The sequence below is a fragment of the Strongylocentrotus purpuratus genome, unplaced genomic scaffold (genome assembly GCF_000002235.5).
Source record: "Strongylocentrotus purpuratus isolate Spur 01 unplaced genomic scaffold, Spur_5.0 spur5_scaffold_3, whole genome shotgun sequence".
Lineage (NCBI taxonomy): Eukaryota > Metazoa > Echinodermata > Echinoidea > Camarodonta > Strongylocentrotidae > Strongylocentrotus > Strongylocentrotus purpuratus.
Window position 1 is genome coordinate 17,958,388 of NW_022145609.1, and position 72,089 is coordinate 18,030,476.

Sequence of the window (72,089 nt, forward strand, 5' to 3'; positions counted from 1 at the left end):
TTTGATAGAAATGTTATCAATGAAATAAAAACAACTTAGAAATCTTCTCAAAAGATAATGACCCTCTCTTGATTCTAATATGCATGATGTCTAGTTAAATGTTCACACCCAAGAGACCCATATACGTGACAGAAGTACGAGACGAAGATGGAGGGGGTTTTTGACGAGGAGGCCGGCTGCTGCCCCTAAGAATCTTGCTTTTTAATGTTCATTCGTGGCATTCTGCAATTATCAGACAGCGATGCCGCCTACGAAAAGATTTCGGATTTAAGTCAATTAATTTTCATTATGGGATTGCATTGTAAATACAATAAATTTGTACAATTATTATTTGTGCGTAAAAAATTATTCCGGTCACTGACCAAGACATAAACCAACAGGAGATATTTAATCAACTAAAATAGATGTTCAGCCTAAATATTGAGCCGTGACATCAGAAAGAATGTTGTACTAAGTACACAAATCAGTCTCTTCTTATGAAGATGCTCCATTAGAATAAAGCCTGTGAATGCAATGAAAACTTGCTTTTCTTTCGATTGCGTCCACATTAAAATGTTTAAGGTTTCGTATATTGGCACTTATATATATCCCCCTCCTTCTATCTCTTTCTTTCTCTCTATCTCTCTCCCCCTCTCCCTCCCTCCCTCCTTCTCACCCCTCTCTCGCTCTCCATAATGATGTATGATGTGTATGTAGCTAAATATACTTTTTTTTCGATTATCCCCATTGCCTCTCATGATCTCATCATTTTTCCGTTTTACCCTGTTTAGTAACTTCTGGAATATTTCTCTTAAAATAAGATGATTGTTATCATCGTTTCGGCAAGAACATGCAGTGTTGAATAATGATTGTGATAAACTACAATTTTCCAACAATATTCAGATGAAATTAAGCACACTTTTATCCGTCCGTCAACTATTCATAATCCAGATGCAATAACAGTCAGGGATTTGGCTTTGCCATACGGTAGAGACTGAGACATATTGGAAATAAGAAAGTTTAATTACGAATGGTTTACATTATATTAGCGACAAAAGTTGGAAATTCGCTTCTAAACAAATAAAAATCTGTAATTATATATATATATTTTTGCTATAGTCTTTGAGCATTTTCTTTTGTCAGCGTAAATGTTACATTCTAAGCCTGTTGGTAATATATTCAAGCTTATTGTCAGCTTCGATCCGTGAATTATATTGTTAATAAATGCATTTCTTTTCGATATCATTTAGTTCTAAAGCTTTAATAATACAAACCCTCATCAAACAAAATAAAATGAAATAATTATGATGAAATTATCATTCAGAAAAATCCTTGGATTTGATAGCGAGTTTGGATAATGGGTCTTCACAGAATTGACGAGGATTATGACAAAGTTCATGCAGGGCCTAGCTGTGGCATTATTTGCATACCTATAAACGACGACAAATATGTACAAACCTCTTAATTCTTAAGTTCTATAAAGCTATAGCATTTTGAAAATTGTGATGAATGTATCATTGATTATTCTCATTATGTATTCTGCATAAAATAATATTCATTTCATTTATTTCATTCTCCATATTAACATTAAAACATACAAACATGATATATAGATAAAGATCGATTACAAAGGGAAGGAGCAAACCAAATTGTATTGGAATGTGGGGTTAACAAAAAGAGCAATTAGCCTTATGAACGTCAACCCCTTAACAAAAGACAGCATATCTTTAGCACATAAAAGCAAGCTTTGTGACAGAGCCTGTACTTCGATGTAATTACACTGTAAAACAAATATGAAACACACAAATATTACAATAAAACATTATTAGATTGACGCAGTGAAAGTGGGGAAAAAATGACTTGTGATCATTATCGTAACTGAACTAAGTCCTAAACAATAATTTCTTCGTATATACATGTATATATCATCATAATTACCCTTCCATTGATCAAAACCCTTTGCAACTGATTTCTTGTTCTGAAGTCTGTAATGGACTCGCTAAAACACGTTACATAAATTCATGTATTGTATTTTAAGTTTCGCAGGCTGATGTTCACAAAGAAGAAGAAAACCGTTGTCAAATTAACTAAAATGAAAAATAGAGCGACATATGTACAATATATTACTAGATGCTACAGATATAGAGGGATGTAACAAATAGATGAACTTCATCATTACTGATAAACATAATAACGAATTGATGAAAATTTTGATGAGGAAGAGGACCCGGTGACCCAAATAACATACATAATTATAAGCGACAACTGTAATACATATTTACAGACCTCTTGCCTTTTTACAGTTAATTAGACAAAGCTATAGCATTTTGCAAAGTGTAATGAATGTAGCATTGGTTTATTACTCTCATTATTTGTTCGGCATACAATGATATGGTATCTTGAGCACATGACAGAAAGCCTTGCGACAGACCTTACTTCAATAGAATTACACTGAAAAACAAATATAGAACACCAAAACATTACAATAAAAACATCATTAGATTGATAAAGTAAAAGTGAAAACAAAACAAATATATGACTTGTGACCATTATCGTAACTGAAATAAAACCCTAACCAATAATTTATTCATTGATACGTGTATATTTCATCATACTGGCTCTTCCCTTGTACAAAGCGTTGTGATAACTATTACATGTACAGAATAAGTCTGTCGTGGGTTCGCTAAAAATTACGTAACATAAGTTTGTGTATTGTATTTAAAGTTTCGCAGGCTGATATTCACTGATACAAAGAAAAGCGCAAACAAATAAACTAAAAAGGAAAATAAAGAGACACATGTACAACACATCACTAGATGCTACAGCTTCAAATGGAGGGAGCTACAAATTACCATTCAATTTGTTCACTCATTACACAAAGAGTCTAATAATAAGAACAATTCAATGCGCATTGCAGATCAAACATGTAAGTCGTGTTGCTATTGATAACTTACATTACATTATTTGTTTAATGTCAAGCTATCTCTCTTTGCCCCTCTCTCTCTCTCTCTCTCTGCCTCATTCTGTATTTCATATATACATACAGAGTCCCAATGTTTTTCTAGCATTCTGTTTGGAAAGTAACCTATTACACTCAGGTTTGCAGTATATTGTCGATGGTTTACAAAAGTATAATTAAAACACTTGAGTAGAGACCTCTGACATGTCTAAACTGATGATTATCTTACGATAATTCCATAACACTCTCCCCTCCTACCAATCACCGTATAACAATCAAGCTTACTATAGTGGACACTCTTCCCAATATCTCTTGGGGGAGGGGCACTAGATAGGGGAGGGTATACAATAGTAGAAGGTCCACACACACAAAATTGCCAATGATACGCCCTATCCAAATATTAAATTGAGAACTTTGTTTCCATGCGAAGATAAATTTGGTTGGATTCTATTTACAAAAGTCTGCCCTATTTATGAAAACAACCCTGCAACCGATCGTTGCTCTATGATCATAATCTCACGCGCGAAATCTAGAAAACCATGCTCTACGAGCCGATCATTAAAATTCCTGTGATCAAGGAGCATATTTGACTCAGAGAGTTGGGACTCCATTGTTGACTTTGTCATGCGTGCTATCACGCCGCCACTGGGGACAGTCAACGTCTCGTCTGTTTTGACATGTTCTCTGTGGGGACGGGATTTCCGATAACTCTCTATTTCAGTTGTCCATTCTGCCACCCATTCATATATCTGCTTGGAGATCTTTTCGGACGGTGTATTTGTAGGCCAGTATCCATCTGTTTCATTCAGTTTAAGTAGCTTCACAAGGCAGCCCAGTTGATCTTGATTTAATCCACAAACCATATCTTCAATGAATGCGAGACTTGTCCTCTCTTTCTTGTATTTGCCTGTCACATACGAATAAAGGCCATAATCGAGCATGTCCCTTTCTTACAGATATTCATAAAAATATGGGAAACAGACATGTACGTATATAATTCCCAACAACATATTTCGTTGTAATTATTTCATCTTGATGGTTTGCTCTCTTTTTCGAGAACTCACTTTGATTTGAATTTCGCTACACAAAAAAAATTATATTACCATTATTATCATTATTATCATTATTGTAATTATTATTACTATCATTTTATTGTTGATATCCTTTTTTAGACCCTGCTACCCAAGATAAATATATGATAATCCATTTTCCATTTGCTGACAAAGGTTGTAGCTGAAGGTAAACAACTTTAAAAGACCCGTCCTCGGCCCCCTCTCTTCCCTTTCGTGAGCACTGTTAGAGAAATGTGCTCGCTTTAACCTTTACCCTCCCCATCACAAATTACTGGTTCCACCATTAACATTTAATACTGATTGGGACCTACATAGATTATATTTCTAAGAGGGTAGTAATTTCTTTGTTTTCTAATTTATTTTACCGTATCTCTTCAGCTTTACTATATACACTAGTACTGTTAATCATAAAGGTGGAATAATTTTTTACCCCAATTCATGGAATCATTTTTACAATCATTTATTCCTAAAAGATCTAGATAATGGTATACATTCTCAGATTTTATTGAATAATAATTTGCGAGTGTTTATTTTGCGTGACTGCTAAAGCATGTGTTTGCTACTATGCTTATCAACTAGGGGACCTACGTCCTTAAGTCATAGCTGACTGTAATGAGGATTAATGCCTCACAAATTGACAGTACTATAGCTGATCGACACTGTAGGGCCATGCATTATGGTTCAAGGCATGGCCACACAGATTCTTTTTTCTGTTGGGGATCGGGGAAAAACGCAATGAATTAGTGATACTTTATTGCATTTTCTTCGTTTTTTGTATTTGTGGGGGCGTCCCCGTACCCTAGCCCCCGCTGCGTACAGTCATGATTCAGTTGGTAAGCAATGGCCTCGTTACTGTGAGGCCCCAGGATCAAAACCGTGTCGATGTGCTATATTAGTGTTTTTTTGTAAGGCATTAATCCTCATTACTGTCAGTTATGACTTAAGGACGTAGGTCCCCTAGTTGATAACCATAGTAGCAAACACATGCTTTAGCAGTCACGCAAAACAACCACTCATAAATTTGTATTCAATAAAATCTAAGAATGTATACTATTATCAAGATCTATTAGGAATAAATAATTGTCAAAATCATTCCATAAATTGGGGTAAAAATAATTATTCCACCATTATGACCAACAGTGTATTAGATATAAGTAGCATATGGACTAACCTGCAGCTATTTCATCGGCGAGATCAGGCATCATGTTTCTCCGTATTTCATGAGCTAAGGCTGCACGATAGTTGAATACCGACGGACGTGGCTTCTCTTTCCAGATCTTCAACAGCGCATATGCTGTTAACGGATGTGGGGTATTAAAATGCTCAGCTATGTCTTGAGCAGTCAGCTGTAGCAAATTTTGAAGTGATTCGGAGATCCCTGGACCTTGAAGCATGCCAGAAGTAGCTTCTAAATGAAAAAGTCAACAAGATCAACTTCTGTAACGTCATTATTAAACGTAATAATTGAGTGCATTTGTCTGTATGAAATCAGTGACAACATGAAATTACGGATTCGACCATCCAAAGTTTTTGTTTGTTGTTGATGTTGTTGTGTTTGTGTTTGCTTGCGTGATACTTTTCTGAATTCCTCAAGTGTAAAAGTAAAATGCCTCGAAATATGGGCTTAATTCATGAATTGATGAAAATTGATGGGAAAACCGTATCATCGGATCAGACCAAAATGATGTCGGATTGGATCATGAATGCATCAAACTATATTCCATAAAAACTTTATGCCTCAGCAGATATATTCTTACCTTGATCAGCAGGTTCTTCTAGGTTTTGATTTATTGCTTCCGAGATAGAACACAACTCCCCATAGCTCATGTCGTACTCTTGAAAATAAAAAAAAGGTACTTTGAAAAGGATATAATTTATCTTAAACGATATCAATGTAAAAATTTGCGACAACTAGTTAATTTCGACTGTAACATTATCAGCAAATAATGTTATGAAATGAATATCAACTCTTGCTAGCCAACAAGTGGACAATTGTTTGATTGCTCGGTAGGTGGCTTGTATGTTCCAGAACTGGATTTAAATGTAATTGGGTGTTCCATGATCAAGCTTAACCATTTATTTTGAATTCCTATTTGTATTGTATTTGGATTTTGTTAAACGGTTGAATAAAATGAACTTGAACTTGAAATTGGCGATCAAGGATTTTCATCTATTTCTATCTCTGGTTCCACTACGATTAATTAATATTCTTTGAATTATGTTACTACAAAATTAACATTATTATTGTCTCTTTTTTGCTGGGGGATCATTTGGTACCGTAAAATGAGGATATACCTTTAAGATTCGTTATCAATATACTCTTACCTAATATTCCTGTAATAGAGATATCTGTATAGTGGCTCGCTATTTTACTGGAGAAGATTACTCGTTTATCCTCGTCCTTGGTGGATTCGAAGGGTTTGAAGGGATCAATGAGTAACTTGATGGTTCCAATCTCAAGGTGTGAAGGATCGAAGGCGGGTCGATATGATACCAGTTTAGTGGCATTGATACCCAGCTGTTTAGCTATAGGATAGAGATCATGCATGATCAGATGAAAAGCCATATCAACGAGCTCCGCTTTGTAGATATATGGTCCTCTTAAAGTTGGCAGCAACCCTTGAGATTATAAAAAGACAACCGGAATTATGATTACAGGCCACGCACATAATGTATGTTCCTTAGCTTTTATTACTAAAAAATGTTTCCTGCAACTTGACGACTCAATCCTAAGTCAAGCAGTGATTGTGAATGAAATAACATTGTATTAGTTGTGATGTGACAACAAATAAATTAATTTAACTCTGTATTTGCAAGGAAATTCTAATTTATATTACGATTGCTTGCATTGACACAAATCTTAATAAACATTTATTCATTTGTAGAGATTGTTATTTTTAGGAAGTAACATTGAAAAAGGTATGTGGGTAAGATACCTCCTAGGTTGTTTGATTCGAAGACTGGAGCAAGTTGCCTGTATTTATCAACTAAAGATTTATGTAACACATCGGTTCTCCATTTATGTAGATTTTCGAACCGTTTCCCTTCGTCATTAGCATCATCGTTTTTGCAGTCAATTTCTAGTTTCTTGCAGATTTCCTTCATTGATTCTTGTGTGAGATGACATGAAATCGTTTTCAGTTCCTCGTTAGAAGGCCAGTCATCAGCTATGATACAATATAAAATTAATACCAACGTAAAGGTAACAAAAGAGTCTTTTTCCACATCCAACACACTGCAAAATTAGGGTGCAATTGGGATTACCCCCTACGCGTATTTGGGAGAGGGTGCTGATCTGCTCCTTTTAGGGTGCAATAACTGATGGGCGGCGTTAATGTGCACCCTTATGGGTGCGAGATATTGGAGGGTGCGGAATATGCACCCGGCGTAGTCTGTATCAAGGCCTAATAATAAACAAATAATAATTTTAAATAAATTTTAAAGTTGAATATGTCCTCAAGTTTGAGTCGATATCCAAGAACAAGATTAAACACAAAGATAAAAATGTATTTTTAACTTTTCCATAATATTATGATTATACAAAAAGCAATGACCTCAATATCATTTGATATCATCGGACTTTGTCTTTTTTAAGGGTAGACCAGCCATCCTAGGTGATTTCATCAACCAGTCATTGGCTCAATCGGAAAGGTCAGCGTAGGATAGTGGGTTCGAAATCCAGTAATATTCCTTCGGATTTTTGCCTTTTAAGAAAGCAACAAATCGTCGCTGTTTTCACGAAATGACGGTAGTGAAAAAAAATTGCATTCACTTTGCGTGACGATTTTCCTCACTACCGTCACTTCGTGAAAACAAGGACGAAATAATCAAAATTTAATTGGTTTTGACCTCTTTCCACGCCGCTTTGAAAAATTAACAGGATGGTTAGCCTAGGTTTAAACAAAAAAAAGATGCAAGTGAACTCGACGTCTACGCCTAAGGGTGCACACCTGTTCCCTCTAGGGGGCAAGTTGCATCTAAAAGTAGGTTGAAGATTTGCACCCTAAGGGGTGCTGCTTTTGTAGCAAATGTCTGAACCATAAGAGTGCACATCTGCTCCCTCTAGCGAGCAAGTTTGCACCTAAAAGTAGGGTAGGAAATGTCTGTACCATAAGGATACACGTATGGTCGCTCTACGGTGCAAGTTTGCAACCCAAATTGAGGTCCAATTCTTCACATTACTTTTAGGTGCACACTTTATCGGAAGGAGATGTGTTCTGTACATCTACTTCCTATGTTGCTGTAGACGTTTTAGTGTTACCTGGCTCATTTTCTTTGTCGATCGTTTCTTTGACTCTTGTAGATATATTACGTTCTCTCATATCGGTCATCATTTGGTGAGTATTGAAAAGAGCAGTCCTGTTTTCTTTGATTATTTTCTCAGTCTGAATGATGTCAGATGTCGAGTCTGTAAGGTTACATATTATCCTGTAGTGCTGCATCAATTTATCATTCACACGTTGTTCAAGTGCCTTTACTTTTATAATATCTATTAAAAAAATGAAAGTCACATGTTAAATTTGTCAAAATGACACGGTGCCAGAGTAAACAATATGAGTTTTCCCCCTTAAAGCGCATACATCTTTTTTTCGGAAGTAAGAGGTGAGGCAGCACTTTATACAAATATAAAACAATTAAATAGAGTGGTTCATATTCTCAGCGTTTTATTCAGTTCAAAATCTGTGTGGTTAATTTTATTTTCTTGGGGTGAAATGTGGTGTCACCTTGTCAGCATTTATGTTTGGCGTTACTAATTGATTGCTCCCTCGAAACAATGCCCCAAATTCAGGAATAGATAACAATGACTTGTAATCATCTCCCCCTTTTTAACTGGATTCATGTCAGTAGAGAAGCTATCTGATATGGGTAACACTAGGTAAGCCTTTATATGCGATGTGACAATACTACACATGTCAATAACCCCTAAGCTGCCGCAACCTTATCCACTGTAGCGTTATCAATACATTGAAACAAATTGTTTGTCTCTAATAAGTTCAAAGTGGGAACGATATTTTAATTACAATTTACCAGCTGTATTGATACCAAAATATAACGTTATGATATTTCGTTTCAGACCCGTTACAAAAATGTAATCAGCTACCAGTATCAAAATTTTATTTTTTAGGCGATTTAATGATGTTTCACTTAGCCTCAAAAATGTATCTTCTTATTTACTATGCCTAGGTCACATTTGCTCTACGGGTAGGATACGGCGGCCGTAAACCCCCGTAATCTAGAGATACTTGCGGCGACCGCAGATTTTATATACTCCAGGGGTGAAGCGGTAGCATCAGTGTGGCCGCACGGTGGCCGTATGGTCCCCCTTCGGCCGCCTTGAGGGCAACTTGCGGCTACCTTGCGTCTGCCATAGTATTTGTCAGAAAGCTACGGCCGCCGCAGGAACGCCCCAAGGACCTACTAAGGCGACCGTACGTCATCACTTCAAAGGCCGTACGGCAGTCCAAAATGTTGTGTCTCCACAAACTCAATATATGCCATGTGGCTACCCTAACATAATGTGACCGCTACCGTATGTGACGGTGGGAAAGCTGCGGCGGTCCTATAATTGCTATTGGCCGTAGATATTTTAAGCCCCAGTCCCATATAAAGCCGGACCAGCACGGACGAGCACGGACCACTCCGGACCTTCCCGGACCATGGTCTGGGGTGATCCGGGATGGTCCGGGATGTTTTGTTCAAAAAAGTGTGATGCTTTTAAGCTACAGCTACAGTCCCATATACGTCCCGGACCGTCCCGGACCATCCCGGACCCCATCCGGGGTGATCCGGGATTCGGTCCGTGTTGACACCGTGTTGGCACCGGGGTGGTCCTGGATGGTCCTGGATGGTCCTGGATGGTCCTGAATGGTCCTGGGTGGTCCGGGAGTCGACCCCGGATGTTTTTGACGGTCAAAAACTGCCGGGGTGGTCCGGGACGGTCCGGGACAATAGTTTGATCCGGGGTGATCCGTGTAGCCACCGTGCTGGGTCCGGGGTCATCCGTAGTGGCGCCGGGGCGGTCCGTGTTGATCCGTGGCAGTCCGGGAGTGAGTTATTGACCGCCCAGGACCATCCAGGACCATCCAGGACCACCCCGGTGCCAACACGGTGTCAACACGGACCGAATCCCGGATCACCCCGGATGGAGTCCGGGATGGTCCGGGACGGTCCGGGACGTATATGGGACTGTAGCTTTAAAAGCATCACACTTTTTTGAACAAAACATCCCGGACCATCCCGGATCACCCCAGACCATGGTCCTGGATGGTCCGGAGTGGTCCGTGCTCGTCCGTGCTGGTCCGGCTTTATATGGGACTGGGGCTTACAGTCCCATATACGTCCCGGACCGTCCCGGACCATCCCGGACTCCATCCGGGGTGATCCGGGATTCGGTCCGTGTTGACACCGTGTTGGCACCGGGGTGGTCCTGGGTGGTCCTTGATGGTCCTGGATGGTCCTGGGCGGTCAATAACTCACTCCCGGACTGCCACGGATCAACACCGACCGCCCCGGCGCCACTACGGATGACCCCGGACCCAGCACGGTGGCTACACGGATCACCCCGGATCAAACTATTGTCCCGGACCGTCCCGGACCACCCCGGCAGTTTTTGACCGTCAAAAACATCCGGGGTCGACTCCCAGACCGCCCAGGACCATCCAGGACCATCCAGGACCATCCAGGACCACCCCGGTGCCAACACGGTGTCAACACGGACCGAATCCCGGATCACCCCGGATGTGGTCCGGGATGGTCCGGGACGGTCCGGGACGTATATGGGACTGTAGCTTTAGACCGCACGGCCGCCGCAGCAAATGTAACCTAGGCATTACTTGCATTTTTCCACCATTAAACATATCATACTACCAAATAACTTACGGTGTTTCTTTCTCCAAATTAAATAGGCCGCTAGAGAGATGAGTATCAATGCAGCAATCACTGAACAAATGAAACGATATGAGGATAACAATGAAAAACACATCACTGCTGTAGCAAGTTTACATGCTATATTGACCTTCTCATAATAAATATTTCATATAAACAAAGCTACTTCATTGAAATCTTGATAATGTAATGGCAATTTAATAAAATCCGATTCGATAAAAAAATTGCTCCGTTAACATTTCTAAAGTAAAATTAATAAGAAGATATAAATACAAAGCTGCGCATATCAGTATTATATAAACAGGTTTAACCAGGACACATCCAGCAAGACTGCACCAGAGATGATACCCCAACAGCTCCGTTACATACGCAAGATCCTACTAGTAAACCCGACACCCCAGCTATACCAGCAGCCGTAGCCGCAACTGCCCCACACGTTCTAGCCAGCATCGAGAAACTCGTCGCATCTGGAAGACAACAAGCGACAATAGAATCGTCTCACAACTACCCATCGCACCATGACTACCAGACGCGCGCTCAGTCAAAGATTACGCAATTTCTGCACGGAGATAGTAGAGAGTCACCCCATGGAGCCGCTGAGGGAGTCGAAGTAAACAAACCGGATAATGTGTCATCCTCTTCCGCTAACAAGTTTGCTCCTCTCGCTAGCAATCCTGATTCCTACGTTTCGCCCTCACGTACAGATGCTTCAAGCAATGTCTCTTCATGCGATGTCGATGACGGCAGCGAAGAAGAAGCCTCCGAAATATCTTTGGAATCACCCGAGTTGCCAATACGCCGAGTGAAAGATGATACAGATAAGAGTAAAAAGAGGAAGCAAAGGTCGACGAAAAAACCACCGAAGAAAAAATGATAGATATGTCAAACAAACTTATTTCAATTTGATTTTTGTTATACAATCTTCCTTTTTCATGTAAATGTCGAATTGTCATTTCTTAAGTTTAAACGTTCGTGGTCTTAGAAATAAGGAAAAACGAAGTCAAATTTTCAGATGGTTTAGACATCAAAAGGGACACATATTCTTTGTACAAGAAACTTATTGGACAGCCGACATTGAAAATATTGTGAAAAGTGAGTGGCGTGGGCCGTGTTATTTTTCACACGGCACAAATCACTCCAAAGGAGTTGCTATATTATTTGATGAACACCTAGACATAGATGTCACTAATATAGAGCAGAGTGATGATGGAAGAAAGTTGTTACTAAAAGTTAAAATGGAAACCTTTTTATTGACAATGGTAAACATATATGCACCAACTAAGAAAAAGCAAAGAGAACGGTTTTTTAGAAATCTGAACACTTTCGTATCAAATTCTTGTGAAAAGTATGAAAAATCTAAATTAGTAATGGCAGGAGACTGGAATTGTGTACTGAATGTCAAGAAAGACACTTTACATGTTCAGGGAACAAACCGTTCCTATTACAAGAAACCGCTAAATTTTAGTAGATTGTTAAAGAAATACGAATTGTGTGATATCTGGAGGAAAATGAATGTTAATACTATTCAGTTTACCTGGAGAAATAAATATCTAAAACTTGCTTCAAGATTAGATTATTGGCTGGTCGATAAAAGTTTTTTAGGGAGAGTTGTAAATACAGATATCAGACCATCAATAAGAGCTGATCACAACGCAATTTCTTTAAAAATCAAAACAAAAACTGTTCAAAAGGGTCCAGGTTACTGGAAGCTGAACAGTCGTGTTCTGTATGATGACTGTTATCATAAAAATATTTGTGATGTTATTAGTTCAATGAATTCTCAAAATATGAGTCCCCTACAGAAATGGGAACTTTTGAAAATAATGATACGTGAATTTACACAAAAATATTGTAAACATAAAGTTGCAGATCAAAAAAATAGAAAAGGGTTTTTAGAAATGAAGCTTAATGTATTACAAAAATGTATTGATAACCAAAGTGGAAATAATGATAATGAAAACGAATATAGGGTCATAAAAGAAGAGCTGGAAAATATATATAAAGTAGAATCTAAAGGAGCTGGTATTAGAGCTAAGGCAAGATGGATGGAAGAGGGAGAAAGAAGTACTAAATACTTTCTTAGCTTAGAAAAGAGAAATGCTAGCAGAAAAAAACATAAATCAGCTGAAGACAGGAAACGGGAAAAGAATTATTGAAAAACAAGACGAAATATTGAAAGAAACCGTTGATTTTTACAGTAAGTTGTATACTAAAGAAGATATTGATGTTAAAAATGCAGAAGATTATATTTTTTCTCAAAATATTTCATCTCTCTCTGACGATGAAAATAAAATATGTGAAGGTTTATTAACACACAGGGAATGTAAACAAGCTGCATTCGCAATGAAGAAAAACAAAACTCCAGGCTCTGACGGAATAACCGCGGAATTCTATCAGGTGTTCTGGAATGAGATCTGTGATATTTTAGTTGCCGCTCTTAACGAGTGTTATGCTAATGAGAAAATGTCGGATACTCAAAGGAAAGGAATAATTACTTTGATATACAAGAAAGGGGATCACCGAGAGCTGAAGAATTCTCGCTACCCCAAATAGCGATTCTGCCGAGATCCGGGGAAAATCCTGAAAACGCGCATTGCATTATGGGATAGCTTTTCGACATTACAGCTTCCTGTGCAGGCGTTCGTGATCACAACCCTCTCTTTCACGGTAGAGTTTAACGGCCTTTTGTGCTAAAGTCACTAATTCTGCCCGAAGCTTTCCATTGCATATTATAATCTGTACAAATTACACTGATTGGCATCGATTTTAGCGTGCGTGAAAACTCTGCACAGCGAACACAGGCGCTAGCGCCAGCGGGATGGGACTCTATACCGGAAGTTGTAGTGACGACCCGAGAGAGTGAAAATTACCTCGTCTCGCGAATTTCGAGATTTTCGTACCTATTTAGGGTAGCGAGAATTGGAGACCGATCACATTGCTGAATAGTGATTATAAAATAATTGCAACAGTGCTTGCAAAACGTTTTCAAAAAGTAATTGGTAAAATTATTCATGAAAACCAGTCGGGTTACATAAGAGGTCGTCTGGCGGCTTGTAATGTAAGACTTACTAAAGATATCATTGAATACATGAAAAGGAACGGTAAAAACGGTGCTCTTATGATGGTAGATTTTTCTAAAGCTTTTGATGTAATTGATGTAACTTTTATAAAAAAATGCCTGAGTAAATTTAATTTTGGACCTGTTTTCCAGAAGTGGGTAACAATTGTATACACAAATATTTCAAGTTCTGTAATTGTAAATGGTTGGTTATCTGAAACTTTTAGTGTTCTGAGAGGAATACGCCAAGGGTGTCCCCTCTCGGCCTTATTGTTTGTAATGGCCGCAGAATTAATGGCAAATAAAGTGAGAGAAAATAAGGAAATCAAAGGTCTAGATATTGATAATAAAGGTATTGATCTGAAATTGCTGCAATATGCAGATGACACCTTATTTTATGCATCTGATATAAATTCTTTTGAAAATATTTTAATCGAATTAGAGGTTTTTGGCATAGTTGCAGGACCGAAGTAAAATAGAGAAAAGACTGTCTTGATTTGAATTGGAACAGCCTGTCAACGATGGTCGTTATCTTGTTTTGGCTTACATTGGACAGATGAGCCAGTAAAATACTTAGGACATTATATTGCACCTGATCTGCAGTGTGCTTTAAAGATAGATTGGGAAAATAAATTAGAAAAATGCAAAAACTGTTAGATAACTGGAGAAAAAGAAACCTGACTTTGTTTGGAAGACTGACTATTATCAAATCATTTGCAATTAGTCAAGTTATCCATTTAATGATTGTTGATACAATACCGTCTACTTTTTTGATAAAACTTAATAGCCTGATATTTAAATTTCTTTGGAAAAGTAAAATTGAAAAGGTAAAACGATGTATTGTTACTGAGGATTATTGTGAAGGAGGAATACGAATGATTGATGTTAAAAAGCAGATGTTTAGTTTTAGGCTGAAGTGGCTTGGGATGCTTTTAGATAATACAACAGGAAATTGGAAAGACATGTGTAAACATTGGTTTGACTGTTTGGGAGGGCTGCATCTACTGCTCAATTGCAATTATACTGATTATACTTTAAATCTCTTAAAACTTAGAAATGTCCCATATTTTTACATAGAAATATTACATGCATGGTACCTCATAAACAAATACACATCAGCTGAATGTCAGACACAGAAACATGTCGACGAAAATATTTTATGGTATAATCAAGATATTGTTTTTGAAAAGAAAATGTTATTTTATGAAGACTGGTATAAAAGTGGTATTATATACTTAAATGATATCTTTAAAAATGGTACTTTTGTTTCAGTAAATGAATTATTTATCCGCCTTAAAACTAGGAGAAGTAAACAATTTTTGATTTTTGACTATACAAAGTTACAAAAATCAATTCCAAAAATTTGGATAAATGATAAGCATAGGGTACCTTTGGTTTTCAAAGACCATAATTTCTCTATCCCCCATTTTGTATTTGGAAAATCAGTTAAGCCTGTTAGTCTTTTGAGTAGTAAACAGTGGTATAATATGATTAGTTTTGAACAAATTAAAATAAATAAATGTTGTTTGTATTGGGAAGATGTCTTGCAGAAGGACGTTAAATGGTCCTCTGTTTTTAATAGGAATTTGATTGGGATAAAAGATTTTCGTCTACGTGAATTTAATTTCAAGCTTTTATATAATATGTTACCAGTTCGTAACAATCTGTTCAAGTGGGGTCTCTCATACGATGACCTTTGTTTAAAATGCAAAAAGACTGAAGCCCCAGTCCCATATAAAGCCGGACCAGCACGGACGAGCACGGACCACTCCGGACCATCCCGGACCATGGTCTGAGGTGATCCGGGATGGTCCGGGATGTTTTGTTCAAAAAAGTGTGATGCTTTTTAAGCTACAGTCCCATATACGTCCCGGACCGTCCCCGACCATCCCGGACTCCATCCGGGGTGATCCGGGATTCGGTCCGTGTTGACACCGTGTTGGCACCGGGGTGGTCCTGGATGGTCCTGGATGGTCCTGGGCGGTCAATAACTCACTCCCGGACTGCCACGGATCAACACGGACCGTCCCGGCGCCACTACGGATGACCCCGGACCCAGCACGGTGGCTACACGGATCACCCCGGATCAAACTATTGTCCCGGACCGTCCCGGACCACCCCGGCAGTTTTTGACCGTCAAAAACATCCGGGGTCGACTCCCGGACCGCCCAGGACCATCCAGGACCATCCAGGACCATCCAGGACCATCCAGGACCACCCCGGTGCCAACACGGTGTCAACACGGACCGAATCCCGGATCACCCCGGATGGGGTCCGGGATGGTCCGGGACGGTCCGGGACGTGTATGGGACTGTAGCTTTAAGATGTGCTTCATGCTTTCATTTCATGTAAGGCAAATGAAACCTTCTTTGCCTATTTAAAGGACTTATTTTCACGTGCTTTCAATCTTAGAATAGAGATAGATATTGTTTTATTACTCAAAATGAATTCGCAAACCGAAATCGATTTGATAATGACTATTGCTTTTTGGTCGATTTATAAAATGATTATTTTTCGTAATAAGTATGGGTATGATAATAGAGATTTGAGTTTGATTTACTTATTTAAGAGAGAAATGACTAACAGAATAGAAATAAACGAACATTTGAAAGTACAAAATATGAAATTTCCTGCGAATTTGCTTAGTTATATTTGAATAAATAACTTGTGTATTATTGATGTTCCATTGATTTGCTGAATTGTAAGCAAAATGATGTTATTGTTTGAATATTGAATAAACACCTCTAAGAGGCAAAGAGAAAAAAAAAAAACAGGTTTAAGGTACTTTGTTTATGTTAAACATACGTACATAGCCTTCACGAGATTCCAGGGCACAATAGTTGCAATAATATTTGTGTATGTATACGTGATTATTGAATTTGCTTTTATACTAATCTTTTAAGCTTTCGCTCTAAATTGATTTTGTTATCTTCCAGATAGTTTTCGAACATTTTCCATAGCAAGGTTATTGGTTACTGAGTTAACCTGTTCTCAACCATGGCTTCGTGTTTACACGTTACATATACATTTTGTTGGATTCTTTTAAATTAATATTCTGAATGTCCAGTATTTTCAACTTACAACCTAAGATTGTCATCAGAGTCATCAGAGCTGTTGAATTCCCTGGTTCGTCGCCTTGGAGTAGGACAGATGTTGATTTATTTGCATTGGTTCCTGGAATACTGGAAGCCACACATGTATACAATTCTTTGTTACCCCTGGTGGCAATGGTGATGGTTTTGTTTTTCGTCCCGTCTATGTTATCCCATTCTCTTTTATCTGATGGCTCCAGTGCTCTGGATCCATATAGAAAGACAAGATTGATAGAGGGGTAGTACTTCACCGCTTGGCATGTTAGAGTCGTTCCGGATTTGGCGATAAGGATGCAGTTGTTTGAGTCGTATTGGTTGGCATTTAGACATTCCTGGATGGTTGGCAACGGTTCCAGAGGCTGGGCTAAATTTGGAATAATTATAAACAAGCTATAAATGATTTGTAACATTGTCCTTTAAAATTTCAATTAAATTCTACAAATTATTAAACTAACGAATCAACAAAGTCAATAATAATTGAACAAAATAATAAACATTTTATTCTATCCGTTTTTGCAGTGTGTAGTGTCCCCCTGCTCCAACAATAAATCGCATTCTCCCCTCCCCCTCTCTGACACACGCAAACACATAAATGCACCTTTACAGTTGTGCTCCTCCGACGAAATTTGCAGTCATCAGCGGCTAAATAGTTTTAGGGCAACTAAAATGTATACAGATATATTAGATAGCTTAGACAGATACCGAGATGTGATTGGTCCAGAGCTCGTCACGTGATATCAATTGTGAGGATCCAAATTGTTATATTTTCCTGGCCGGTCACTTTTCGGTGTTATATTAACCAGCTGGTGAAATGAATATATTTTAATCAATGCATGTCGCCCTCTTGAGGACGGTATGTCACCAATTATACACATTACACCCTTACCAAGGGTCATTTCATTTTTTCAATATTTTTTTTTCATGAATTTTTTTTTCCCTTGAAATTATTTTTTCCACATTTTTTATTTTTCCCCAAAAAATGCATTTTTGGGTAATTTTTTTTTCTCCCGAAAAATGCTTTTTTGGGGTAAGATTTTTTTTTTTTTATTTTTATTTTTTTTTTCCCCAAAATTGTTTCATAATTTTTTTTTTGTAAGGTTTTTTTTTTCTTTCTTGAACTATCTCGACAGATTATTTTTCAGTAATTTCCGAAAAAAGGGGAATTTTTTTTGGGGGGCAAACAATTTTTGGACCCCCCCCCCCCCACAAAAAGGGCTATCTAATATAACATTTATTGACTGGCAGGGGGTATATAACACTCTTTGGACCTGAAGGGAGTTATATTTCCCCTCGTGACCATATATGACCATAAATATAACCACTTGGGAAATATAACTCCCTTGAGCGGTCCAAATAATGTTATATTACACCCCCTGCCAGTCAATAAATGTTTAATCAGGCATTAAACCTCTACAGGTCCGTCTGGATAACAACTGCAGGCAGCTTTACCGCATAGCTGCTCGGCTGGACCACCTGCTGCATACAGTACATTCCTCTTTGAAAAAGAGCCCCCGTGCAGACTTTACTCAAGGAGGCCTCTAAGCCCATATGTCGGAACTTAGATTAAGCTGGTGCTACTGAATCAACTATCCATATCCATGACAGGCTCTAACCATATCTTAAAGATTGGTCCTCTAACCCTCCTGGCAACAATTTGAAGCTCTGGGGTCTCAAAGACTCTGACCTGTGTCCGTGTGGTCCAATTTAGACTTTTAAGCATATTACGAATGAGTGTGTTATAGCAGCCCCCCCCCCCCACATGTCCCCTCACTGATATTGACAACCCACTACATGTGTCACTATTGTCAATTTTAAATAGCTATGGTTAATATACGAAATAATGATAAGAAAGATTGACATTTCAAACTCACTGGGAATTAAAATCCTTCATTTTTTATTTTTTCATTTTTCATTTTTTTTTTTTTTTTTTGGGGGGGGGGGGGTGGGTGGGGGTTTGACGCAATTGAAAGAAGATATCGTATTAAGGTTCTACCATTATTAGTCCTAACGTTGTACTACTTCGGCACGTGTATGCACGTGATGAATACTTACCAATCACATTGACAAATGTGTGATTCCTGAAGGATATCCCAGTATCATCGGTCACCTCACAAATGTAAAGACCTTCGTGGTGGACCTGTAACTCCTTGATGACCAGCGAGTAATCTTGGGTGATGTCATACGTGCCGTCGTCGTATCCAGATCCACTTTTTTTAGAAACATTTTTGTTGCTTTCCATTACAACCAGGCTTTTATTTGCTGAAAAGGGAGATCCCTTTTTCCAAGAGACTCTTCTGGCCTTGACGTAAACGGTGCATTGCAGGATGCCATATGTGGTATGACGCAGCTGCAGAGTGACTCGTTGATTTGTTGTGATGGCAGTATCTAAAGGAAAAACAGTGATAGCCAGTTTATCTCAGGGAAAAGGCTAGAAAAGATTTTATCATGTAGGAAAATGATTTATATCAAAGTACATCATTAGTACATAAAAGTAATTTAACCCATAATTATGATATTAAAGCAGGAATACATAGATTGGGAAAAGGGACATCAAAAGGTTTCAAAACACTATATGCTTTTTAAAGATATCACAACCTTTTCTTTAAGATGTGCAGATTTACCAAGTAAAACATTAGTTTTAGGTAGATTATAGGTTTTCAAAATAATTACTGATTAAAAAAGTCAATTATAGTTCTCTTTAATAGCATGTAAACCTAAAATTATTATAAAATGATTTAAAAAATTTTCTTCTAAATAACCCACCTAAAACTAAAATATCAGTGTAGTTTTTCATCAGAGGTCCCTTGTTGTTAGAAACTGAGCAGTAAATTCGTCCACTATCTGCCGTTGAGACATTGTTGATGATCAAGGAATAATTTTCGTCCACGTCACAACTCCCATCATCGTATCTTGGACCTGATACTTCACCATCAAGCCATGCTACCATGGGGCTTAGATCGTCATGATCAAGGCCCTTTCCCCAGTAGACTGCAATTGGTTTTCCGTAAAAGCGACATGTTAGAACACCTTGCACACCTCGGACCAGTGTCTTCTTGACTTCGGTGTAAACCAGACCATCTGGAACCACTTGGGATGATTTTAGACCTGCATCAAACAAAAATGTAGTGGATCGACTCATTTTTCATGATTTCATAAAGATAAAAAGATCGAAGAGTATGAGATTCAGTAGGCCTTGGCTATAGTGATCATTACATATATTCCAAAGTTCATGACGGGTTAAACCTTTACTCTTCATGTTTATATCTATTCCCCAAAACCTCTCCCAAACATATTCATGGCTGACTTTGTTTGTGAGGAGAAAGATTCCAAACAAAGAAACAAAGAACACAAATATAGAAGGTCACAATATCAAATTTGATCACTGATTGCACTTTTTAACATTCACGGAGAGTAGGTACTGTGCATATAACCGTGACCGCAGAACTAGGTGCCCTTGGGGAAGCTTGACAGGCCTATGCTTATGCAAAACGCTAAGACACTGACATGAAAAACCTGCAAAAAATTAAAATGGCAAGGAGTATGCAAGTTTGTGCCCAAATAAACACAACGAGACAGATGACATAAAACACCAACAGCCCAGGTTCTAGCGAACCTTCTGAATATTTAATACCCATGAGACTGATATGTCAGTCATGGTCCGTCTGTGGTGGGCTTTCTGACAATCTAATTTTCAGATGGTTCGCAAGACCGACATTGCCGGCCTCTTGAGAATGAAGGTGAGGAAGGCTGGCGGTATCGTAGGCGATGTCAGTACAATACCCCCCTGGGCAATCATCCCCGACAAATTACCAGCTAGACAATTACGCCCCAAAGACGATTACCCCTCGAGGACACCACTGGTGGGCTTCCCCTTTAATGTTCTTGGGGGGGGAGGGGTAATTGTCTTCGGGGGGTGAGGGCCTCGGGGGGGGGGGGGGTCGTCCTCGGGGTGTAATTTTCCAGGGGGTAATTTATTGTTCTTTCGGGGTAGTTTTCCGGCTGGACAATTACGCCCCAAGGATGATTACCCCTCGAGGAGACTACTGGTGGGCTTTCCCTTTAATGTTCTTGGGGAGGGGGTAATTGTCTTCGGGGGGGGGGGTGGTTGTCCTCAGGGGAGGGGGTCGTCCTCGGGGTGTAATTTTCCAGGAGGGTAATTTATTTTCCTTTCGGGGTAGTTTTCCGGGGATATCCCCGGTGGTGTTTGTCCAGGGGGTTATTGTCCTGATACGATCGTAGGCTGTTGATCTTTTGGCAGTCTATCTCGTAGACTGTCGGTCTACCGAAATATTCGGGTTTGCCCTCTTTTTTTAGGGATTGCTACTTCAATAAAATAAAAGGGTGCCTGGGGCTTTACGGGCCTTGGACCCTTGGTTTAATTCGGTGTCATGAGCATATTGAACGAGTAAAAGACTGAGATACAGCAGTACTCTTCTCATCCCATCAACGCGGCTAACAGTAATAGGACGTAGGTGAGACAATTTAACATTGGAAATGACAACTGCCTTTGAGACATTTTGGATAGGAGTTGGCGAACTTGTGATTCGCCTGGTTTGATCTTTAATACTGCACAGTATCATACACGTGTGGATAAACTGATGGAGGTACATATGTACATGGCTTGAACAATAAAAGAGCTTCCTAATTTCCTCTTTTTTTATTGCACTGCATATCAAGAAGGCTGATATAAGAAGGAGAGTGACATATACCTTGGAAATTTCCATGGTAAAAATCCTAGTTCAAACTGTGGCAAGTACACTTTACTATTTGAAGCATTGTGCTGAAAAAAAAATTGTAGAGTCTGAATCATGCGGGTTGAGAGGCTTAGGGCTTTATAGACTTAACAATTGATTTCCAGGGGCCTAGTGATGGAATGTGAATTCAAAACATATCACACAAAATACGGAGCAAACAGTGGAACAAAAAGCATCTCACAGTTTGGTGCACTTGTCATTTGACAAAAAGGGGACTACTTTTCAAGACAGCTCAACGATTGACTATCAGAGGTGTTTACTTCACAAAGATAAGGGACTTTTCGTTTTACACAATGAGAGTGTTGACTGCCGCATGTGCCATTGTGTTAAAGATACTATATCCCTTTTGCAGCCAACATCAAATTCTGTAGAACTTTGCAGGAACTATGAATATGTTATGTATGTCTATGTATGTCCTATCTGTAAAATTTAAACTTGAGCAGTGTCCTAATATTCAAATTATGCAAGGAAACCCGTTTACTTGCTAGACTTCACTGTCAGACACTATTAAGTGACTGACTGGCTTTTTCATCTTTGGTTATAACATAAATAAACTGAGCTGTAAAGGGTTTCATGAGCATTTGTCTACAAAAATAACCCACTTCTTGTAATGGCCAAAATTAAACTGATTGAATCTTTGCGCATCATAAAACGTACGACCATTCGGTACAATGGTCTGACAAATCAGACTTTTAATTATTGGCTCTTTAGCTCCTAAGTCGATTCGACAATTAATAGTCGTTATTTTCCCACTTAAAGAAATTTTCAAGCCCCCCCCCCTTTTTTTTTAGGGAAGTTCTAAATTAGTATTGTCTTTCAAATGCCGTCGGAATTTAACCTTTTCATTTTTTTGGCCTGCAAATGGGACATAGTACCTTTAAGGCACTGGGCCGTGCCCGGTAGTGCCTTAAAAGGGCGTCACATTACCTTAAAAGGAGGTCACACGTGGCGGTCCACGTTCTCGTCTTGTAAAACGAAAAGTCCTTAATATCTTGCTTGTACTTCTGCTTTCCAGCGGTGTAAGCCAATGAAACTCGATTGCGGTTTTTCCGTCTTCCATTTTACCATTGTATTTCTTTAGTGAATGTATAAAGAAATTATATGAATGCGATATTTGTTCTTTGATGGAATTTTCGCTTAATTTTTTTTTCATAGGACCGTTCAATGATTATTTTTTGGGGAAAAGTATTCCCATTCCTGACTAATGAGGTGAATAAAATGTTAGTAGTTCGTTTTCATTGTACGGTCAGTCAATGTAATTATGTTCATTCTTTACTTCAATTGGTGCTTGTTTTATATCATTGGTTCAAGAAGGCAGATATTATGTCGAAAAGATACAAAGAGAAGGAAAAAGGGGAAAGTATACACCTGCGAAACTCTGACACCGACGGAGAAGTTCGACGTTATAAGAAAAAAAATGACATACACATCAGCGACGTACTTGCAAAACAATGCTCGACAAAATTCGCAAACGCACACCAGATTCTCGTTAAAATATAATATCGAAGGACTAAAAAAACCCACATAAACAGACGCTTAAAGTGCGGGTTCATAGAAAATCACAAATATGGCAAATAGCGTATTATTATAAACCGGTAATCTAACAGATGCCCATCATGCAAGGTTTAGGTCAAATACAAATAAAACCACCACCATAAGCATCTGGGATATGCGAGAGATTCGCCGGAAAAATAATGATGTTTTAATACCGTCATCAAAATAATACCATGCACGGGGTTTAGGGTGCGTTTAATCGACACTTTTTCACCCTAGAATCACGGTTTCTAAAGACGTTTAGTTTAAAACGCAATGCGTTCAAGCGATTTTTTCGTCGGTCGTAAAAATAAACGTGTTTGAAAACACAAACATGAAACGCTGAAAAAGATGCGTTTTGTATCATGATTCTGCAGAATCACGGTCGCTAAAATTCGATTGAACGGACGGAGTTCTCAATCATGATTGTATGACGGAGCCTGTTCCGGTTTGGGCAAAAACCGCGCGCCTGTTTTTCATGCAATTTGCGTTTACTATACCATGCTCTTTATCATGGCCTGTTCCGTTATGTTATACCTTGTTTTCCTCTTTTTCTCTTTCTGTCTTTCCTTATGTTATTTCTTTGTTTCTTCCTTCTATTCTTATGTTATTCTTTGTTTTTTTCCTTCTATCACCTTCTCTTATGTTATTCTTTATTTTTATAATTCTATCACTTTCTCTTTCTGTCTTTCCTTATGTTATTCTTTGTTTCTTCCTTCTATTCTTATGTTAATCTTTGTTCTTTTCCTTCTATCACAGTTTCTTATGTTATTCTTTGTTTTAATCATTCTATCACTTTCTCTTTCTGTCTTTCCTTATGTTATTCTTTGTTTCTTCCTTCTATCACCTTCTCTTATGTTATTCTTTGTTTTTTACCTTCACTCACAGTCTCTTATGTTATTCTTTGTTTCTTCCTTCTATTCTTATGTTAATCTTTGTTTTTTTACTTCTATCAGCTTTTTTAATGTAATTCTTTGTTTTAAGCATTCTATCACTTTCTCTTTTTGTCTTTCCTTATGTTATTCTTTGTTTCTTCCTTCTATTCTTATGTTAATCTTTGTTCTTTTCCTTCTATCACAGTTTCTTATGTTATTCTTTGTTTTAATCATTCTATCACTTTCTCTTTCTGTCTTTCCTTATGTTATTCTTTGTTTCTTCCTTCTATCACCTTCTCTTATGTTATTCTTTGTTTTTATAATTCTATCACTTTCTCTTTTGTTATTCTATGTTTCTTCCTTCTATTATTATGTTAATCTTTGTTTTTTTTCCTTCTATCAGCTTTTTTAATGTAATTCTTTGTTTTAAGCATTCTATCACTTTCTCTTTCTGTCTTTCCTTATGTTATTCTTTGTTCCTTCCTTCTATCACCTTCTCTTATGTTATCTTTGTTTTTATAATTCTATCACTTTCTCTTATGTTATTCTTTGTTTCAATCATTCTATCACTTTCTCTTTCTGTCTTTCCTTATGTTATTTTTTGTTTCTTCCTTCCATCACCTTCTCATTCTTTGTTTTATTATTGCGATCTATGCTCAAAACAGCAGTCGACAGTCGGCCGTAAACAATTCCAAAAAGCGCGCGCCGAAGTTGACCTATACTTCCTGGGTCAAACTGCGAGTGTGATCCGCAGTGGCTGGGCTCGAAATGAGCTAGAATCAGCGTTGATGAAAAATCGCTTGAACGCTAACCGCAGTGACCTTGTTTTTTGTAACGGCGTTTTGATTTGTGATTCATGTTTGTGATTCTAGCTTCGAAAATTCGATTTAGAGTGAGGCAATAGACTAAACATTTCACCTGAGGGTATTAAAGTAAGATAAATAACTGAAGAAAAGATGACAAAACAGTCATTGAAATTGTGTGAGATGTCATGGGACATTGTCTGCTTGTGCACATCATGTTCAACATGTGACGTCATATCTCAGCAGCGACCGGGGCTTTTCAGGGGCTATGTCGGGGCTGTATCTAAGCGTTTTGTAATTGTTAATAATCATTACTTCGAATGTTGCGAAGGATTGGCTTTTGATAACATTGGCCAATCAAATTGTCACCTTTGCAATAATGACATTAAATTTAGTTTTTTAAATCAATGAACCTTCTCTTTGAGTGTTCAAAAGGCTCAAATGACAGGAACGAAGGAGTTGTGAAGAGAAAGCACGGCTCCCAGAGTTGCATAATCACTCCAGCGCAATCACATTCAGAGCCTATTCACAACATACACAGAGAATAGCGTATGCAATAAACTCGCTCACATCGAACAAAACCATAATTCAGCGGAAACAAATATAAAACGCAATATATATTATGTCGACCAGGATGAACAAATAAATCCTAAATAATGTGAAAGAAAATAGAGACAGCGAACAGAAATGTATTTAAAAGAAGAAATATAAGAGTAAAATTGGCGGGTCGGATGTCGAATCAATCTAACTGCAATACATAGAACGCATGGGAGAATGCTAGGCAGAGTTTGCGGGCAACAATAGCCCTATGACTCATAATATTCATGTAGGCTCGTCCGGTTTTTGACTAACATTCTGAAATTCAAAACTAGGATGGAATTTTCATGTAAACACAGCAAACCACACAATGTGGTCGGGCATTGTCGCGAATGAGTTAAAAACCTGCATGATCATATCACGGAGTTTTAAGAGCTGGAGACCAAACTGGCAACAAATTATTCCAAGCAGCTGTCATTTTCCAAGGTTGCATAACTGAATCTACAGGTGTAGTGCTACCTTTGATGTCCGAGTTTCGAAGCCGCCAAAATTATTGGAAAGCTTGAGTAGTGATTTTGTTCACAAAAATGAATAAAATGAAATAATGTTAACCAAATGAATAATAAGTATCCAAACAATATCAGACGGCATCTACACAACAGATATTGGATTATTAATAACAAAATGACACATGTTTTGGTAGACAGCCACAGCCATGCACACTGCACATTCAGCCAAGCAACAGTCCAAATGCGATACACGAGACCGACGTGTTGGTCATGGTCGGTCCCGTGGGCTTTCTGACAATTACATTTTCAGACAGTTCGAAAGACCGACCTTGTCAGCCTCTTGGTATGTTGGTATCTTTCACTGCCGTGTTTGGCCCCTTGGTTTCAGGGTTTGCTACTTCATGGTTTGCTGCACTTCATAGCGTAGAGTCAATAGCAAGTATTTCAGTGTTTCCTTTTGCCCTGTTTACCATAGAACATTTTAACCGAGTAGTCCTGTAGAATTTTTTCAGACCCGGAAAAGTTGTTAAGTACAAGGTTTTTTTGTTGATTTGTGTTCTAGATGGGTATTGAAGTAAATTCAGCTTGGTTGCCAGCTTGGCAACCTTGGGCAACTTTTTTAATAGCCATATTAGCATAATCATCTAATTAGCATATGTGCAATATGCTCTTTTTTAATTTGTTGTCATCATTGGGGCAAGAAGGCAGATATTATGTTAAAAAACACAAAGAGAAGGAAAGAAGGAAAAGGAACGAACTGCGAAGTCTTTAGCACGGACGAAAAGTTCCAACGTTATACAATGACATACAAATCGGCAACGTAATCGCCAAACAATGCTCGACAAAGTGCGCAAACTCACATCAAATTCTGGTAAAAATATAATATTCAAGGACTAAAAATCCCCCACATAAACAGACATTTAAGTGTTCAAAAGGCTCAAATGAAAGGAACGAAGGAGAAGTGTAGATAAAGCACGGCTTCCAAAGATGCTAAAATCACTTCGCATTCAGAGCCTATCCACAACATACACAGAGAATAGCATATGTAATAAACTCGCTCACGTCGAACAAAACTCACAATAATAGCGGAAACTCATATTAATATGTCCAGCAGGATGAAGAAAAAAAATCACAAAGTTTTCGAATAAAGTGAAAGAAAATAGAGACAGCGAACTTAAAAGAAGAAATATAAGGACAAAAATACCGGGTCAGATGCCGAATCAATCTTACTGCATTACACAGAACGCACGCGAGCAGGCGGCCTTGATGCCGGGCCTTGGTGCTGGGCAGAATTTGAGGGCAACATTAGCTCCACACAACAAATATTTGATTACAAATAACAAAAATTACACATGTTTTGGTAGACAGCCACATCCATGCACACTGCACATTCAGCCAAGCAACACTCAAAGTGCGAACCTTCTGAATATTTAATTGTCAGAAGACCAACGAGACCGACGTAGTTTCGGTTTTTTCTTAGGCCCTGTTTGCCATAGAACATTTTTACCGAACGATTTATTTAATTAGCAATAAAGTTGTATAGATATTTCATTTCTAAAATAGATTTCAAGCAATCCTTTCATTATGAAGCTTTGCTATCACTTACCAGGTGGCACACAGATTACGATGAATAATCCCACAGCTAGTGCTATTTTAACCGCCATGTTGAGCAACATGTTCACAGAGCAACTAATGTTAACGGATTTACGTGGATATTATATATGAATATCTTTGTTATGCGCGCTGGCGTTGGCGTAGTATGTACGATGGCGCATCAACTGAAAATATTTTACACAATATACTTATAAACAATGGAACAAAAAGCACTTCAAGGTTTGGTGCACTTGAAAAGCACCCTCTCTAGTAGCTTTCCATGATACATAATGTTCAGCATAATATTATGGTAGACAGCCACAGGTACGGATCCAGGAATTTTGGAAAGGACGCGGAGGGGGGGGGGGGGGGGGGGGAGGGGCACAATGTAAGAAGGACGAAAGCGCCGAGTACGTAGCAAGGGAGATTTAAAAAGTATTAGACACGACAATTAAATTGGTTATTAGAAAGGAAATGAATTGACGATGAATTGCAACACATACCACCAGGTCGTATCCTGACACCTACCCCTGGACATCCACCACCCGGATACCCATATTCAGTTAACTACCCCTAGGAAAACTACCCCTGAAGGCAACTAACCCCGGACAACTAACCCCCGGACAACTACCCCCGGACAACTACCCCCAGACAACTACCTCCTAGAACAACTTTCCTCGGACAACTACCTACCGGACAACTACACCCGGGACAACTACCTCCTAGGATAGTTGTCCGGGGATAGTTGTCCTAGAGGATGGTTTTCGTAGGGGTTAGTTGTCTAGGGTTGTTTTCCGGGCTGTAGTTGTCCGGGGTTGTTGTCCTAGTGGGTAGTTGTCCGGGGGCTAGTTGTCCGGGGGCTAGTTGTCCTAGGGGTAGTTGTTCTAGAGGGTACGTTACTGGGGGGTCGTTGCCCTATAGGGGATAGTTGTCATTGGGGGTACATTGTAGTTGACTGGGAGTGGTTATCCGGGGGTGGATGTCCAGGGGGTAAGTGTTCTAGAACCCGCCAGGTAAAGGCGTTTATGAATGTTACTAATGTCGGTGTCATTGCTGGGAGGGTGATCCACAAAAGAATATGAATTTGATAGTTTGTGGTAATTTCAATGGCCACAACACTATTTGGGGAAGAGGACAAACTGATCCAAATGGTCGAGAAATCAAAAAGTTTGCAGCAAACAGTAATCTCGTAATATTGAATGATGGGAGGGGAACCCGGCTGGACCCACAAACAGGGAAGCTATCGTGTCTCGATATTACATTAGGTACTCCAGCTTTAGCAGCAAAGAGCAAAACTGTATTCCTAAAATGAAATGCAGAAATGGACAGGCGCGGATCCAGGGGGGGGGGGGGCCGAGCGGGCTTTGCCCCCCCCCCCCCCGCAAAAAAAAAAAAAAAAAAAGAGAAGAAAGGAAAAGAAGGGAAAGGGAAAAAGGAGAAAAAGGGAAAGAAAGAAGAGGAAGAAGAAAAGAAAAGGGGGAAGAAGGAGATCGGGGGCCGAAAGGGCCTTGCCTCCCAGGCTGTTTACCCCCCCCCCCCCCCCTCCCCATCAAAAAAAAATAAGAGAGAAGGAAGGAAATGAAAAGAGGAGATACTGGCGTACTGATAGGGGGGGGGGGGTTGGGGGAAATCAAATTCAAACGTGGTTTATTTCTAATTCCACAACGGTGGATTACATATAATGCTGAAATGACATAATTTCCGAAATTTTTCCTCACTTTTTTAGTAAATTATACGTTTGTATGTGTTTGTTGAAAAATGACAAATTCCTAAATTTACAACCAGGCAAAATATATGATTCTTGAGATTCGTACATGTCAGGGCCCGAGGTACGGCGGGGATCGAGAGCCTCGAGCTCCCCCCCCCCCCCCTCCCCACTTTTCTTGAAAAAGTATATTAAAGAGAAATAAAATAGAATGAGAGCAAGAAAGTGAGAATAGTTAACTGCCAGTGTTAACAAAATAATGAGGCATCAAAATATGCTCATCTGACCGTGATTAAATGCCCCTGGACCCCACGCCAAATAGTGACTTGCCAGTGTCACAAAATAATAAGGTATACACAAAAATGTGCTCATCTGACCTTTATTCAACGCCTAAAACTCCTGAGCTTCCGGGGCCGGCTCCGCCGCCTCGACCCCACCAGGGTCCCTAATGCGGGCCCCTGAATGCTTATCTGATCGTAATTTATTGCCTTAAACCCCTGAGCTTGCGGGGTCGGACAAGGTATCAAGATGTGTTTATCTGACCACAGGCGCGTAACCAAGGGGGGGGGGCAGACAAAGAACATCTTTGAAATTCAGACAAGGATTAAGAGTATAGAGAACGGTACAACGCATCGTTTTCTTTATAAATAAATTTCTTAAATAAAACGTCAAAGCATCGCGCAGGAGGGGATGGGGGTGGACTGAATTCAGACGAGGATTCAGAGGCGAGAACGGTAATACGAATCTTTAATGATTTAATGAAACGTAATAGCTTCTGCGCTTCGCGCGGGATGGAGGGAGAACTAAATTCCGATGAGGTTTATTTTCGAGAACGGTACAATGAATCTTCTTCTTCTTTAACGATTAAATGAAGATTAAAAGCTTCCGCGCTTTGCGCGGGAGGGGGAAACCTGAATTCAGACGAGGATTAAGAGTCAAGAACTGTACAACGAATCGTCTTCTTTCTCTAATGATTTAATGAAACGTAGAAGCCTCCGCGCTTCGCGCAGGACGGGGGGAGGGGGATGGGGACTAATTTTAGACACGGATTAAGAGTCGAGAACTGTACAACGAATCGTTTTCTTGCTCTAATTATTTAATGAAACGTAAGAGCTTCCGCACTTCGCGCGGGAGGGGGGGGGGACTGAATTCAGACGAGGATTAAGAGTCGAGAACAGTACAACGAATCGTCTTCTTTCTTTAATAGTTTAATTAATCGTCAAAGCTTCCGCGCTAGCGCAGGAGGGGGAACCTGAATTCAGACGAGGATTAAGAGTCGAGAACTGTACAACGAATCGTTTTCTTCTTCTAATGATTTAATGAAATGTAAAAGCTTCCGCCCTTCGCGCGGGAGGGGGGGGGGGGACTGAAATCAGACGAGGATAAAGGGTCGAGAACGGTACAACGAATCGTCTTCTTTCTCTAATGATTTAATGCAACGTAGAAGCTTCCGCGCTTCGCGCAGGAGGGGAGGGGGGGCACTGACTTTAGACAAGGATTAAGAGTCGAAAACTGTACAACGAATCGTTTTCTTTCTCTAATGATTTAATGAAACATAAAAGCTTCCACCCTTCGCGCGGGAGGGGGGGGGGGAACTGAAATCAGACGAGGATAAAGGGTCGAGAACGGTACAACGAATCGTCTTCTTTCTTTAATGGTTTAATAAAACGTCAAAGCTTCCGCGCTTCGCGCAGGAGGGGGAGGGGGAGGAACTGAATTTAGACGGGGATTAAGAGTCGAAAACTGTACAACGAATCGTTTTCTTTCTCTAATGATTTAATAAAACGTAAAAGCTTCCGCCCTTCGCGCGGTAGGGGGGAACTGAAATGAGATGAGGATAAAGGGTCGAGAACGGTTCAACGAATCGTATTCTTTCTTTAAAATTTTAATTAAACTTCAAAGCTTCCGCGCTTCGCGCAGGAGGGGGAGGGGGACTGAATTTAGACAAGGATTAAGAGTCGAGAACTCTACAACGAATCGTCTTCTTTTTCTTTACAAATCGTAAAATTTTCCGCGCTTCGCGCGGGACGGAAAAAACTAAATTCAGACGAGAATTATTTGCGAAAACGGTACAACGAATCGTCTTCTTTCTCTAATAATATAATGAAACTTCAGAGCCTGGGAGGGGGAAACTCGCCCCCCCCCTTGCACCGACCCCCCCCCCCCCGCATTACGTCACTGTTGGTCGCCATTACGTACCAATATTTGGCTCGCTTAATTTCAAATTTGGGCCCCCCCCCCCCTAAGAAATCCTGGATCCGCGCCTGGAAATGGTGGTAAGCCACCGATAAGCTGGTGGAACGATAAGTGTAATTTGGCTATAAATGAAAGAAACTCTTCAAAAAACATTTTTAAAACTTGTGTACATCTCAACTGATAATACAATACAAATTCTAAAGGGCTTGTGCCCAATGTTTTATTACAGAAGCCAAGGTACACAACTGGAGAACCTTTGGTCCTTATGGAGATGTATGAAAAATAATTCGTGAACAAATCTCAGCGAATCAAAATGTAAAAAGGAAATTTAGTCTTCGTTAACCTTTGATAATCAAGTAGTAACAAATGACAAGCATTACAGTTTAAAAAGCAAACTTGGAGAATCCCCTATAAAACACGAACAGACGAACAATTATGATACTGCACAAACTTAAAAGCGCGATGGATAGATCTAACAATTCTTCTCCACGTCAAGATGAGATCATTTTGTCATTGATTGTCGAGCTACCTATCCAGTCATGTTTAATCCTTCTTAAATTATTAAATATAATATGGGACAAGACCGAAATTCCCAATCAATGGCGCCAAGCAATCATGGTGCCAATATTTAAGAAGGATTTAAACCCTTCTCACCCTTCATCGTATTGCCCTATGGCTCCGACTTCAGTAATTTGCATATAATGGAAAATTTATCCAGAACCGCCTAAAGTATCAAGATGAATCCTATTCGAAGTGGCTTTAAAACAGGTAGGAACACTCTAGAGTCTAGACCCTCTTATACATCTAGACGCAGATGTAGCAAAAGCTATAGCTGAAAGAGATGTATTAATGCATGAATATGTCACATTCCAAAGAAACATGAATCGGGATAAGTCGGTTTTCTCATTCTAACACAAAACCTGGTCACTGAAGGAATGTGGAATGAAAAGCTGCCACGCACGTGTTCCCCTCTAGTCGAATGGTAGAAGACAATGGAAAACAAGAAGGGAGAAAGAGAGAGAGAGAGAGAGAGAGAGAGAGAGAGAGAGAGAGAGCGAGACAGATAGAGAGAGAGAGAGGGAAAGAAGTTGAATGGAGCATTTATTTATATACATGTCAATGTAGTTCACTGTCCGGACTGTTTCCGTGTCGCACGCCCAGTTGCCTGAGAAAATAACACACCCTCACCGCTAAAAACTGAGACAGTCCTCACCTTTCATTCCTACCTTCGACGGGTGTTTTTTAGGGGGTTGCGCAAACTGTGTCAGATGCGTTTAAATTGATGATTGAAAAACACAAAATTTTTGGTGTCCTTGAGAGAAAATTGTTATCAACGAAACTCTTTTACAGGAGATGTTAAAAAGACATCAAAAATCTTATTTGGCAAGCCTAGAAATGTTCTTCTCTACCACAATACTACACATTAGAAGGTAACCATCTTGAACATTTTGATTGAGAATCATGATCTGAAATAAGAATAACAATGCTGATTGTTTAGGATTCAACCTGCAGTCTGCAATGTGAGACTATCGTCCATAGAGCTAAGTACTTTTCCACCATCTGCCCCGTCATGGTATGCTAACACAATTAAGACTCACCCAGTCAAATTGGCTACATGTCTTCTTCCATGCCCTGATTTCGAAATGCAATTTGGGGTAGTTTACGATAAACACAAGTGTAAAGCACGGACATGTACATGCGCAGGTGACGTTTTGACTTTGAACTGTCTAATGTACATTCATGACTTAATGCATCATCTTTATGACATGTCATGTTATACAACTCCATTAAGTGTAAGGAAAAAGTAACTCTTCCGGTATTAAAACAACTGGCTGCTATTAAAGTTATAATTAGGTATTCAAACTCATTAAAAAAAAAAAAGGATATTTTAGGCAGTTATGAAAGATTTCTATAGTCTTGTGTATATTTACTCCAGCGTCAGGGTCATTTGAAAGTTGGTTCAATCTGCTGGAATGATATTGCAATATTCTGTGCCTCCTTCTCTATCCATAAGGATTAAGAGTCGAGAACTGTATAACGAATCGTTTTCTTCCTCTAATGATTTAATGAAACGTAAGAGCTTCCGCACTTAGCGCGGGAGGGGGGGGGACTGAATTCAGACGAGGATTAAGAGTCGAGAACGGTACAACGAATCGTCTTCTTTCTTTAATAGTTTAATTAAACGTCAAAGCTTCCGCGCTTCGCGCAGGAGGGGGAACCTGAAATCAGACGAGGATTAAGAGTCGAGAACTGTACAACGAATCGTTTTCTTCCTCTAATGATTTAATGAAACGTAAAAGCTTCCGCCCTTCGCGCGGGAGGGGGGGAGGGGGACTGAAATCAGACGAGGATAAAGGGTCGAGAACGGTACAACGAATCGTCTTTTTTCTCTAATGATTTAATGCAACGTAGAAGCTTCCGCGCTTCGCGCAGGAGGGGGAACCTGAATTCAGACGAGGATTAAGAGTCGAGAACTGTACAACGAATCGTTTTCTTCCTCTAATGATTTAATGAAACGTAAAAGCTTCCGCCCTTCGCGCGGGAGGGGGGAGGGGGACTGATTTTAGACAAGGATTAAGAGTCGAAAACTGTACAACGAATCGTTTTCTTTCTCTAATGATTTAATGAAACATAAAAGCTTCCGCCCTTCGCGCGGGAGGGGGGGGGGAACTGAAATCAGACGAGGATAAAGGGTCGAGAACGGTACAACGAATCGTTTTCTTTCTCTAATGATTTAATGAAACATAAAAGCTTCCACCCTTCGCGCGGGAGGGGGGGGGGGAACTGAAATCAGACGAGGATAAAGGGTCGAGAACGGTACAACGAATCGTCTTCTTTCTCTAATGATTTAATGAAACGTAAAAGCTTCCGCCCTTCGCGCGGGAGGGGGGGAGGGGGACTGATTTTAGACAAGGATTAAGAGTCGAGAACTGTACAACGAATCGTTTTCTTCTTCTAATGATTTAATGAAATGTAAAAGCTTCCGCCCTTCGCGCGGGAGGGGGGGGGACTGAAATCAGACGAGGATAAAGGGTCGAGAACGGTACAACGAATCGTCTTCTTTCTCTAATGATTTAATGCAACGTAGAAGCTTCCGCGCTTCGCGCAGGAGGGGGAGGGGGAGGAACTGAATTTAGACGGGGATTAAGAGTCGAAAACTGTACAACGAATCGTTTTCTTTCTCTAATGATTTAATAAAACGTAAAAGCTTCCCCCCTTCGCGCGGTAGGGGGGAACTGAAATGAGACGAGGATAAGGGTCGAGAACGGTTCAACGAATCGTATTCTTTCTTTAAAATTTTAATTACACTTCAAAGCTTCCGCGCTTCGCGCAGGAGGGGGAGGGGGACTGAATTTAGACAAGGATTAAGAGTCGAGAACTCTACAACGAATCGTCTTCTTTTTCTATAAAAATCGTAAAATTTTCCGCGCTTCGCGCGGGACGGAAAAAAATAAATTCAGACGAGAATTATTTTCGAGAACGGTACAACGAATCGTCTTCTTTCTCTAATAATATAATGAAACTTCAGAGCCTGGGAGGGGGAAACTCACCCCCCCCCCCTTGCACCGACACCCCCCCCGCATTACGTCACTGTTGGTCGCCATTACGTACCAATATTTGGCTCGCTTAATTTCAAATTTGGGCCCCCCCCCCTAAGAAATCCTGGATCCGCGCCTGGAAATGGTGGTAAGCCACCGATAAGCTGGTGGAACGATAAGTGTAATTTGGCTATAAATGAAAGAAACTCTTCAAAAAACATTTTTAAAACTTGTGTACATCTCAACTGATAATATAATACAAATTCTAAAGGGCTTGTGCCCAATGTTTTATTACAGAAGCCAAGGTACACAACTGGAGAACCTTTGGTCCTTATGGAGATGTATGAAAAATAATTCGTGAACAAATCTCAGCGAATCAAAATGTAAAAAGGAAATTTAGTCTTCGTTAACCTTTGATAATCAAGTAGTAACAAATGACAAGCATTACAGTTTAAAAAGCAAACTTGGAGAATCCCCTATAAAACACGAATAGACGAACAATTATGATACTGCATAAACTTAAAAGCGCGATGGATAGATCTAACAATTCTTCTCCACGTCAAGATGAGATCATTTTGTCATTGATTGTCGAGCTACCTATCCAGTCATGTTTAATCCTTCTTAAATTATTAAATATAATATGGGACAAGCCCGAAATTCCAAATCAATTGCGCCAAGCTATCATGGTGTCAATAATTAAAAAAGGATTTAAACCCTTCTCATCCTTCATCGTATTGCCCTATGGCTCCGACTTCAGTAATTTGCATATAATGGAAAATTTATCCAGAACCGCCTAAAGTATCAATATGAATCCTATTCGAAGTGGCTTTAAAACAGGTAGGAACACTCTAGAGTCTAGACCCTCTTATACATCTAGACGCAGATGTAGCAAAAGCTATAGCTGAAAGAGATGTATTAATGCATGAATATGTCGAATTCCAAAGAAACATGAATCGGGATAAGTCGGTTTTCTCATTCTAACACAAAACCTGGTCACTGAAGGAATGTGGAATGAAAAGCTGCCACGCACGTGTTCCCCTCTAGTCGAATGGTAGAAGACAATGGAAAACAAGAAGGGGAGAAAGAGAGAGAGAGAGAGAGAGAGAGAGAGAGAGCGAGACAGAGATAGAGAGAGAGAGGGAAAGAAGTTGAATGGAGCATTTATTTATATACATGTCAATGTAGTTCACTGTCCGGACTGTTTCCGTGTCGCACGCCCAGTTGCCTGAGAAAATAACACACCCTCACCGCTAAAAACTGAGACAGTCCTCACCTTTCATTCCTACCTTCGACGGGTGTTTTTTAGGGGGTTGCGCAAACTGTGTCAGATGCGTTTAAATTGATGATTGAAAAACACAAAAATTTCGGTGTCCTTGAGAGAAAATTGTTATCAACGAAACTCTTTTACAGGAGATGTTAAAAAGACATCAAAAATCTTATTTGGCAAGCCTAGAAATGTCCTTCTCTACCACAATACTACACATTAGAAGGTAACCATCTTGAACATTTTGATTGAGAATCATGATCTGAAATAAGAATAACAATGCTGATTGTTTAGGATTCAACCTGCAGTCTGCAATGTGAGACTATCGTCCATAGAGCTAAGTACTTTTCCACCATCTGCCCCGTCATGGTATGCTAACACAATTAAGACTCACCCAGTCAAATTGGCTACATGTCTTCTTCCATGCCCTGATTTCGAAATGCAATTTGGGGTAGTTTACGATAAACACAAGTGTAAAGCACGGACATGTACATGCGCAGGTGACGTTTTGACTTTGAACTGTCTAATGTACATTCATGACTTAATGCATCATCTTTATGACATGTCATGTTATACAACTCCATTAAGTGTAAGGAAAAAGTAACTCTTCCGGTATTAAAACAACTGGCTGCTATTAAAGTTATAATTAGGTATTCAAACTCATTAAAAAAAAAAAAGGATATTTTAGGCAGTTATGAAAGATTTCTATAGTCTTGTGTATATTTACTCCGGCGTCAGGGTCATTTGAAAGTTGGTTCAATCTGCTGGTATGATATTGCAATATTCTGTGCCTCCTTCTCTATCCATAAGGATTAAGAGTCGAGAACTGTATAACGAATCGTTTTCTTCCTCTAATGATTTAATGAAACGTAAGAGCTTCCGCACTTCGCGCGGGAGGGGGGGGGACTGAATTCAGACGAGGATTAGTCGAGAACGGTACAACGAATCGTCTTCTTTCTTTAATAGTTTAATTAAATGTCAAAGCTTCCGCGCTTCGCGCAGGAGGGGGAACCTGAATTCAGACGAGGATTTAGAGTCGAGAACTGTACAACGAATCGTTTTCTTCCTCTAATGATTTAATGAAACGTAAAAGCTTCCGCCCTTCGCGCGGGAGGGGGGGGGGACTGAAATCAGACGAGGATAAAGGGTCGAGAACGGTACAACGAATCGTCTTCTTTCTCTAATGATTTAATGCAGCGTAGAAGCTTCCGCGCTTCGCGCAGGAGGGGAGGGGGGGGGGACTGATTTTAGACAAGGATTAAGAGTCGAAAACTGTACAACGAATCGTTTTCTTTCTCTAATGATTTAATGAAACATAAAAGCTTCCGCCCTTCGCACGGGAGGGGGGGGGAACTGAAATCAGACGAGGATAAAGGGTCGAGAACGGTACAACGAATCGTCTTCTTTCTTTAATAGTTTAATAAAACGTCAAAGCTTCCGCGCTTCGCGCAGGAGGGGGAGGGGGAGGAACTGAATTTAGACGGGGATTAAGAGTCGAAAACTGTACAACGAATCGTTTTCTTTCTCTAATGATTTAATAAAACGTAAAAGCTTCCGCCCTTCGCGCGGTAGGGGGGAACTGAAATGAGACGAGGATAAAGGGTCGAGAACGGTTCAACGAATCGTATTCTTTCTTTAAAAGTTTAATTAAACGTCAAAGCTTCCGCGCTTCGCGCAGGAGGGGGAGGGGGACTGAATTTAGACAAGGATTAAGAGTCGAGAACTCTACAACGAAACGTCTTCTTTTTCTATAAAAATCGTAAAATTTTCCGCGCTTCGCGCGGGACGGAAAAAACTAAATTCAGACGAGAATTATTTTCAAGAACGGTACAACGAATCGTCTTCTTTCTCTAATAATATAATGAAACTTCAGAGCCTGGGAGGGGGAAACTCGCCCCCCCCCCTTGCACCGATCCCCCCCCCCCCCGCAATACGTCAGTGTTGGTCGCCATTACGTACCAATATTTGGCTCGCATAATTTCAAATTTGGGCCCCCCCCCCCTAAGAAATCCTGGATCCGCGCCTGGAAATGGTGGTAAGCCACCGATAAGCTGGTGGAACGATAAGTGTAATTTGGCTATAAATGAAAGAAACTCTTCAAAAAACATTTTTAAGACTTGTGTACATCTCAACTGATAATACAATACAAATTCTAAAGGGCTTGTGCCCAATGTTTTATTACAGAAGCCAAGGTACACAACTGGAGAACCTTTGGGCCTATAGGAGATGTATGAAAAATAATTCGTGAACAAATCTCAGCGAATCAAAATGTAAAAAGGAAATTCAGTCTTCGTTAACCTTTGATAATCAAGTAGTAACAAATGACAAGCATTACAGTTTGAAAAGCAAACTTGGAGAATCCCCTATAAAACACGAACAGACGAACAATTATGATACTGCACAAACTTAAAAGCGCGATGGATAGATCTAACAATTCTTCTCCACGTCAAGATGAGATCATTTTGTCATTGATTGTCGAGCTACCTATCCAGTCATGTTTAATCCTTCTTAAATTATTGAATATAGTATGGGACAAGACCGAAATTCCAAATCAATGGCGCCAAGCAATCATGGTGCCAATAATTAAGAAGGATTTAAACCCTTCTCACCCTTCATCGTATTGCCCTATGGCTCCGACTTCAGTAATTTGCATATAATGGAAGATTTATCCAGAACCGCCTAAAGTATCAATATCAATCCTATTCGAAGTGGCTTTAAAACAGGTAGGAACACTCTAGAGTCTAGACCATCTTATACATCTAGACGCAGATGTAGCAAAAGCTATAGCTGAAAGAGATGTATTAAAACATTATGTCACATTCCAAAGAAACATGAATCGGGATAAGTCAGTATTTCTCAATCTAACAAAAAAACTTGGTAAGGGTATGAATAATTTAGTTGTTAACTTATCATGAGTATTATTTGGTAACTGGAGCTTATAAATCGCAACATGCTAATTCGAGGTTAGAAATCGAATAAATATTTGATCATTGCGCATGTAAATGCAACCGACAAATGTGTACAGTAAAAGTGTATGACCGACATTTTAAGGTAATGTGCCGTATCGCAAAACACATAATGGTGATGCTCACTCAATCTATATTGCTGTTGTCAAAACTGCAGAATTGATAAAGCCGAGCGCGAAGACATTAACAATTCAACAAAATACGGTCATTTCTATAGTTTCGTGCGTCACCTATTGAAATATGCGAACACGATTTCTTTAGGCGATACAATAGGTGACACATCAAAATGATTCCTTGGAAGGAATGTGGAATGAAAAGGTGTCACACACGTGTTCCCCTACAGTCGAATGGCAGAAGAAAAAGGAGAACAAGAAGGGGGAAAGAGAGAGAGAGAGAGAGAGAGAGATAGAAAAAAAAAGAAGTTGCATGGAGCATGAGTATATACATGTAAAGGCAGTTCACTGTCCAGACTGTTTCCGTGTCGCACGCTCAAATTAGCTGAGAAAATAACACAACCTCACCGCTAAAAACGGAGACAGTCCTCACCTTTCATTCTTACCTTCGACGGGTGTATTTTAGGGGGTTGCGCAAACTGTGTCAGATGCGTTTAAATTGATGATTGAAAAACACAAAATGTTTAAAAAAGGACAGAATCTAGACTAATGTAAATAATGTAATATAATATCATTCTCCCTTAGCTCAGTTGTTTTGATTCTCTCATTTCATACACATTGTGCAAGTCGCACCCCCCCCCCCCACACACAACATACTGTACAAACAAACACCCCACTTCTCTATCAGCCATGAGTACCCGATTCATTATCTGGACCCACTCTGAAGCACTGGTTTCAGCTGTTTGTAAAACCGTTCCTTTGAAAACGGAAATATCATTATAATTAGCGAAATCAACGAATCAATCGGTAAACTAAGGAATAAATTGGTCATTATAACTAAAAATCAAAATCCAAAAATACGATATTTATGCAAGATCATAAAGATATCCAAACTACACTGTCGCTCATAACGTTGGAATATTTTTTGTTTACCCCAATTTATGAAATTATTTTGAAGATGATGTATTCCTAATAGATCTAGATAATAGTATACATTCTCAGATTTTATTGAATAATGATTTGCCAGTGTTTGATTTGCGTGACTGATAAAGCATGCGTATGCTAATATGCTTAGCAACTACACTGTAACAAAGAATTTGTGCATTGGTAATTTTTACGTATTTTTTCCATGTAGAATTTACTTGAAAACATTAATTTTGCCACTTACGCACTAAATTTAAGTCTTACTAACTTTAACTTTCATTTTAGTAGAACATACGTGGAATATTTAAGTAAAATCAAATACATAAGAACTTTAAGTAATTTCAGCTTGTATTAATTTAGTAATTTTAACTCAAAATCAGAAATTATACGTATTACTCAAACAATTTATGTTGATTATTCTTATCTTTTTAAAGTAAGGACCGATGCAGTGCGTAATAGAAATATTTACATAATTTATGAATATTCATTAAGACCAAATTAAACTCTTTTTTAAATAAAACAATTCTTTTTTGTGGTTGAATGAAACTTTAAGGACTTTAAAACATTTACTAATTCATTTAACATGGCTAAGCAAAGAGAAGACAATTTTTAATTGTTACCCAGTTCAAAACAAATCAAAACTTGATATTTCAGGAAATTGTCAACCAATTTTCCTTTTATGATGCTGCGATCAAGTATATATAAAATTTGGAGCCTTTCAATATGTGTCGAATTGAAGCGTATGTAATAGTTTGTGATGGTGGTAGATATATATATATATATATATATACGGTTAAATCTTAGATAGAAGTAGTGTTAGTGATTTGTGATTAATCTTAAATAGGAGTAGTGAATGATTAGTGGATGTTACTTGTTAGATTAGATGGGTACCAAATCGTGCAATATGTAATCCTATCATAGCTGTTTTTTAATTATCTAAAATGATTACAATACTTAAATTATTTACGTTAATGTAACTCGATTTAACTGAGTAAAAATTTATTCAGCAAAATAAGTAAATTCTACTTAAGATGCCGTAGATAATATTTACTTAATAAAAATAAGGCAATTCTTTTCCTCAATTTTATTGAGTTATTTCGACTATTATTTTTTTAGAGTGCAGGGGACCTACGCCCCTACGTCATAAATGACAGTAATGAGGATTAATGCCCCCACAAAAGCGCACTAATATAGCACATCGACATGCTTTTGATCACGGGGCCTCACAGTTACGAGGCTATTGCTTTGCCACTGATCCATGACTGTACGCAGCGGAGGCTAGGGTAGGCTGATGCTAGAAAAATTCCATCAGAGTCACACAGGAGTAGATAATTGACTAAGAGATGTGCTATATACCAGGATGAATGCTGAAATAGCAGAGACAGTTGAAAGATGTGAGATTTGCAGCACACATAGAGCCAGTAAACAGAAAAAGCCTATGCATGGTCATGACATACCTGAGAGATCATGGCAAAAAGTTGGAAGTGGTCTGTTTGAGTTAGCCGGGTCTATTTATCTCATCCTGGAGACTTTTATTCCAACTACTTTGAAATCATCAAGCTGAAAAGTACAAGTACCCCCGTGATAGCAGTATTCTTGCAGCTGTTTGCACGACATGGCATACCTGAAGAGATGATATCAGATATTGGACCACAATATGCCAGTGCAGAATTCCAGCAATTTTGTGTCGAGTATGGATTAAGACACACCACATCTTCTCCAATATACCAACAGTCAATGGGATAGCTGAAAGTCTCTTGAAGAAGGTGAAGACGTACATTTAGCTCTTCTGGCCTATTAGAAACATACCAGGAGACGGGCTGCCATCGCCTGTAGAGATGCTAATGGGCAGAAGGACCAACACCAAGCTACCCACTTCGAGCAGACTATTTGGACCACAACCTGTGCATCAAGAGCTCCTGCTGGAAAGGAAGAAGGAAATGCAAGAATGTCAAAAGCAGTTCTATGGCAGGGGATCCAAAGATCTGACAACCTGGTGAGTGAGTTTTCTTCTAAAATGGTAAGGTGTGGAAACCAGCGGTCGTCATCAAGAAAGACAAATCACGTCGCTCATACATCATCGAAAGTGAAGGAGGGAGTCGTTATCGTCGAAAAGACGTTATCTTCAGAAGCGACCACGACGTGAACAAAGCGTAATTGTCAATGACTACGGAGACAGCGAAATCGCAGCAGAAGCTATAAACAATTCGCGAGACGTGCATCGCCAAGAAGCCCCATTGAGAGTACACCATCTCATGAGCGTGAACGTTGCTGTCCTTTGAGAGTACGAAGACGTCCTGTTATGTTAGATTTGTAAATGCATGTAGTAAATTACTGTACAAGTTAAAAGGGGCAGACTAATCTCCTTTTGTGCTGTTGGAGTGTTGGGTAGTCAACCCCTTCACTCATATTAGTTTTTTATAGTTATATATGCATGTAGCTAGTGTCTTCAACTATTATTATTATTTTTTTGTTTTATCTTAAGTTTTATTGGTCAGAAAACACAATGATTTACAAAATATGCGTTACATCGTTTTGCAGAAAAATAATGAATAATCATATTATTTCACACTTACAATCTTGTGGTTTCACATTTCAGTGTAACATTAAAAAACATAGCATGGTACTTCTGTATACCCCGCCCGCACAGACGATACGACCATCAGACCGACACTTAATGGAAAGAGAGAGGCCAAGAAGTAAAGAACATTTATAGCCCCTCCCTCCCCCGTCGGTCCGTAGTCGGCCCGGCTGCACCGCCGGGGCATAACGCATGATATAATCTGACATTTTCTATTACATAATAGAGCATAGTACATCAAATACACCCCAACATGAATAAAACAAAAAAATGTAACAAAAACAAATGAATTTATCCCTTGAAACGTTTTGCACATAATATAAAACATTTATCATGATGCAATGCGGAAATACTTGTTGATGTTTTGCCACTTCGCAATATGCTTCTCAAATTTGTTTTTCTTTTTTGCAATATCTTCTTCAGTGGATTTATAAGACAAAATATAATTATTAAATTGTTTCAAACTAGGTATACTCTCTTGATATTTACAACGTAGAATGAATTGTTTACCAAGTAAAGTAATACAATTAAAAGCTGAGGGGGGTTGACTTTTTGGTTCGGTAATTCCAAATAAAATAAGTTTGCCTGTAAGAAAATAATCTGGATTAAAATCAGTCACTCTTCTGCGTAGCGCATTCCAAAAGGCTGCAATCTTAGGACATGTACAAAATAAATTATCCAAAAAGAAGAAGAAGGAAAACTTTACTATCCAAGAGGCAGAACATTCCTCTGGTACAGTTGGAGTAACAGACATTCTACCCTGTTACTCATTTACATCTTAAGTGTTGTAAAAAAAGGAAAACACCATTACTTTTGAAGTTGTAACGTTTGACAGAGGATCGTGTTGAAAAGCGAACAATCAAGTTCATTAAAAAGGAAGCAAATACTGAAAGAACTCAACTGAAACGAACACTCGAGTATACAAATGGGAACTGCACTATTTTTGAACTTTGAACTTTGAAATTTATTTGATTTCCAGGTACATGTATAAACAAAATAGAAATGACAACACAGAGCATATAACATTAAGAGTTACAAGACAATGAAAATGCCACCAGCGGACGCTTGAGGATTTTCTATTAAAAAGAATGTCCATTCTGTCATGAGGTTCTCCACATCCACTGGTGTTACATATAAATAGATTTAAGAAGTAACGGTAAAATAACATAACATAATTCAAGTTCATCCATCAAACATAATAACTTAGAGAATGATTGCATGTATGTTGAACTGTGTGGCATGAAGAAAATAACAATCATGTACGGCAAGTAACGGTAAAATAAAATAACATAATTCAAGTTCATTCATCAAGCATAATAACTTATAGATAATTGCATGTATGTTGAACTTTGTGGCATGAAGAAAATAACAATCATGTACGGCATGTAACGGTTAAATAAAATAACATAATTTAAGTTCATTCATCAAGCATAATAACTTATAGAATGATTGCATGTATGTTGAACTTTGTGGCATGAAGAAAATAACAATCATGTACGGCATGTAACGGTAAAATAAAATAACATAATTCAAGTTCATTCATCAAGCATAATAACTTTATAGAACGATTGCATGTATGTTGAACTTTGTGGCATGAATAAATTAACAATCATGTACGGCATGTAACAGTAAAATAAAATAACATAATTCAAGTTCATTCATCAAGCATAATAAATTTGATATAGAATTATTGCATGTATGTTGAACTTTGTGGCATGAAGAAAATTACAATCATGTACGACATGTAACAGTAAAATAAAATAACATAATTCAAGTTCATTCATCAAGCATAATAACTTTAATATAGAATGATTGCATGTATGTTGAAATTTGTGAGGCATGAAGAAAATAACAACCATGTACGGCATGTAACGGCAAAATAAAATAACATATTTCAAGTTCATTCATCAAGCACAATAACTTATAGGATGATTGCATGTATGTTGAACTTTGTGGCATGAAGAAAATAACAATCGTGTACGGCATTTAACAGGAAAAATAAAATAACATAACTTTATTTCTGAGGTAAACCTCATTTAATCTCAAACCTGGCTGGATTTGAATAGTGACTTCACATTGTATCGGGGCTGATAGTTTAACAAAAATATGTATGTATTCTTTGTATTAATTTGATGAAAAGGGGGATGTAGTGATATGCATATATATATCTCATTAGTCCTAAGCAAACAGCGCCACCTTGTGGTGATATGTCACATAGAAAACAACACGAGCACAACGATGGATGCTATACAATCGACCGACTACAAGTAGGTCCATGGCTATACCGTGCGAGTCTCACGTACTGATAAGTATGTATCAAGTAATAAAGTTATATTTGAGCTTAACTAGATTGTCAAGCATGATTATTTTTAGATCTATTAGGAATAAATCATTGTCAAAATCTTTCAATAAATTGGGATAAAAATGATTATACCACCTTTATGACCAACAGTGTATGAAAAATTAATGCATGAAATCTAGTTTAGTAATTTAATGTACACTCTTAACTAACATTAAAATACAAATGTATTTATAACTGATAATAAATTATATGAAACCATTCTGTAAATTTGAAAAGCATTATATCGTCCTACATTCAGTGCTAAAAAAAAACAGACACTAAACAAACCTCCTCTTGTCATTTTATCTTATTGGGAATCGATAATACAAGATTGTTTGAACATGTATTTAAAGGTGTTCACATAGCTTGTCATTCTCAATGATCTGTCAAGCTGATTCCATGCTATTATTGAATAATAATAATAATAATAATACTCAGTTTTTATAAAGCGCTTATTAGAATCACTAAGCGCTTCCAAACTTGGAGATTATTACCCCGGCTTTAGCTGTGCTACCATTGCGGCGCTCTAGCATTTCAAGGAAGAAACAAGGGGGCTATGTTTAAAGTATTCTGTTTTATACTTTGGCACAGAAAGTACACCTTCAACTGCCTGCCTCGTATTTTGCTGATGAATGTCACTTACTTTAATTAAACTTTCTTGTAAATAGGATGGCGCCAAATGATGTCTGCATTTGTACATCATACTAACACGCTGAAATTCAAAACGTTTCTCAATTCGCATCCGTTTCAGATTGCTAATCAATTCACTGGATGGAGTCTCGTATGTTGTTTGAAATTATTCTAGCATAGTTTTTTGAAATTTTTTGAGTTTATCTGTTTGTTCCCGATACCGATTTGACCACACAGAGGAACAATAATCAAAGTGAGGCAATACCAGTGCATTATACAGCAACTTTAAAGATGTTATTGGTAAATAGTCCTTGGCTCGTTTTACTACACTGATATTTCTTTGCGTTACTTTTGTTACTTTGTCAACGTGCTTGGACCAATTCAATATTATTCATCAATTAATATACCAAGACATTTGACGACGTTAATTCTTTTCAATACCTTTCCATTCATAGAAACGTTGAAGGTTGTTATTTTATTCAAATTTGCACGCGAAGCTATGACCATGACGCAAGTTTTTGTTCTGTGTTTATTACAAGGCGGTTTTTGTCTGTTACCCAGTACATCTTGTCTTTGTATTCTGTTGTGTTTTTCTTTAGAGTGCTCAGGGACATGTTTTATTACTATGTGTTATGCGTTATACAAGAACGGTTAATTATTATTATTTATTATTAATCCATACATTAATCCTTGTAATGCGAAATAAAGTTTTTGTTTAACCTCAGCTACAATACTTCCACTTAGAGTTAAAGTGGTATCATCTGCATGCCTACATAATCTCACAATGTAACAGGTTTTGTTCAACATAGAAGCAATAACATCAACCTGTACACTTCCAAATGAGTTTATATATGTAAAACAAAATATAAGGGACCAGCTGTAGGCCAATAGGCAGTTATTAGGCCTACTTCTTCTTCCCCAGTCCGGCCCTAAGGGCTAGAAATATACCCGTTAATGCGTATACCGGCGTGTACAGCAGGATTTTAAACCATTTTGAAAAAGTACCAGTTTTCTTTAAAATGACCCAAAATTGACAGTTTCTAACCCCTTATTGCGGCACCACGCGGACCGCGTCCAATCTATAAAAATAAAAAAACACCTTCTTTGTACGCGTTTTCTTGGCCACGCATGCTTAAAGTATTGCCTGAGACCCTCGGGCTACCCGTCTCTACGGACAATAAATTATGAAAATTGCGAGATAACACTTGCATAGTGAGTTCGAATATGAATTCCTATGTACCACACATGAATGTTAATAACTGATTACTTAGGTTGTTAACATGTGAACCTCCTGGATGTACATCGTCCGCGATTAATTGCGCACTTGACATGCTCCAAGAGTCCATGAAAGCTATGTTTTCGGCAATATCTCGTCGTATAATGTATTCCATACGTCTGGCCAGCCAATCAGAGTGATACAGACGTTGCTTTTCGCTAATATGTTCGCGCGTGTTCGCACCCTTGAAGACCACGAGCGTGGACGGGCTGCGCTCCCGCAGACGCGCAACGGCCGCCATGATTGTTCGCATTCGTTGCGCGAAAAACCACTCCGGTTGGTGGGTGAAATGGGACCAAAGTGAGATTACAACCACCGAATTTTCATCACCAGCAATGTTGTCAACTTCGTTCGCTATGTAATGGATGTCCTTCACTGTGGCCCATTCGTTCCTCCCTATCGGGTACGCATGGAAACGAAACATCATACTGATGTTGAAGACCTGGTCTAACACCCGCGTTGGACCGACGTGCCATTGTGGTTCTGGACCAGGTGGCGTCTTCTTTAATCCTGGTCCAAGTCGCTCCACGTAGAACTCGAAGAGCTGGCGGATCGTCGAATCTCCCAAGAAATACAGCTTCTTCCCCGAGACACAATTTCGCATTTCGTCGAGCGGGAAATTGAGAATTCTGCAGGATGGATTGTACCAAATGTCGTTGAAATAGTAGCCAGAGGTGAGGAGGTTTCCAATATTGCACTCATTTGTACAGATGGGAAGATTTATAACTTTTTCGGTCGCATTCTCTGATGCCGATTTTGGTTCAGATGAATCTGGATATATGTGAACAAATTTATAGAAAGAAACTTTTGTTAATATTTAGATTTCAACAAGTAGACCAAGATTGGTTCTAATTTTTGTGTATGCTTTATATTCTGGGTAAACGCTCTTTTCATTTGTATATTTTATATAGGGTGTTTCTACATACATGTAATATGACCAGTTGGGTACATGCTGAACTCTTTTCTGTCTGTATTTGTTCACTTTCGATGTAAATTGTACGTATTTTGTCTTGTCTATTTTTGTTTTTGTTTGGTAATGTTTAATAAAAATTGCCTACATTGTAATAAGATTGTATGAGGTCAACTTAAGAGTGCAATATGGAGCTGGTGGTTATATTTTGTCCGTCCCCCCCCCCCCCATCAGTTCCAAGTACAAGTACAGGCGAATAAACATGGAAAGAAAAAAAGAAAAAAAAGATTGGTTCTTATATCGGCACAGGATCTTGATTGTTCAATACTTTCTAGGATGTGATTTTTCCTTTAAAAAAAGTGCAAACTAAGTACATTGCAAGACATGTCGATACATAGGGCGTTTGGCCAACTTGGTTTCAGTTTGTCAAATCAAGAAGTTTTAAGAGATGGATTCCTATCTAGCTCATTCCCTTTGTACCATCTTCGATGCCGCCAGGAGAAAATATGTCAGGCATGTGCTTGATTGGACCTTCCTTGCAGATACGTAGGCAACAGATTCCTGCCTAGCTGCAAACTATCGGGCCACTTTCAAAGGGAAATATGCTTTCGTAATGTTAATTACTTTTCGCTACCACTCGTCTGATAATACGAGCAGTGCACAGTGCTTACCTTTACAGGAGGCAAGTGAAAGAGAATAGAGCAAAATTTCCTGAAATATTAATCAAAATTACTCGACTGGGCATGTGTGGGCACTAATCTGACATATAACATCATAAAGAACTGTGGACGAACAAATTCACTTTTTATTTTCGTGAGCCGCAAGTAATCGGAAAAGTGTCAAATTGCAGGTTTTAGGACCGTAAAGTTTTACTATTTTTCACAAATTAAAGCTGTCATCATACAATGTAAAACAATTTCTTGACACAATAAGACTGTTGTATTCATATTTTATCATCTGTTAGATTTTCCCCTTGTTAGTTCAAATAAAAAGTGAAATATTAAGGATATTTCTTTGTGACAATAATCACTACTCAAGCTTTCCAATGATATTGGCTATTGGCGGCTTCGAAACTCGGACATCAAAGATAACAGCACACCTGTAAACAGGGGCGGCGATCCAAGGGGGACGGGGGGACACGTCCTCTCTCATTTTTGTAGGGGGGCATCGTCCCCCCCCCCCCTGGAAAATTTGAAAAAGTGCAAAACAAATTGTATAGCATATACTGAATAATGACCGCAACACATTTTTAGGCTCCGGAAGGCCCAAGAGTGCAGCGTTTAGACTAATAAAATTGCAAAAAGAATCTCGCTCGGTCGTGTTGCCAGTTGGGTCTCCAGCTCTTAAAACTCCTTGGTCAAATCAGGGTGTTGATTCTTTTGTTTGTGCTTGCTCAACGAAGCAGATTTCGCCATATTGTGCCCAACTCAAGCGGGATTGGCTGAACTCTCCTAATAAATGACCGTGTCAAATCACTCTGAGCAACAGAGCAAGTTAATTTACCTTAACTCGCTGTGATGAGCAAGAACCTCCCAGAGCCTGCTCGGACCAGATCTAAAAATTTTATATTTTAAACCGATTCGATGTGCAATTTTTATCTGAACCGATAGCAATCAATATCAGGATTATACGGACTACGGTAGTAAGTATCTATTCTAAATCAAATCTGCACTTACTTCTTATCGTTCCTCGGACTTCGACCTGAATTTTCGTAGGAAGATCACTTTTTGGACTGTTGATTGAAGGAAAAAACACATTCCTCAAACTTAAACTGATGTAGAATTGAAGTTTGTCACGTAATTCGTATATCTGTCAGCTTCTTTTCTCGTCATTTCCCCTCCCAAATTCAATTTCTCCATCTTTCTCTTTTGCTCTCTTCCATTCTTCTCAAATTGATAGGAGGGGCATGCGCTTCCGGCACATAGAAAAGCCCTGGGGAGTGTTTCACAAAGACTAAGATCGACTTTAAGTTGAACTTAACTATGACATGCCTTTGATGCCACTAGTTCCTTTAACCGTTCCTGGCATTGGTTTCTCATGGGTCGTACAAATCGTGGTCACAAATCTACATAATTAACCTTTTTTGATAGTTCATTATTGAAGAAAAAAATAATTGAGAGACCAATGGTGAGAGCGACCAGTGACATGAACATCCTGCCATAGTTAAGTCTAACTTAGAGTTGATCTTAGCCTTTGTGAAACACCCCCCTGGTCATCATCAGGGGAGGCGATTTCTTTTCATGACCGGGGGGGGGGGACGGACGAAATGCGAGGGACGAGGGAGCACAGTGAACGAGAGGGGCGAAGGTGACGGAAGTGACTACCCCCTCACAGGTAATACCAACGGAATACAGATTTTCTACAATATTTACTCGTACACTTTGAAGGATATTATGCGAGGGAGCGTAGCGACAGATCCAGAAGATATTTGCATTTTTATATAGTCTAAACGCTGCACCCTTGGACACTCCAGAGCCTAAAATGGTGATGCAGTCTTTGGTCAGTATCTGCTATACATTTTTTGTTTGCACTTTTTCAAATTTTCCCGGGAAGAGGGGGGGGGGGAGGATGATCCCCCTCAACAAATTGAGGGGGCGTGTCCCCGTCCCGCCTGGGATCGCCGCCACTGGTCATCATCACATTTATGGAAAAGTAGCATTAATCACGGTAAGTTCAATATGTCTTATGATATGTCAGTGGCGGATCCCGGAAAATACTGATGACCCTTTGTTTTGTTTTCTACCCGTCACATAATTGTTTAACTTGTGACCCCTCTTTGCCCGCCTCCACCCCGGCCATGCCAGAGATTCCATGATCCACCGATGTATATACTGACTACTCAATATATTCACATCTTCATACCTACTCGCTCGCTTATTTATCAACTAGGCCTTTCCTATCCTTGCTATCAGCTACTTTTACTCTTAAAGATTGATTTTGACTGTAGGCCTACTTACATCAAGGTTAACTTGTCATGTGATGATAAAAGCGACGCATCATACCAGCCTGCCGTGCTGGAGTCACATCGATGTTCCCGCCAGTCGCTGCACTTAAGTTTCGGTGATTTGGGCATGTAGCAAAACCAGGGAGATCCCGTAGCCTTATCGGTAAAGTTGCATAGGTCAAGCTGTAAAATATGAGTCAAGGTAATATGTATGATTCGGTTTATACTATAATTGATTATTCTCTTTCATTTTTGTTTGTTTTATCTTCCTTTATTTCAGGAATGCGCCTGGAGCATTTGATTTCATGTGGATTTGGCGACTTACAATGTTATTGTTATTTATTATTAATAGTGTCACGTATGACAGACATGAGCGCTATACAAGAACCCACTACTATTATTATTATTATTATTATCATTATCATCATCATTATTACTACTTGGCACTTCCACCTAAAATGATGAAGTCTGAACGATTTACACATTTTATACAAAGCGTGAGAAATTGCTTTATTTTAAAAGTACAATGTCAGAGCCTGAGATTAGCAGAAGTGTAACTATGGTGACGAAAATTCGTCAGTGCCAGGATACTACCTACTATATGTAATCTTTACATTCCTGGCATCCAATCATATTTTGTTTAAAGGTTCAATCCAGTCTGTATCATTATACAAATTGTTAAATGCATTTACAATTATAATTGTTGTTATAAATAATGAAGAATAAAAGGCCCCTTACTGGATGTCCACAAAGTACAATGTTACAGAAAGTCTCTTCGTGCGTACCGTCTGCGGACACAAACTTGCCGCGGTAAACGAACCGCGCTGGAGCTGCGTCGCGGAAACGGCGAATCACATCGACCGCTTCACTGGGATGAACCAAGGTCACCTTGACGTTGACCTTCCCTGGCCATTTCAGAGTAAAGAGAGCCCTGTAAGTCCCATCTCCTAGATCGATCACTTCTCCATCCGTTGCAGAACTCGCAGAGAACGTTGAATTCTTGGTGAATATCTTAGCCCGGAAGTAATCACCGCCATATTGTTTCAGCCGTCCACGTCCATCGCGGGCCTGGATTAGTAACTCGAGCCGATCATGTAGGAAGTATACCGTTTTTGCATTACTGATTTTATTGTCGCTGTACTTGGCACTTGTCAGATTCTCCACCGTTGTCCATCGTACGTTGGAGGGCGGACTTTGTTGTATCGCATCTTTGAGATGACTCACTGGGCATGGACCTTTCCCCGCGGGGCAGACAACACCTGTTTCATTAACCGATGGATCGTAGAGTACTGGTTGTAAGCACGGTCTATATACATCTATGTTTGCGATTCCAGTAGCCTGAAACAAATTAATATGAATCTGTACATGAACACTCATATTGGCCCCTATTCATTAACTCATAGCCTGCCATGAGGCTGCATGCACGCTACCTATTGAGTGCCATGTGCGTGCGTGCACACTTTCGTAGTAGCGGTTATTGTTCATGCTCATTGGGCTGTGCTGTGTGTTTTGCACTCGCCATTCATAGAACCATCGCGTTAATCAGATTATCTCCAAAACAACCTGGCACAATGGGGATTAGCCCTGTGGCACGATAAGAGTTAAAGAAAATGATAGGCCTTATTGTTATCAACTACAAAACTGTTTCTATTAAATATGTTTTTTTTCAATCCCTATGAAATCCTCCAAGGTCAACTAGCGCAAAAAAAAAAACGCATTTAGTTCGTTAATGAATAATAATTGACAAATTTGAGCTTTTGAAGAAGAAAAAAAAAAATCAGAATTTTTTAATTTTCACTCTAGAAAATATGCAATCATACATGCACCTCAAACGAAATTATTGCAAATATGTTTCTATTCAATCCCTATATGGAAAAAAATATATACCGTCATCAATAACGAAGAAAATGCAAGTTCATGAAATTTTCTGTATAGAACAAATTGGAAGGAAGCTCACAAGATACGTCGCAATTAATGTTGCCAATTTGTTTGGTAATAAACGCAATCGAAATGACGTTTTTTGTGAAACAAGAATTAGAAATATGAACTGGGAAGAATGAACTTGCCTGTATGAAAGAGTGCACGGAATTACAAGATCCCCGTCCACAATCGAGCCATAATCCGCATGTGATAAAACAAACGATAACAAGATTGAACAGCAGGAACTTTTTTTTTGGAGACATCGCACCTAATAAACGATAAAATTGAATAGGACAACACTACAATTTCAGTTCTCGGATATCACTGGATTTCAAGAAAAAAATATTTCTTTTTTTATAAACATGAGCACACTGGATGTCGAGAAATGTCCTTGCCTGTCAGTTGAGAAAGGACTCTAGTATTAAGAAAACTACGGGTTAAAGAATAATTTATTAATTATAATTGTGATAAAGTTATGATAAAACACCGATTATTCTCGGTTTCGTTTTTTCTGGTACGCACTGTATAGTGAGAAATAAAATGAAGAAAATTATTTTTCCAAACAATTTGATACCATATTTATCTCTTTATGACTATTAATAACAAGGTGAGAAGCCATTCAAGATAAATGTCCGAGCGCGCGAGCTCTTGTAATACATAGCATATATGGGCAAAAACATGCCTATCAAAATGCATTGTAGCTCTTTAGGATGCAAGGTGACCCATTTTTTGTCTTCATATTTTGATAGAGTATGAATCGGAGATATGATTTCATGTCTCATTTGACCCTCAATTAACTCATGACATCATCATAATGGCCTCCAAATTCAAAATTTCAATTTGCATATTATGACGTCAGCATATTTTTGGAAAATTGATTGTATCTCTGTAAATATTGATCGATTCTCTTCGAAATTTTGATATGTTCTAGCTGATATAATTTTCTACAAATGTAATAGACACGATATTTCATTTTGACAAAAGCATCATGGCGTATTTTTGCGATTAAAGGAGGCATGTCAATTGTTCACATTTTGCGTGTATTCTCTATGGGACATGACTTTTTCTCAAAACTGGATTCTACATTCCCGTTTTGTGCGAGCAATATCTCAGTCGTTTTAGCCTTGTTTTCTCTGAGCATCAAGTATGTTGTAGCTGAGGCAATAATCTATCACGAATGTGTACTTTATTTTTTCAATCAGATTTCGTGATAATGCTCATATTTCACTTGCAAAATGGGATTTGAGAATTCCATTTTCCGTTTACGTGTAATCGCTGAGGGAAATGTTTTGGTATATCGGTAATACCCCCTTCACATACACGGATTTTTCTTACGAGTCCTTACGGATCGCCAACTCGTAGTCAATCGCAAGCATCCGTAAATAACTCGCTGGTATCCGTAAATAACTCGTCACAACTCGCAACAACTCGTAGACACTCTTAAGGATCCTTGAAAGGAGAGGCAAATTTTTTGACATGTCAAAAATCTTCTTACGATCGTCCACGGATTGATTTGTCCGTAAATAGCTCGTAAATAGCTCGTAACAATCCGTAACCATTCGTAAACCGCTCGCAAGAACACGTTACCATCCGCAAACTGCTCGCAGGAATCCGTAAATGACTCTTAACAGATTTGTGTAATGATTCGTTACGGTTAGTTTACGATTTGCTTACAGATTATTTACGGATTATTACGAGTGCTTACGTGTTGTTTACGATTTTATTCGGGTCATTTTACGGTGGCTTTACGGATTGTTACGGGTTATTACGAGCAATTTACATGTAGTTACGAGTACTTTACGAATAGATACGTATACTTTAAGTATGCTTACGAAATGTTTACGATTTGTGGAAAGGTATAAAAGCTGCAAATTCGAACACTTCATTTTCAGTTGTTATTTTTTTGGCTAATATTCGTAAGGACTCGTAAATAATCGTAACTTACTCGGAACTATTCGTAACAACACGTAAACAGGTCGTAACTAACACGTTAGTTGCTCGTAGTTATCCGTGACAACTCGTAACAAATCGTGGACTGTTGCCGTAAATACATCGTAATAACTCGTAATAATCCGTAATAAACCGTAAACAGCTCGTAATAACTCTTAAACCGGTCGTAAAAGTGGCCAAATCGTAGGGATCCGTGAAAGATCCATGAATTTGTGCAATCCGTAAGGACTCGTAAGAAAAATCTGTGTATGTGAAGGGGGTATAACGCACTTGACTTCCGACCTCGAGTACCCTGGTTCGAGTCCAGGCGTCTCCAACAATTTTTTTCTTCACTTTTTTTCTTTTTGACCTTTCACTGTACCATCTCCTTTGATTATTAAATCACATAAAATCGCAAATAATGTATAACAATCCTATTTACTTTATTATTACCCTGTTTTCACTTGATCCATTACTTTTTGCGTGTAATCCCTATGGGAGATGATTTTTTCTCAAATCTGGATTCTACATTCCTGTCGTTTGCGAGCAATATCGCCGTTATTTCCGCTTGGATTTTGTTGATTTTAGAGTATGTTGTAGCTGGGACTATATGCTATTTAAATCACCCCACAATTTTTTCATTAAGATGTCAGGATCACACTCATGATCATGATCATCATCATTATCATAATGATGATAATCATCCTCATCATCATCATCATGACCTTATCATCATGATCATCATCATCATGATTATCATTATCGTCATCATAACAATCATGATCATGATCAAGTAGTTCATTTCTCAATACTTTGTTTCATATTCATTAGGCCTACTTATTTTGATATTTGTTTGCATTAAATTTGATCATGATAATGTATCATCATGATAAGTTCTCAATATTTTGTTCATCAGTTCAGCTAATCAGTTTAGTTCAGTTCATCAGTTTATCCGTTTAGCTCATCAATTCAATTCATTTCACATCAGTTCAATCTATCAGTTCATCCGTATTTCATTTATCAATTTATATCTTATTACATCATTTTACATTAACATCCTTTTATTGGGTAATTGAATTGAAGATGAGCATGATCATGAGAATTGAAGACAGACCACCTAATTCGTCCTCATGACGATTTAAATTTCTAGTATAAGTTTTATATTTTCCCCCTAAGAATCTTATTTCTTCACACCAGCATCTAAGTTACATTGATAGTAATATGCTTTTGTGTGGATGCACTATTAAATATAGAGTTTCTTTTCCCAGTTAAATCATTAAAAATTTGAATTTTGATTAACTATTTATATAAAAGTCAATAATTATGAATATGCAATATTCAGAAAATAGTATCAATTCTTCAAATTTCATGAAAGATTTTGGGAAATGTCATGCGCGCAATATAACACAAATCATATAACCTAGGCAAAGGCATTGGGAAATCAAGTTTTGGGGGATAAAAAGGGAAATTAATGAGATTAAACTATATTTGATTTGATTTGATTTGATTTATTGGTTTCTGCATCTTTTTAGGTGGTCTGTCGATGACAGATCACCTATTGATTTCGCTAGAATTTTCTTTCTTTATTCTTTCTTTATTTCTTTATTAGGTGGTCTGTCGATGACAGATCACCTATTGATTTCGCTAGAATTTTCTTTCTTTATTCTTTCTTTATTTCTTTATAAGTTGGTCTGTCGATGACAGATCACCTATTGATTTCGCTAGAATTTTCTTTCTTTATTCTTTCTTTATTTCTTTATTTTTATTTCTTCCGTACACTTTTTTGTGCACACGTTTACTCGAAATCGACATGGTCAATTTCCTTTCAATTTCTGTCAGTCATCAAGCCCTATGATTTCAAGTCTAATACACCAGTTTACAGTTGTATCAGTGCGCATGAGCAGTCTGTTGACCTCGTGTCATTGGCCCTTGAACAGGGCCAAGTTGGCCCTGTTCCGGGGCCAATGACCTCTGACCTCTGGTATTTATGCGTAAATTAAGATTGCGCCCATGCAAATGATGATATGCGCGCACAACGCAGCGCGCAGGCAGTGATATCATCATAATTTGCATGGGCGCAATCTTAATTTACGCATAAATACATGACCTCTAGGTCATTGGCCTTGTTTAAAATGGCGCACACAACTGTAAACTGGTGTATTAACTTTTTCAAGTTCATGGGGTCATCGTGACGTCATCCAGGCGCCATTTTGTAAAAATCAGGTCATTATCATATCTCGATAACAAGTCATCAAAAATCAACCATATTTGGTATACATCAACTTCAGGTCAAAGGTCAACGAAAAATGTCAAAAAATTCCGCGCGCGCACCTCGACGCACACGTACGCGCGCATTAAAACTTTAAAATGGTCAAATTCGTTCTAAATTAATTTTGCATACGTTTTAGGCCATTTTAAGCATTTTGAAAATTTGCGCGCGCGTAATTATGCGCGCGCGTTTCCGCGCGTATCCGCGCGTCCTGGCATTTTGCAACATAGAATCGCCAATTTTTTTCTGTTATCATATTTATTACATTTTCCAAGCATTTTGATACCTTGTTTACCTTTTTCCGACCAGTAATACTGCAATTAGCGGCTGTCAAAGTTGAACGCACGCGCCGACCTGCGCTATCTGTATCCACAATACATGGGCAAAAACATGCCTATACAAAATTCATTTTAACTCTTCAGAATTGATAGATAACCCCCAATTTCTTTCATATTTAAATAGATTATGAGTTGGAGGTATGATTTCATGTCTCATTTGACCCTCAATTAACTCATGACGTCATCATAATGGCCTCCAAACTCAAAATTTCAATTTGCATATTATGACGTCAGCATATTTCTGGAAAATTGACTGTATCTCTGTAAACAATGATCAATTTTCTTCCAAATTTTGATATGATCTAGCTTAGACAATTCTCTACAAATGCAGTCTACACAATATTTCATTTTGTTAAAGGTATCATGGCGTATTTTTGCGATTAAAGGTGGCATGTCAATTTTTCACATTTTGCGTGTATTCTCTATGGGACATGACTTTTCCTCAAAACTGGATTCTACATTCTCGTCTTTCGCGAGCAATATCTCCGTCGTTTTATCTTTATTTATGCTGAGCTTTGAGTATGTTGTAGCTGAGACAATAAGCTATCATAAGTGTGCCCTTTATTTTTCATTCAGATGCCGGGATCATGCTCATATTTCACTTCCAAAGTGGGATTTGAGAATTCCATTTCCCGTTTACGTGTAATCTCTATAGGAAATGTTTTGGTATATCCGTAACGCACTTGAGTTCCGACCTCGAGGTCCCTGGTTCGAGTCCGGGCGTCTCCAACAATTTGTTTTCTTCACTTTTTTTTTCTTTTTGACCTTTCACTACTCCTTTGCTCATTAAAACACGTAGAATCGCTAATAATGTAATAAACAACTATATTTACTTTATTATTACCCTATTATCACTTGATCCAATATTTTTTGCGTGTAATCCTTATGGGAGATGACTTTTTCTCAAATCTGGATTCTACATTCTTGTCTTTTGCGAGCAACATCGCCGTTATTTCGGCTTGATTTTTGTTGATTTTTTAGTATGTTGTAGCTGAGACTATATAATATCTAAAATATCGTTGCTGTTTTCACGAAGTGACGGTAGTGAAAAAGAATTGCATTCACTTTGCGTTAGGATTTTCCTCACTACTGTCACTTCGTGAAAACAAGGACGAAATGTTCTCTCATTTTTTTCAGTCTGATGTCATCATGGTCTGTTGATGATAATCATCAACATCATCATCATCATCATCATCGTCATCACCATTACTATCAAGATCATCATCATCATGATCATCATTGTTTACATGTCTATATAACTTCTCCCTTTCTCAATATAGTAAATATTATAATCTATAAGACTTGAAGACAGACCACCTTAATCGTCCTCGTGACGATTTAAATTCTAGTTTTTATTTCTTCCGTACACTTTTTTGTGCACACGTTTACTCGAAATCGACATGGTCAATTTCCTTTCAATTTCTGTCAGTCATCAAGCCCTATGATTTCAAGTCTAATTAACTTTTTCAAGTTCATGGGGTCATCGTGACGTCATCCAGGCGCCATTTTGTAAAAATCAGGTCATTATCATATCTCGATAACGAGTCATCAAAAATCAATTATATTTGGTATACATCAACTTCAGGTCAAAGGTCAACGAAAAATGTCAAAAAATTCCGCGCGCGCACCTCGACGCACACGTACGCGCGCATTAAAACTTTAAAATGGTCAAATTCGTTCTAAATTAATTTTGCATACGTTTTAGGCCATTTTAAGCATTTTGAAAATTTGCGCGCGCGTAATTATGCGCGCGCGTTTCCGCGCGTATCCGCGCGTCCTGGCATTTTGCAACATAGAATCGCCAAATTTTTTCTGTTATCATATTTATTACATTTTTCCAAGCCTTTTGATACCTTGTTTACTTTTTTCCGACCAGTAATACTGCAATTAGCGGCTGTCAAAGTTGAACGCACGCGCCGACCTGCGCTATCTGTATCCACAATACATGGGCAAAAACATGCCTATACAAAATTCATTTTAACTCTTCAGAATTGATAGATAACCCCCAATTTCTTTCATATTTAAATAGATTATGAGTTGGAGGTATGATTTCATGTCTCATTTGACCCTCAATTAACTCATGACGTCATCATAATGGCCTCCAAACTCAAAATTTCAATTTGCATATTATGACGTCAGCATATTTCTAGAAAATTGACTGTATCTCTGTAAACAATGATCAATTTTCTTCCAAATTTTGATATGATCTAGCTTAGACAATTCTCTACAAATGCAGTCTACACAATATTTCATTTTGTTAAAGGTATCATGGCGTATTTTTGCGATTAAAGGTGGCATGTCAATTTTTTACATTTTGCGTGTATTCTCTATGGGACATGACTTTTCCTCAAAACTGGATTCTACATTCTCGTCTTTCGCGAGCAATATCTCCGTCGTTTTATCTTTATTTATGTTGAGCTTTGAGTATGTTGTAGCTGAGACAATAAGCTATCATGAGTGTGCCCTTTATTTTTCATTCAGATGCCGGGATCATGCTCATATTTCACTTCCAAAGTGGGATTTGAGAATTCCATTTCCCGTTTACGTGTAATCTCTATGGGAAATGTTTTGGTATATCCGTAACGCACTTGAGTTCCGACCTCGAGGTCCCTGGTTCGAGTCCGGGCGTCTCCAACAATTTTTTTCTTCACTTTTTTTTCTTTTTGACCTTTCACTGTACCATCTCCTTTGAATATTAAAACACGTACAATCGTAAATAATGTAATAAACAACCATATTTACTTTATTATTACCCTATTATCACTTGATCCATTACTTTTTGCGTGCAATCCTTATGGGAGATGACTTTTTTCTCAAATCTGGATTCTACAAAATCTTGTCTTTTGCGAGCAATATCGCCGTTATTTCGGCTTGATTTTTGTTGATTTTTGAGTATGTTGTAGCTGTGACTATATACTATCTAAATGTTCTCTCATTTTTGTCAGTCTGATGTCATCATGGTCTGTTGATGATAATCATCAACATCATCATGATCATCATCATCATCGTCATCACCATTACTATCAAGATCATCATCATCATCATCATCATGATCATCATTGTTTACATGTCTATATAATTTCTCCCTTTCTCAATAAAGTAAATATTATAATCTATCATAAGACTTGAAGACAGACCACCTTAATCGTCCTCGTGACGATTTAAATTCTAGTTTTTATTTCTTCCGTACACTTTTTTGTGCACACGTTTACTCGAAATCGACATGGTCAATTTCCTTTGAATTTCTGTCAGTCATCAAGCCCTATGATTTCAAGTCTAATTAACTTTTTCAAGTTCATGGGGTCATCTTGACGTCATCCAGGCGCCATTTTGTAAAAATCAGGTCATTATCATATCTCGATAACGAGTCATCAAAAATCAACCATATTTGGTATACAGTACACGCCGAAAATCTCCGCAACACGATTTACACGATTCGACTGCTCGCGGGAATCGTGTAACCATTTATTTTTACACGATTCGTTTTTTGCCAATGAAGCGAAATTTGAATCGTGTAAACGTGTAATCGTGTAAAATTACACGATTCCTCAATTCAGGTCGAATCGTGTAATCGTGTAATCTGCCCGCCGAAAATCTCCGCAACACGATTACACGATTCAAAATTTACACGATTCGATTGCTCGCTGGAATTGTGTTACAATTTATTTTCAGTGGTGATGGTGAGCAGGTTAAGGACGTCTAGTTCAGTAAAAGCAAGAACTTACTTCTTGGTTGAACGAGGACAACGTGGACGATACGAGGGGATAGCGAAGATTACGCTTTCTTTCTCTTGTATATATTTTTAATTGCAGTGTCTTGTCTCCAGTTTTATTATAGACTGTTTTAAAGTTTAAAAAAATCAGTCCACTTCCCGAAAAGCACTCTCGGATTTAATCCTCGGTGAGAAAAAAGAAAAAAGTGATGAACGACGAAGGAAGGGGGGAATTTTGTTATTCCTAAGTTGTAAATAAGTAAAAATGATAACAAAATGTAAAGGAGGGCTAACATAAGTATGTTGTGATACTCTTACATTACAAGGCTGTACCAATTAGAATTATGTTCACCAGCTCATTCGTTACTATGAATATCGTTATACTTTTTTTTATTCAATCATTATCCATTTTACAAACCTGGCTTGTAAAAACGCGTCAAAACGCGTCATATCACACGAAAACCAAGGTTTGTCGACAAACCTCCTTTGAGAATTCGGGCCTTAGACTTTGTTCACTTATTGCTTTTTTAGCGTTCCTCATTTTCGTAAATTACCTTTTACAACATTGCATTATTCAGCTATATGTATAAAGAGCTACGGTCAAGGCTTAAGGGCACACTTCCTGTCACATACAAAAGAAGCTTACTCTGAATGTGCCCTGCCATTGACCCTCGCCGGGGACAAAGGCCGTTGCCCTAGCTACAGGCAGAGATCCTTACATAATACCTATTGTTCAGGGGGTTCCCCTTGAACATAGGATCCCCCTGAACAATAGGTATTACATGTACGTAAGTATGTAAGCCACTGGCTACAGAGTGTAGGGAACAGTTGCAAGCCGAGAATGAATAGAATAAGTAAATGGCCAACTGTCTTTGAGTTACGTTTAGCTAGCGGCACAGTGTCCCCCCACTTTTTCAAGTTCCCCCAAAGTGCCCCTTTGAATGTAGAAAAAGTACCTATTTTACTTTGACAAGTGTCCCTATTAATTTGTAAAAGTGCCCCTTCCCCTTTTTAACTCTGATAAGTGCTCCTTTTCTTTTGACACATGCCCCTTTTCCTTCGACGAGTTCCTATTTTCCTTTGCAATAACTGTCCATTTTCCATTCTCATTAGTGTCCTTTTAATCTCTAGTAAGTATCCCTCTTTAAGTACGAGAAGTGCCCCTCTTCACTTTTGATCAATGCCCCCATCAACTCCGATAAATGCCCCTATTAAAATCTGATCGGTGCCCCTTTCCTTTCAACTAAAGCTTTTTTTTTTTTATCTCTCTCTCTCTCTCACTCTCTCTCTTTCTTTCAATATCTTTCCATTCCCCCATATCTTTCTCGCCTCTCTTTCCCTCATTATGTTCCCCTCTTACCTTATTAATTTGTCTCTTTTCCTCTCCGTTTCATAGCCTTCTCATTTCTGTTAATTTTACTATGTTTCGCCCTTCTTTTTTTTATCACTCTATTTCACTCTTTCTTTTATTCCGGTCAACTTTTTAGTTTTCCCTTCTTTCTCTCTTGCATAATTTTTTCTGTTTATCTTTATATCGTGCCTTTTAACCCTCGTTTTCCTTTTATATGTTCCCTTCTCCTCGTAGCTATCTTTTTTCCTTTTCTATTTCATCTATCATGTCTTCCTGTTTCTGACGTTTTCCTACCTTGTCTCACGGATTAGTATACGATACATGTTAGTGGAAAGTGCTGAGGTTTATACACGAATATAAAGTACAGTAATTAACTGATGTACACTGAAGGTAAGTTGTGTATAAAGCAATTGGTGTAAGCAGGATACGATTTAACGATTGTTGCAGCTTGTCGCATCGTTCTACCAATGCCCTTATAACCCTAATAACTATTTACAAGATTACACGATTCAGAGCGACATTCTTCAATCGTGTAAATTTACACGATTACACAGTTACACGATTGTTGCATCTGGTCGAATCATCCGGCCAATGCACTTAACTATTTACACGATTACACGATTCAGAGCGACATTCTTCAATCGTGTAAATTTACACGATTACACAGTTACACGATTCAGGTGAATCGTGTAAACCGTGTAATCCTAAAAATAAATCGTGTAATCGTGTTGCGGAGATATTCGGCGTGTACTGTACATCAACTTCAGGTCAAAGGTCAACTAAAAATGTTGACAAATTTTGCGCGCGCACCTCGACGCGCACGTACGCACGCATCAAATTTTTAAAATGGTCAAATTCGTTCCAAATTAATTTTGCATATGTTTCAGGCCATTTTAAGCATTTTCAAAATTTGCGCGCGCGTAATTATGCGCGCGCGTTTCCGCGCGTATCCGCGCGTCCTGGCATTTTGCAACATAGAATCGCCAAATTTTTTCTGTTATCATATTTATTACACTTTTCCAAGCATTTTGATACCTTGTTTACCTTTTTCCGACCAGTAATACTGCAATTAGCGGCTGTCAAAGTTGAACGCACGCGCCGACCTGCGCTATCTGTATCCACAATACATGGGCAATACAATGCAATGCCTATACAAAATTCATTTTAACTCTTCAGAATTGATAGATAACCCCCAATTTCTTTCATATTTAAATAGATTATGAGTTGGAGGTATGATTTCATGTCTCATTTGACCCTCAATTAACTCATGACGTCATCATAATGGCCTCCGAACTCAAAAATTGCAATTTGCATATTATGACGTCAGCAGATTTTTGGAAAATTGATTGTATCTCTGTAAATATTGATCAATTTTGTTTCAAATTTTGATATGTTCTACCTGAGAATATTCCCTACAAATGTAGTACCCACGATATTTCATTTTGACAATGGCATCATGGCGTATTTTTGCGATTAAAGGAGGCATGTCAATTTTTCACATTTTGCGTGTATTCTCTATGGGACATGACTTTTTCTCAAAACTGGATACTACATTCTTGTCTTTCGTGAGCAATATCTCCGTCGTTTGATCTTCGTTTACGCTGAGCTTTGAGTATGTTGTAGCTGAGAAAATATGATATCGTAGATGTGCCCTTTATTTTTCGATCAGATGCCGGGATCATGCTCATATTTCACTTACAAAGTGGGATTTGAGATTTCCATTTTTCGTTTACGTGTAATCTCTATGGGAAATGTTTTGGTATATCGGTAACGCACTTGACTTCCGACCTCGAGGTCCCTGGTTCGAGTCCGGGCGTCTCCAACAATTTTTTTCTTCACTTTTTTTTTCTTTTTGACCTTTCACTGTACCATCTCCTTTGAATATTAAAACACGTACAATCGCAAATAATGTAATAAACAACCATATTTCCTTTATTATTCCCCTATTATCACTTGATCCATTACTTTTCGCGTGTAATACTTATAGGAGATGACTTTTTCTCAAATCTGGATTCTACATTCTTGTCTTTTGCGAGCAATATCGCCGTTATTTCGGCTTGATTTTTGTTGATTTTTGAGTATGTTGTAGCTGAGACTATATGCTATCTAAATGTTCTCTCATTTTTTTCAGTCTGATGTCATCATGGTCTGTTGATGATAATCATCAACATCATCATGATCATCATCATCATCATCGTCATCACAATTACTATCAAGATCATCATCATCATGATCATCATGACGATCATCATTGTTTACATGTCTATATAACTTCTCCCTTTCTCAAGATAGTAAATATTATAATCTATCATAAGACTTGAAGACAGACCACCTTATTCGTCCTCGTGACGAATTAAATTCTAGTTTCTTTTTTTCATCATACATTTTTATGAACATAATATGGTTTCGTACAATATTTTAAGTGTATATAATTTTATACAGATACTAAACGAATTTAAACAAATATATTGAACGCAGAATTAACATACATTAGATGCAGGAGGGCTACAGAAATAAGCAAAGTAGCTTGACGTGCCCGCAGCCCTCAACTTAGATACAACAATACAAATAAAAATAAAAAGAGTGACTTGCAGAGAAGAAAAGGAAAGGGGAGAGAATGACTGTTGGTAATAATACAATAAATCTCATACATCTGCTGATTGAATGCAGGTTCATTCATGAATGGCTAAACGATGCTAGGTCATCGACGATTACACATCATTGTTGAATATACAGTCAATGTACACACGAACATGAATACAGTACAATTACACACGACATGATCAATACTAGACAATAACATAGTTTTAACCGCCTTCTTAAAAGAATGCAATGCCCTAAGGTTTCTTATTACAATGGGCAGAGAGTTCCAGATGTCTGGGCCGGTGTGACGGCAGATCTTGTTACCTTGGCGGATCGTGTTCTCGGAACAAAATCTGCCTAGCAGATATCGTGATCAGCAGCGGATATCGTACCCGCTACAACCAAATCTGCCGTTAGTGAACACGGCGGATAATGTGCATTGGCGGATTTTGTTCCTATATAGCTACAGGCAGTGGCGAACCTGGCATACCGCGTCAGGGGGGGGGGGGGGGTTGGGGGGGAGGGTGTTTTTTTTTTTTGGGGGGGGGGGGGGGGTTTTCCCCCCTCCCACGGTATTTTGATGTTTGCGATCGCGCGATTTCATGCATACCCGTACCTTACTTATGTTTTGTTGATTTGAAAAGTCTTCATAATTCGAAAAAGATTGTTTTATTGGGAGGGGGGTTAGGGTTAGGGGTGTGACACCCAAATTTGCTGCCAACTTTTAAGGGTGCGACGTCATCCAAATTTGCCGATTAACAAATGCATAGCATCTACCACCCTCCTTCCCTATCCTAAATGTTAATTATTCCATGGTTTAATTAGGCTCTTATCAAATTAAAAAACCTTTTGAAGTAATCATTACCCCCTATAATATTGAAACATGCAACTAATTTGTTTCTACATCGTGATCGACCTGAAAACAAATACAAAAAAGTAATTAGCCCCCTTTTTGTATCTGAATCCACATATCAGTGATAAAGAATAATCATGCGAGAGCGAGGCATTACGAACTGATATTTCCCTCAACAGTGACAGGAACTGGGCTTATGAAGCCCTTCAAAATTTCTGTCGGCAAATGCGTCACTCTTTTCCTCTTCCCTTCCCTACTTCTTTCATTTTTTTTTCTCTCTCTCTCTCTCCTTTTTTCTTTCTCTTTTTCTTTCCTTTCTTTCCCTTTTTTCTTCTTGTCTTTCTTTTTCTTTTTCTTTCCTATCGTTTCCCTTTTCTCTTTTCTTCTTTTCTTTCTTTTTCTTTTTCCTTCCTTTCTTTTCCCTTTTCTCTTTTCTTCTTTTCTTTCTCTTCTTTTCTTTCCCCCCCCCCCATAGGTACGCTAGTGGCTACAGGACATGGTCTGATAATTCTATCGTGAATAACATGGCGGATTGCTAGACTTAAATTGTCTGATTTGTTCGTATTGGACATCGAATCTGTAGGCTATTCCGAAAAGCATCCCCCCTTTATTGCATTGACGCCCACAGGCGACAAAGTCTTGTTGTCTCTCTTTCTTCTTGTCCATTCTTCTTGTCCATCGTTCTAATTTTAACCAGCATACTTGACATTTTGGCATTTTTGTTTTATTTATGCCCGAGTGGGTCTAATGGCCTCTAGAGGCCTATACATAAGACCTCCTCCCCAACTGCTGTTTTAACAGAAATAAATCATAATTTAATTACGTATTTATTTCATTTCATTAAACATTTTTCCTGTGATCCAGTCTCTGTGCTTTTTCATTTTCTTTCTTTTCATTTATAACTAAAATGAAGGCAGATATGGGAAGGGTCATGATTGGTCAGAGCAAATTGACGTGTTTGTTTGGAATCTTTCAAACTTTTGTATTACTGCATGTGTTAGCCAAGAAAACCTTTTAGAATAAAACAACCTGACTCCCATAGTAGCGTTTTAAACATTGGTAAGCCCCCCCCCCCCCAAAAAAAAAAAAAAAAAAACAACAAACAGATTCCTTTGATTTTATATGATAAATTGCAAGAAATAGAAATTATCAACGGCTTCGATCATTTATTTAAAAATAGATTTATAAGCTAATAAAACAATATAGACCTAATAAACTTAAATTTATTTTACCCCTATTTTCAAACTATTCTCGAATCCTTACAGAGTATAATTCAGGTTATTTTGCCACCTTTAGAAGTTGTCCGCATCCAATAGACGAAAAGGATTATATTGTATTTCTTTATCAATTTAAAATTTGCCATTACTGTGCATCCCTTACAGATTTTTAACATTTTTTTTTATTCGGTTGTACTGATTACGAAACTTGAATTGTGGGGCCGGGGGGGGGGGGGGTGATCGAGGCTCTTTGCATCATCCCATATCCTCCCTTCATTTTTTGTTTGGGGGAGGGGGAGTGAACTTTAAGGTCACTCTACATGATAGAAAAAACAGATTTTAAATATCATAAACTATTTTCTTAATTGTAATGGGTTTCATCAGTATAGTTATTGTTCAATACTGTAAAGACAGTGTAGGACACGGGCAAGCTGATGTGGATAGCGAATTTTTGGAATCATTGGAATTTTTATTTCAAAATAATTATAGCGCAAATTCCCTCACAGTCATCGTCCTTTCATTAAAACTAACGGTGTAGCGTTTTGGGAAAATAAACCTTGAATTTCTGGTACACCTGCCCTCGCTTTCTATCAGCACAAATAGTGAAGATATAGCAATTCTGATACAGAAAGAGAAAAATATTTGCGAGCGAGCGAGCAAGCCAAAATAATGAAGTTTTTTTCACAGAAATGTTTTTTCTTCTTTTTCATCCAGCATAATTCTATTGTCAATGAGGGGTGTACAAATTTGCGATTATGGAGGAGGATTATTGTTTACTTTCCTTCATAAGACACAAAGTGTAATATACATGTTGGTCGCCTTTCTATCACAATGGATTACCATCTTTATCAGAAAGGAACTTGGATTATGATAATAATCGAGAACATACTTTGTGAGCAAGCGAGTGATCTGGATTTTTTTTTTAAACTTCGTCATAGAACGCTTGTTTTTATATCCAGAGATATTTTTTATTCATAAATAGATTGACTTTTTGAAATAGTGATAACAAATATCATCATTGTCTGGAATATACTGTTACAATGAAGATCCTGGTGATAAATACAATGAAAATAAATAGTGCTTGAATGAAATAAGTATAACTAGAGATGATATATTCCTTTCCCTTAACTAAGATATTACCTTTAAATAAACTGATTTGAAGTACGGTGTTAAACCTAGTGTTGGTGCTTAACTTCCCGTACAACACCTCTTAACTAAAACTTGAAGTCACACATTCTTTCACTACACAGGTCCACAACAAACGGGTGCAAACACACTTAAACACATGCCTGTTGTGGAAGGTTATTAATACTACTCGATCAATGGTCGAAGGGGTCCTCCAAGCAATTTTACACAACAATGGAGAAATAGGTTGCTTTAAGATAGGCACTTTGTTTGGCCCTCACTCCATCCATAAAAAGCAAAGAAAACACTACGCTTAGGTGGCTTAATTCCTCTTTTAAGAGAAAACTCTTATTAAGAGCGGCCTCTTGCTCGAACTCGTACTCGCACTCAGCATCCATGGTGGTATACAGTATAGTACTACGGTACACATGCAATTGCAATCGCACGCAGCCTAGCCAGCATGCATGCATGCAGCAAGCGGAGACCGTATACCACTCATAAAAACGATACCTTCAGAATGGAACGATAGCTGCAAAACGGAACACTATCTGCCAGCCACTCTGCGTGGTGGGTTACAATATCTGCCGGCAGATTTTGTGACGGGAACAATATCTGCCGGCGGATTTTGTTCCGCGAACACGATCCGCCAGTCACACTAAACGCCGTCACACCGGCGTGTCAAATATTTGAGAGCCAATGCGGTTTTTGGATTTCTTAAATGGAATTTTTCAGTTTGCCTTGTAGGGTAAGAGTGGATGGTTTTATTCAAATTAAACAATGGGGGGAAGTATGAAGGTAGCAGACCATTTTGTAAGCGAAACATGAAAAGTGCTATTTGTAGAATATTTATATCATCAGCTTTAAGAGTTTTTAGTTTTGAAAACAAGTATTGGTGTGGTCGCGATAGGAAGAATCAGTACATATACGCATTGGTTTCTTTTGTAACAGTAAAATGGCGTCAACGTTGCTTTTCGAATTTACCCATAATTATAATGTTACAATGTTTTACATACTTTTTTCAAAAATTCATAACTTTCGTATTAGTTATCCGATTTTGCTCAAACTTTTTTTGACTGGTTTGTCTGTTTTTTTCTGCTTCTATTGAAACTAAGTTATTTTTGGAGTGGACTTGTACTTTAACGCGTTATGTAGCCACAGAGGGACGTTCATTAGTAACTAACATACCGATATAATCAGGTATACATGGGAAACATAAACATTTCAATCAATAAGTAGTTGGTTTTTAGAAAATTAAATTTAAAATTTGCTTTAAAAGAACAAAATTATGTTAAAACTTGTCAATAATTGCCATTTAGAACTATTGCCCCCCTCCATACCAACTGCAATAAAAGCAAGGAATCCACTCTTATCCCACCCCCACCCCCCTTGGCAAAAATGATAAGGCCCCAAAGCCAGGTAGCGTCGTGGAGGCCCTCGCATCCTAAATTTCATATTTTTAAGGTTCCAAATTTACACTACTTCGAGATAAAATTTTCCCGTAAAATCTTCATAATGTGCATGGCCATGGGTTATTATATAAAGCACGGTAAGTTTGTCAAAGACTTTTGAATTGGAACTCTGGCCAAAGAACAGAATATCGATCTATGATCATCATTGGTCTCTTTTTCATCTTCAAAAGTACGGTGGTTTTTCTCAACCAATCGAAACACGTGTTATATCACAAGTGTAGTTGAAAATCTCAGCTATTCGATTTCTTTTGACCTAGTGGAATCCGAATCTCCAATAAGAATCGGCACTCAAATGCGTAATTCTGATGGGGTGAAAATGCGCGCTACCACAGGAAAACCGGCACAAGTTATTTTTTTCAAATAAAAGTGCATTGTGTTTTTTAATAACAAAAGCAAACAACTAACACCATTAGCTTGACCTTAAAATAATCCTTTTAACACTGTTCGAACCGGTACAATCACCCGTGGGGTTATCAAGTTATGAGCGAAAAAGAGAAAGAAAACTGTCTTTTTAGCTTCGTTTGTTATCAGGAAACGCGTTTAACAGGGGTAACAAGATTAAGAGTTCAATGAACACAAATAACACAACAAATTCATATGGCCCACACACTGTATACGATTAATTTAATCAAATAACCGCTCTTTTTGTTTGAATGTGTGATAGTCAGTTATGGCTAAAACACAAAATAGAGAAAATTATATTCAGTATACCTAAAACAAAGAAATGAGGTAAACACTGAAAACAAAGGGGAAAAAGTTTTGTCAAGTCACAATATATGGCGGCCGTACCAAATGTTATCGAGATCACGGTCTGTCACTTACTTTCAACTTGCAGTCTTTCTTGAAAGGCAATTCGTCGTCATTCTTCCCGTTACAGTCATGCAGTGCGACCGCCTCGCACATTGTTGAAACTGAAATGATAGAACATAACTGAAGGAATAGACAGACATCTGCCATGCGAGCAAAAATAGTTCAGGTTCATTTTTGAACGAAGCACCACTCAATGAAACGACCGGAAGTTTCAACAGGATCACCTCACACTTCCGTATACTGATGCTGATGCTGATAAGAGCCACAACGGGCAAAATAGGTGAAAATAGAGCGCGTTTATCTAGGCTTGCCACTAGATATGTAAATATCGTACCCCACTATCGAACCCCACTATCGTACTATACGATCGTGATTTGCGGGATGTCGCGTTTATCGACCCTTCATGATTCAAAATAAAGGCCTTGTGTCTGCCCAGCTGTTTTGACCCGGGAAGCAGACAGTTTCTCGGAGGTCAACTTCACACGTATGCTTGTACACAACACCTGGGTGATCATATTTGTATGTGAGGTTCAAAACAGCTTTGCGTTTATCGATCTCTCAGAAACGTGATTCTGGCTGTATGTCACATTCAAAACGCACCTTTTTGCGTCCTTAGATATGCCCATATCTAAAGACGTTTGAAAAAGGCTTTGCGTTTATCTACTTCTAAATTTGCCTGAAAGACGTTTGAGAAACCTGATTCTAGCCAAAAATTTGCTAGATAAACGCAACCCTAGACTCCTATAATTACGTTTGTGTCCTCGAATAAAAGCATCGCATCAACCAGAGAACTATGAATCAATTTTGACAGATTTACAGCAGGTAGATTCAAATGTAAAACGTTTGTGTCCTCGAATAAAAGCATCGCATCAACCAGAGAACTATGAATCAATTTTGATTTGAAACTGACAGATTTACAACAGGTAGAATCAAATGTAAAACGTTTGTGTCCTCGAATAAAAGCATCGCATTAACCAAAGAACTAAGATTCAAATTTTGATTGAAATTGTGACAGATTTACATATGGTAGATCCATATCAGAATTTCTCAATAATACTCAGAAAACTGACCATCATGTTCACACATTTTAAAATGTAACGTACAAGCATATTAAAATTGCCTAAGATTTGTGTTTCGAAAGACTGCGTAGAAGCGGGTAATACAAATGTTTAAAAAAAGAACTGATGTGACTTACCTTGTAACACTTTGCTTGGAGAGTTCAGTTTAAAGTTTATATACGGTGTCTCTCAATCATGGATCATGTCGGCATAGCTTCTGAACATTTTATGTTGTTTTTTCAGCGCGTTCATTTCCTTCCCCACCCCCGGCCGCTAATTCTTTTTGCACACAACTGTTTGGCCATTTTTGCGAAAAAATTCCTAGAAGTGCTCTGGTGAAGGAGTCTAAGTCATCAACGCACATCGCTTACAATCACCAGCAGCAATATGGTACATGTGTAAGCACGTACACCCAG

At 38.4% G+C, this 72,089-nt stretch overlaps 1 protein-coding gene across 1 annotated transcript; it reads right to left on the reverse strand.

Annotated features, from left to right (window-relative positions):
• Nucleotides 1–46,437: 46,437 nt before the first annotated feature.
• Nucleotides 46,438–51,217, reverse strand: LOC115918039 (NXPE family member 3-like). The gene is made up of 3 exons (XM_030995609.1): nt 51,053–51,217; nt 49,772–49,827; nt 46,438–47,956 (listed from the first exon to the last, which is right to left on the reverse strand). The coding sequence occupies exons 1-3, from the start codon at nt 51,166–51,168 to the stop codon at nt 47,142–47,144; spliced, it is 987 nt and encodes a 328-aa protein (XP_030851469.1). The 5' UTR covers nt 51,169–51,217; the 3' UTR covers nt 46,438–47,141.
• Between the last annotated feature and the right edge of the window lie 20,872 nt (nt 51,218–72,089).

Excerpts from the sequence above, each read along its gene's own strand:
- LOC115918039 (XM_030995609.1), bottom strand. The coding sequence starts at position 51,168 with ATGCCCAAATCACCGAAACTTAAGTGCAGCGACTGGCGGGAACATCGA. Across the intron at positions 49,828-51,052 it reads CATGACAAGTTAACCTTGAT|TCCAAAAAGTGATCTTCCTA; the intron begins GTAAGTAGGCCT and ends TTCAATCAACAG. Across the intron at positions 47,957-49,771 it reads AGTCCGAGGAACGATAAGAA|ATTCATCTGAACCAAAATCG; the intron begins GTAAGTGCAGAT and ends ACATATATCCAG.